The sequence below is a fragment of the Anomaloglossus baeobatrachus genome, chromosome 5, assembly GCF_048569485.1.
Source record: "Anomaloglossus baeobatrachus isolate aAnoBae1 chromosome 5, aAnoBae1.hap1, whole genome shotgun sequence".
NCBI classification, from domain to species: Eukaryota; Metazoa; Chordata; class Amphibia; order Anura; family Aromobatidae; genus Anomaloglossus; species Anomaloglossus baeobatrachus.
The window spans coordinates 334,685,323-334,757,411 of record NC_134357.1 but is presented as its reverse complement, the minus strand read 5'-3'; the positions used below and the strand labels follow the sequence as shown (position 1 = coordinate 334,757,411).

Below are 72,089 nucleotides of genomic sequence, written 5' to 3'. Positions count from 1 at the left end.
GAGGAAAGAAAACGACCAAAGTCCTATTCATTACAACCACATATTTTATTGATAAGAACAGGGAGATAGACACCACAGTGTTCAATTTAAAAACAATAACAAAAGAACTATGGATGACCTTATATATAATTACCATATAAGCAGAAAACCGTATTAAAAAGCAGATGACAACTTTATCCTTAGTTCACACCACAAGGTCTTTGTAAATATACAAACATATATACCATATAATCAATTCATGTACAAACAACATTGTAATGTCATGAAGGAATAATATGCCTGTCACAAACCACCGGGGGGGTCACTCAGAAATCCCCCGCGCTGGCTACCAGTACGTCACAATCGGGGGGTAACAAGTGGGGGTCACCCCTCCTTTATACCTCCCGACCGACAGACAGAGCACGTGACGCGCTCTCTAGCGCCCCTCTTATAGTCAGGCCAATTATGGAATTGCCCGACAATAAGCAAGGAGGCCGCTATACTACTTATGCCGATTATTGAAGGGTCCCCGGTGAGAGTAGAGTATATATTCCCCCGACCTCCGCGGGCGGAATATATAAAATCTCCCCGAATCTCACTGGCCTCCCCACAATAATCCTTGGCACAACTCGCTGCCACCAACCGCTTCACGGTAACTATTAGCCGAACACACAGACGTGGGATTCAAGATCGAGATAACAGAACAGCCCAAGATTAATTATATAATTTAATCAGCCTAAAGCACACTAGAACTACAATATATACAATAGGGAATCTACAGAATATACATATGTCAGAGTACAGTTACAGATAAAGCATGGTTTACAACAGGTATGCAATTCAATCAGTTACCTTGTGCGTCTGGCCACAGGGGGGCGCTGTAGACCAGGTTTCCAGGAACTCCCACAGATGTTTCCTACACGTGCCCCCAGCGAGAAGAACACTGGAAAATGGCCGAAGTAGGGTTATCAACCTGGGCAGATCCAGGTCCCCTCCTACCTTAGTGACCTCACAGGGAAGCACTGCCACTCCCCCTGCATGGATCAGAATTATCCAGCAAAGGGGATATTGGCCATAACTTTGCCTGGGAGCGTCGTAGGCGGACGCCAATGCTCTCATTGTGACAGTTATGAATTTAGCTACAGAACGAGGGGGACTCATGACCTGTCTGCCAGTTCCCCATTGGCTGATATCACGCCTGGGGCATTTCCCAATGTCCTGCTCCCATAAAAAGGGGGTGCCGGCATCGTCCACATGCGGAGACACCATTTTTATGGTTGCCATATTTATCGGAAATATGGCTTGCGAGATATGAACCATTTTTTACTGGAGTCGTTCTGTCTAGCTAGTTCCATAGCCTTGCTAATGAGATACAACTCTTGTTACAGGGTGACGGCAGGGAGTCATCCTGTGTCCATTGTTCCCACACCACCTCATCTCCATATCACAGGAGATGGCCATGGAATTTGTTGCTAAACCAGTTGTGTGAAGGAAAGGGGGGGTGACACCAGGAGAGGGCTTCCTGACATACTTGAATATCATGATTTATCGTCATATCTCCGGATTTACCTCACAATGCCTATTAATGAGGAGGAGGTAGTCAGGCCATATTTAGTGATGGATTAGAGTGTAATATATAATATATAATACAATCCCCTAACAGGATTTATATACTGATACAATGATCATAGACAAACATAGATTAAAGCTTGTATATCTATATAGGGATTGCACATAGTTAACCCAACCACTAGGTGTCAGTAGACGAAGGCGTTGCCGAAACGCGCGTAGGGCGTGATTGGACTTGTTTGACCTTATTTACGTGCAGGTAATTGTACTGTTATTATCTATGAAATCTTATCCTTTTAGGAATTTAAGATGGTTGGCTAATACTACTACGGTTTTCTGCTTATATGGTAATTATATATAAGGTCATCCATAGTTCTTTTGATATTGTTTTTAAATTGAACACTGTGGTGTCTATCTCCCTGTTCTTATCAATAAAATATGTGGTTGTAATGAATAGGACTTTGGTCGTTTTCTTTCCTCTTTTTCTAGAACAATCTGTGCAGCTTCAGGCCTTTATTGATTGCGGTTCTAAACCCCTCACCCATGACAGCACCACGTGAGAGAGGGATCCGCCCAGCGAGGACAAGAAACCATTCTGAATAAAAGAGCGGTACTTCTCCCCTTCGTCAGTTGATTACCGAGGCGCAGGTATCTATTGAACAAATTTGTAGGGCCGCTACCTGGTCCTCACAGTCTACTTTTTTTTCGGCACTATCGGTTGGACCTATCCTCCTCGGCTGCTCTTTCATTTGGTAGACGGGTGCTTGAGGCGGTGGTCCCTCCCTAAATAGGTTTCTCTGGAAATCTCTCACGTGGTGCTGTCATAGGTGAGGGGAAAACACCACGGTTACTTACCGGTAGCCGGTTTTTCCAGAACCCATGACAGCACCCTTATATTCCCTCCCTTTCTCATCCTTGGTGTACACTTTTCGGTGTGTTTGTGTGTGTGTGTTAAGTGGTGATGGAGTAAGTTCTAACGTTTGTTGGAGGTCCTCTCATTCTCGGTAATCAACTGACGAAGGGGAGAAGTACCGCCCTTTTATTCAGAATGGTTTCCTGTCCTCGCTGGGCGGATCCCTCTCTCACGTGGTGCTGTCATTGGTTCTGGAAAAACCAGCTACCGGTAAGTAACCGTGGTGTTTTCCAATCACAATCACGGCTATTGATGATACACGTCTCACCTGGGGTGTAGTGAAGCATGTCACTAAAGAGGTTTCCCTGCTTTTTGGAGCTTAAGGCTATGTGCGCACAGTGCGTTTTTAGCGGCGTTTTTCGGGTGCGTTTTTGCTCAGAAAATTCCATGACTTTGCTTCCCTGCGCACAGCGGTTTTTTTTTAGTTGCGTTTTTGTGGTGCCCACAAAAATGCAGCATGTCAATTATTTTTGCATTTTTCACTGTGTTTTCCACCCATTGCGTTCAATGAGATGTTCAAAAACGCAATGAAAAACGCAAATTGTAAATATAGCTGCGTTTTAGTGTGTTTCTATGACTAAAAACGCAGCTATAAACGCAAGGGGTGGGTAGTAAAGTGACATGTACAGGAAGAGGATTCCTTCTGTTGGTAAACACAGAAGCGTGAATCCTCCCGGTACCTCCACCACTGCTTCCACCTCCCATCCGGCGCCATGTCCGCTCCCGTGCGGCGCCATGTCCGGGCGGGAGGTGGAAGCAGCTGCGAAATCAAAAGTGAACAGTAGAAAAAAAAAGTCATACTCACCTGTATGCAGACTTCCTACATGTCCGCTCCCAGCTCCTCTCCCAGTACCGCCACCCCCGCTCCGGCTGTGTGCAGACTCCCGGGCACATCCAATAGCTGCAGGACTTGGCGGTGATCACCTGATGTGGCACCATTGCCCCAGCCCCCACCCATCAGCCGCCGGCTGCAACAGTCACTGCCCCTGCTCCAGCGGCACTGAACCCATCTGCCACCGCTCTCCCCCATCAGCCGATGCCCCCCTCCCTCATCTGCTGCCCTCTCTCCCACCTCAAACCTTCCTCAATCTGCTGTGATCTGCCCACCTGCTGTGACCCCCCCATCTGCTGTGACACCCCCACACCCCATACCTGCTGTGACACCCCCCCCACCTGCTGTGATCCCCCCCACCATCTATCCGTCCCTCTGTCCATCCGTCTTTCATCTATCTGTAGCACCCATGGGGCAGGGGTTAAATGTTACTCGTCACCGGGCCGGTGATGTCGGGTCAGGGGGATGTCACAGGTGGCCCTGCCCGGCTTCGTGGCCTCGAGGTGTACAATAAAAGGGGATTTGGATGATGGTGGGGGAATGATGAGGATGATAGTCTTGTGACGCCACCTGTGGTACGTGGCCAGGGATTAGCCGTCGCTGCTCTCCGGGGCGGATGGTTCTGCTTCCCACAGGTGGAGCGGGGCCCCGGGGAGGATGATGAGGAGAGTAGTGGCCGTTGGCACCGAAGCGTGGGACGATGGCAAGAAAAAGGCTGAATCAGCTGCTGTGGTTCCAGCCGTGATGGGCCCCAGCTGATCCCAGATCCGGTACGGTGGTCGATGGGCTCTTCCTTCTTGCGCCTTTAAAGATGGGTCCCCGTGGCCTGATGCTGCTTGGGGACCCCGGTTTGTGTAGTGTTAGCTCCTGTCCCGTGTGTAGGTGACACGGGGCCGCTGTGGGGCTTGACTGTAATCACGACTCGGGACCCTATGTGGCACTGTGCTCCGGGATCTCCTGGTGGTCAGAGGGAGATGCAATCCCCCTGTCCTGCAGATTATGGTGATACAACATAAAGTCTGTTCCACCCTAAGGCTCTGTACCCTGAACCGCACCGGTCCCGCTCCTGTTCTCTCCTGCTGGAGAACACCCTAACTGTTGTGCAAGCTGCTCCTCCCCTGGTTCCCTGTCACTAGTGGGTGGATGCCCTCCATGTTTGGTGACTACCTTAAGACCCGACCCTAGCCTGGTCCCCAATGGGAGGGCAACCTGGTTGTGTATATGAGTTTGTGTTGTGGAACTGGTACCGACCTCCTCTGGATCCAGGATGAGTACTGCACCTTAAGTGAGGTGCAGTCCCTGTGGTGACTGAAGCCTCAGGGGAGCCACATATTCATCCATCTATCTAGCCATCTATCTATGATTCTATCTGCTGAAAAAGCCTTAAAGTGAATCTGTCAGCAGGTTTTTGCTCCCCCATCTGAGAGCAGCATAAAGTAGAAACAGATATCCTAATTCCAGCAGTGTCACTTACTGGGCTGTTTGCTTTCATTGTGATAAAATCAATGTTTTCTCTGCTGCAGATCTAGCAATTATACAGAGCTCATGAATATGCTGGACTACCTGCAGCATGAGGAGTAGCCCTGTAATGATAATCTCCTGCTGATTAACCAGTGATGTGATCAAAACTATACTAAGCAGCCCAATAAGGTGGTGGTGTTTTCAGAAATACTACCGGTGCCACGAGCGTCACTAGAAAGACAGCAGGAGCTTAGGGAGATAAATATGTGGCTTAGAAATTGGTGCAGGATGGAAGGGTTCGGGTTCATGGAGAACTGGGCCGACTTCTCAGTCGGCTAGGCTCTACGGTAGGGACGGGCTGCACCTCAATGGGGAAGGTGCAGCTGTGCTGGGGGAGAAAATGGTCAGACGGATGGAGGAGCTTTTAAACTAGGATCGGGGGGGGAGGGAGGGTAGTGGAGCAAATAAGGGGATAGATAGAGCAGATAGAGACAGGGAGACGGTAGGGGTCAATGAAGGATTAGAGGGGGATGGGACATACAAGGAACGTAGGGAGGCTAGGAGTAATAAAGGTGTTAATAGGCATAAATGTCTACTGGCAAATGCAAGAAGTCTTGCAAACAAAATGAATGAATTGGAGACTCTTATGTCAACCATGGATTATGATGTGGTGGGCATTATGGAAACCTGACTGGATGAAAGCCATGACTGGGTGACAAACATACAGGGTTATACTACATTTAAGAAGGACAGGAAAGGCCAAAAAGGTGGTGAGGTGTGTATATTTATTAAATCTAACCTAAAACCTGTGTTGTATGATGACATTGAGGGGAACAGCAACAATGTAGAGTCAGTATGGGTAAATGTACATGGGGAGGGGAATAATGGAAAAATGCTAATTGGAGTTTGCTATAAGCCTCCTAACATACCTGAACAAATAGAGGGTGAAATGTTGGAACAAATTGAAAAGGCAGCTAATAATAATAATCGGGTTCTTATTATGGGGGATTTCAACTATCCAGACATTCAGTGGGACATAGAATCTTCTGGTTCTGCTAAAAGCTGTAAGTTCTTATCTACCATTCAAGACCATTTCCTCTCTCAGATGGTAGGTGAACCGACCAGGGGAGATAATTTGCTAGATCTGGTCCTGTCAAATAGACCGGATACAATTTCAGATCTACAGGTCTGGGAGCACTTGGGCACCAGCGATCATATGGTAAGCTTCAACATAATATTCAATAGAACATTTCAAAGGGGGAATGCTAAAACCTGGAATTTTAGGAAAGCTGATTTCAACAAATTAAGGGAAGAGCTTAAATGTGTAGATTGTGACAAAGTCATGGTAACTGGGGATACCGAACATAAATGGGGTAAGTTTAAGGATATACTACTAGAGTCCTGTAAAAAACGTATACCCTCTGGTAATAAAATGTCCAGGAATAAAAAGAAACCACTATGGATAAATAAGACTGTACAAAGTATAATAAAACAAAAACAAAGGGCATTTAAAATCTTAAAGGCTGAGAATACAGAAATAGCATTGCAGGAGTATAAAGATATCAATAGGAAATGTAAAAAAGAAATCAAACAAGCAAAATTAGCTACTGAAACAAAAATCGCCAATGACATTAAAATAAATCCCAAAATCTTTTATAAATACATTAATGCCAAAAGGAAAACAAAGGATAGTATCGGCCCCTTAAAATATAATAACAAGTTAGTTATAGAGGACAAACAAAAGACTGAGATATTAAATAGGCATTTCTCATCTGTATTCACCAAGGAACTGACTGTACCAGGGATCATTCAACAAGTGAAAAATCAAAGTCCACCACCTGATATAATTAATTTAACACAAGATGAAGTACGCCTACGTCTGAGTAAATTAAACATTGACAAATCCCCAGGGCCAGATGGCATTCATCCACGAATATTGAGGGAATTGAGCTCCGTAAATCGACAGACCGCTGTATCTCATCTTTTTAGACTCACTTGTAACAGGGTTGGTGCCTCAGGATTGGAGGATTGCTGATGTGGTACCGATATTTAAGAAAGGTAAGAGGGTAGATCCAGGCAACTACCGTCCAGTAAGCCTGACATCAGTAGTATGCAAAGTTTTTGAGGGCATTTTAAGGGATGACATGCAAAAATATATTGCAGAAAATAATATGATAACTGACAAACAGCATGGATTCATGAAAGATAAGTCGTGTTTAACCAACCTGTTGGGGTTCTATGAGGGGGTAAGTTCAAACCTGGATATTGGTAATGCAGCTGATGTGATTTATTTGGACTTTGCAAAGGCATTTGATACTGTACCACATAATAGCCTTATACTAAAGCTCCAGAAGCAAGAACTAGGGGACACAATATGCAACTGGGTAAGGAATTGGCTAAAAGATAGGAAACAAAGAGTAGTCATAAATGGTACATTCTCTAAATGGGCTAATGTCAGCAGTGGGGTGCCGCAGGGATCTGTGCTTGGACCGATTCTTTTTACTCTCTTTATTAATGACCTTGTGGATGGGATTGATAGTACAGTGTCAGTCTTTGCCGATGACACCAAACTATGTAGGATATTAAAAACTGACCTGGATAGTACAATATTACAAAAAGATCTGGATAAGATGTCAGAATGGGCAGATACTTGGCAAATGAGATTTAATGTTGATAAATGTAAAGTAATGCACCTAGGACGGAGTAATCCTATAGCTGCGTATACATTAAATGGAAGTAAACTCGGGACTACAGAACAGGAGAAGGACTTGGGTATTCTCATTACAAATAAGCTGAGCAGCAGCACTCAATGTCAAGCAGCAGCTGCAAAAGCAAACAAGATTTTAGGGTGTATAAAAAGAGAGATTAGATCCCGTGATCCCAACGTATTGTTACCCCTCTATAAATCACTTGTAAGGCCACATCTGGAATATGGGATCCAGTTTTGGGCTCCACATTTTAAAAAGAACATTCAGAAGTTAGAGTCAGTTCAAAGGCGGGCAACTAGATTACTACAGGGGATGGAAGGCCTCCACTCCTGATGACAGGTTGAAAAAGTTAGATATGTTTAGCTTAGAAAAAAGACGTCTCAGAGGAGATCTCCTTTATATGTATAAATACATGTGTGGTCAATATAAAGGACTGGCACATGACTTATTTCTTCCAAAGACCGTACTAAGGACCAGGGGGCACTCACTGCGAGTGGAAGAAAAGCGATTCCGACACCTAAATAGGAAAGGGTTCTTTACAGTTAGAGCGGTCAGACTGTGGAATACACTACCACAAGAGGTAGTAATGGCAGATACTATAACAGCTTTTAAAAAAGGGCTGGATGATTTCCTCAGTACACAAAACATTGTTGGTTATAAATGACTTAGTGACTAAATGTAGAACTGGTGGAGGAAGGTTGAACTAGATGGACCTAGGTCTTTTTTCAACCTAAGTAACTATGTAACTATAAGTGACAATTGCTGGAATCAGGATCTCTTCCCCTATGTTATGCTGCGCTCAGATTAGGTGTTAAAAACCTGGTGACAGATTCCCTTTGAAGGGGTTGTCAGGTCTAAATCCACAAGTCAGCATTATCACAATTTGGTTTTAATTACTTTAAAAACTGTATGTGGCACATTCCCTTAAAGAAAAAAAATAATAGATATACCAAAAATAAAACAAAGAAGTTAGATTTAAAAAGAAAAAACAAAGTTAGAGGAAAGTAGGACCCTGCCAAAAGAGTCCACCTTGTTGGGGTGGCAGGCTTAAAAAAAATATTTTGGCCAAAACAAAATCTGATTTCTGTGTGTGTGATGCGGTGAGGTTGTAAAGGGTTAATGTGTGATTGGTGAGGTTGTAGTGCAGAAGTGAAGTTTTCCAAGAGTGGTGGTGGGACTGTGGAAGATTCGCGGAGGCGGAGCTGGGACGGAGGCGGAGCCTCAAGGGGCCCCCGAACTTTTGCCAGTATGGGGCCCTGAAATTCCTAGTGGCCGCCCTGATGCTAGGTACAGGGAAGTATCAAGTGAATGGAAAAAGGGAAGTGAAACCCTGTGTCTAGGGAAGGGGAAGATGGTGACATCTGACCAAGCCTACCACTGGGTCCTGGGTTCCCTCATCGCTTTAGATACCTATGCGCCAAGCCGGATACCTGACCCTAGGCTGACCATGATCTGGGCCCTAGGTAGGGAACTGATGGGATGAGCTCTTCATCAACCCCACTAAGCACTAAAGGACACACAGGGATAATAAATAAGGGAAAACACCAAACAACTTATCTCTAGACGACTCAGTGAGAAGTTCAGTAAAGAGTAGCAATAATCCTACTTATGAGTGCAAGCCACTTGCTTGAACCCAGAGCTTGTAAAGGAACTGAATATCCCCAGCACAAGTCCAGTGAAAGTGAGACTACTTAAACCCAAGGGCAAATACAGATGATTATCAGCTGAAGGGAAGAGGAGCTCCTCTACTGGGTCCTAAAGGGTGAAGGATGAAAATCCAATAGAAGAGATACTTAGTACACTGACAACTGACAGCGGGAATAGTCACTGCATGTGCGTCTCAGAACGCAGCCGAAAAGCTGCGTTCTGAGACACATTCGGCAGAACGCAACGTGCGCACATTCCTGTAGAATTCATGCGTTCTGGATGCTTTCTCTGCCATGGGAAAAGCATCCAGAAAGCACTGACAGTGCGGTCCCACTCTGCTCTGCTGCATCCCCATAGACTTGCAGCAGAGCCGACTGGGACCAGAATGTCAAAAAGAGCACATGGCTGGCTGCGGGAGACAGCCGCGCGATCAGAATGAACTCGGGTGAACTTCACCCGACTTCATTGTGATCGCGCGGCTGTCCATGTGCCGCGGCTTGATTTGCGGTCACAGGTGAAGGACTCCCCTGTGCCCGCAAATCTGAGTGACTGCAGTGAGCCACGCGATCACCGGTGCCGTCACTCAGGTTACCCGTGGCCAGCTCGAGTCCTCCACTCGAGACCTGTGGCCGTGGGTAACCTGAGAGAAGTCCCCGCACACAACCCGACATCCCCGCACACATCCTGACATTACCACCTACATCCCCGCACACATCACGACATTACCGCACACATCCTAACATTACCGCCGACATCCCCGCACACATCCTGACATTACCGCCTACATTCCCGCACACATCCCGACATCCTCGCACACATCCCGACATCCCCTCACACATCCTGACATTACCGCCGACATCCCCACACACATCCCGACATCCCCGCACACATCCCGACACTACAGCCCACATCATCACCGCACACACACCGGCATTACCTCAGTGATGTCCCCGCTGACAGTGCGATTCCCTTCAGTTTCTGCATGGAGCGGACAGGAGCGGCGGTGTTGTACTGCCGCTCCGATCAGCTTCATGTAGCAGAGCTGGATGTGTCGCGGGACCTCGTGGATTACGCCGGACCTGGAGGTGTGTTTGGGGATTTTAATAAAGTGGCGAAAGAGGGTGGTTTTTATCTTTTATTTCAAATAAAGGATTTTTCGGGTGTATGTGTTTATTTACTTTCACCAGGTTAATCATTGGGGGTGTCTCATAGGCGCCTGCAACGATTAACTAGGACTTAGTGGCAGCTATGGGCTGCCATTAACTTCTTATTACCCAGATTTCCACCGCACCAGGGCAGTTCTGGATGAGCCGGGTACAGTCCCGGGACTGTCGCATCTAATCCATGCGGCAATCCCGGGCGGCTGCTGGCTGATATTTTTAGGCTGGGGGGCTCCCCATAACGTGGGGCTCCCCATCCTGAGAATACCAGCCTTCAGCCGTGTGGCTTTACCCTGGCTGGTATCAAAATTGGGGGGGGACCACACGCCGTTTTTTTTAAATTATTTATTTTACTGCACTACATAGACCCGCCCACCAGCGGCTGTGATTGGTTGCAGAGAGACAGCTGTCACTCAGCATGGGGGCGTGTCTGACTGCAACCAATCATAGGCGCCGGTGGGCGGGGAAAGCAGGGAATACAAGATTGAATAATGAGCGGCCGGCATTTTCAAAAGCAGGAGAAGCCGCCGGAGCAGTGTGAACGCCGTGCAGCAGATCGGTGAGTATGAGAGAGGGGGGAGAGGGATAGACCGACAGAGAGAGATAGAGACCGACGACAGGGAGACACAGAGACCGACAGACAGACAGAGAGAGAGACCGACATTACAACCAATATGCACAAAAGAAGTGACATGTCACTTCTTAGAACGCGTGCTTTGGGCAGTAGCCGAAGCGCTGCGCTCTAAAACGCCATGTGCGCATGGCTCCTGCATAATCTTCATAGATTTTGCAGGGGACACAGGACGCATGCAGTTACGCTGCGCTACAAAGCGCAGCGTAACTGCATTTAATTACGCAACGTGCGCACATAGCCTTACTGCATGTAATTGCGCAATGTGCGCACATAGCCTTACGCTGCGTAATAGAACGCAACGTGCGCACATAGCCTAATGTGGCCTTCTATTGCCAAACATCACAGGACTGTCTGTCACCTATGACACACCCGTGACACTGAGAGGCTCTATGAGTATCTTGTGATGCCTTTTGTGCTAAGTAATGCGCCAGCTCTTTTTCAAAATTTTGTTAATGGCATATTCTGAGATATCAGTGGTCAATATGTGCTTGTCTATGTGGATAAAATCTTGATTTATTCACCTGATATTAATTTGTACATTCTACATGTAGGTACTGTACTTCAAGGACTGAGACAATTCCTTATTTGCCAAACTTGAAAAATGTGCTTTTTAAGGTGAAGAATTAAATTTCCTTGAGTACATTTTGTCTGTTCAAGGCTTCTGCATGGATCCCTTTAAGGCTCAACCCATTAAGGAGCGGGCACAACACAAGTCTCTGAAAGCCTTGCAGCGTTTTCTTGGGTTTGCAAATTATTATCGTAGATTTATGAAAATTGTTTCCAAGTGTGCCAAACAACTCACTGACTTGTCTAAAAAAAAGGATAGATGTGGTTAATTGGAAACCTTAGGCAATTCGTGCTTTCGCTAAGCTAAAATAAAGTTTTTTGCCTGACCTGATATTGGTTCAGCCCGATCTTAAGTTTCCTTTTATTGTGGAGATGGATGCCTCTGAGGTTGGAGATGGAGTGGTGCCATCGCAAGGTACCCTGACTCTCATTCAACTTTTAACAAAAAATGTTCATCTGCTGAGAGGAATTACGATATTGTTGTTTGTAAATTGTTTGCTATTAAGTGGGCCTTCAAGGCGCCACTTCTTTGAAGGTACCAAACATAACGTCACTGTTATCATGGGCCACAAAAATATGACTTATTTGGAATCAGCTAAGAGACTAAACAATAGGCAAGCTTGATGGGCTTTGTTCCTTTCTACATTTGATTTTGTGGTAATGTACCAAGATAGTACTAAGAACATAAAGGCTGATGCACTTTCCCAAAGTTTCTCTCATTCTCAGTCTGACAACTGAACCAATTCCTATTTTAGCTGAAGGTATAATTGTGTCATTTGTTTCCTTAGATCTTGTAGAGGAGATCCGTAGATTCAAAGAGCAAGTCCTTGATACTACTCCTACCCAAAAACTATTGCTCCCCAATTTTGCTATGTATTCTTCAGGAGTCTGATGATTCTGTGCTTGCAGGTCACCCTGGTATAAAAATACCACCCGACTAGAAACCAGAAATTTTTGGTGGCCAGTCTTAGTTCAAGACTGTAGGGAATATGTGCTTGCTTGTGAAACTTGTGCCTAGAAGTCGCAAACCCGTCTTGCTGTTTTTTTCAACCCCTACACACCCCCAGGAGTCCTTGGACCCACCTCTCCATGGACTTTATTACTGACCTCCCACCCTCAGAAGGGAAGACCTGTATCTGGATGGTGGTGGAAAGGTTCAGTCAACAGTGTAATTTTGTTCCTCTGTCTCGATTGCCTAACTCTGAAACCCTAGTTAGTTGTTCATTGATCACATTGTGGGCCTACATGTTGTTCTGGAAAATATAGTTTCCGACTGGGGTGCTCAGTTCATTTCAAAATTTTGGAGGGTAGTCTGTAAAAAGATCAATATTGAGTTGTCTTTTTCTTTTGCCTGCCACCCATAGACAAATGGTTAGACAGGTTGTACTAATCAAACACTCGAGCAATATCTTCGGAGTTATGTGTCTGATCATCAGTTTGACTGGGTGGATCATCTGCGGTTAGCTGAATTTGCTATTAAAAATCAATATCAAGAATCCATTAAAACATCTCTTTTTCTGTCATCTTGGATTGCATCCCTGTTTTGGTTCCTTTTCAACCACTGTGATGAATGCTCCAGAGGTTAAAAAAAAATCTGTGGATAAAAAAAAAAAGTTTTCTGGTCTGAAGTCAGAGAGAACTTAAAGAGGGTGCAGGGAGGTCAGACCTCAGCTGCTAAAAAGAGACGTTCTATGGGCCCAAGCTTTGGAGCTAGAGACAAGGTATGGTTGTTCATTAAAAATATCAAGCTTAAAGAGGTGGTCGACTACAAAGTATAGTGGCCACATCGATGTAAAGCTGTGACAGAAGGCTTTTTCTAAATACTTTTCTGTTGTCAATCCTGCCTGTGAGCGATAGCTGTCCACTCATCCATATCACGTGACACAAGCTGCAGTGACCTCTAATGTCTAGTGATGTCACGTCAACTTCCGGAATTGGAAGTTGGCCCGGCATCATCGAGGCAGCACCCAGTCTCCGTGAGTGACTGGGCTGTGGGCATAGTTTCACCGTACATCACAACCCAGCATCGCTCATGCTCGCGGTGCTCTAAGAGAACACGCGATGATGTGCGATAAAATTCAACTCACAGCCTCATGGAGACAGGGTACCACCTCGGTGATGCCTTGTCAACTTTCAATTCCGGAAGCTGACGTGACATCACCAGAAATCAGAGGTACTGCATGTGAAGGGGATGAGCGGACACAGATAGCACCGCTCATAGGCTGAATTAACAACAGAAGGTATTTAGAAAAAGCCTTCAGTCACAGCTTTACATCAATATGGGTCCCAGATTTATTGGTTCTTATGAGGTAATCAAGGTTATTACCTCATATGATATGCTAATGAGTCCAGGGACTAGTCGCAAGGGTGTTACTTCCTGTGCTCATTCCGCCCTTTTAGCATGGTAGCACGCCCACAGGGGCATAGTAACATGCTATTCAATGCAGCATCACCAGCGGTGACATGCTTACCTGTGACCGCTGATCTGAATACCCGGCACTTCCGTTCATGCGCAGTATGAAGCCGGGTGTACGTGTCCCGGCTTCAGAGAGGTCTAGTACACATGACCGGAAGTGGTGGGACTTCTGATCAGCAGTGGACACAGGTACGCGTCATGCACCCCGGCTTCAGAAGAAAGAGGACGAAGGTAGCCGAAAGAGGAGGCACCGACACCGGAGGACGAAGACGCCCATTTGAGCCACATCCACCGCAGCGACCGGTTTAGGTGAGTATTATAAAGTGTTTTTTATGTTCTACACAGCGGTCTGGGCTCTTATATACAGCATGTTAGAATGCTGTATATAAGAGCCCACTGGTGGTGGCCGCAGCTTATAGGACAAAAAACTGGTGACAGGTTCCCTTTAAAGTTAAAGCAGTTGTAACATATTAATGAGCTTGATGGGGTGAGGCTGTGTGTGTGCACAGATTGCATTTTTAAGGCTATGTTCACACAGGGAGTTTTTTTTGCTCAGGTTTTTTATGCAGCAAAACCTCATCTTTTGCCAGGAAATAACCTGCGGTTTCCAGCATGTTTGCACTTCCTCATTGATTTGTATGAGTGAACAACTGTGGCAAAAACTAAATGAATTGACATGCTCATTCTTTCAAAAACGAAGCAAAAACCAAGGTGGCTGACAAAACAGAAAATAAACCAAAACGCAGGTGTGTGTGTTGTGTGTGTGTGTTGTGTGTGTGCGCGCATGAGATTTCAGGAATCTCATTGACTTTGCTGGGACTGTGAAGGCAGAGTTTTATTAGAATGGATTTGCATACAACCAAGGCAGAAACCATGCTAAAAACACGCAGCAAAAATGCCCTGTGTGAACATGGCCTAAAGTACACTGAGTATTTTCCTCTTGTAGATTTGGTGCAGAAATAAATCTGGAGCAGGTCAATTCTTTCAGCGTTTTTGCTGCAGATTTCACCCATTCTAATGAATGGGAAAAATCTGCCACAAAAACATGTCAAAAAGGCACTGTGTTTTTGCAGTGGCATGTCTGCTGCCAAGAGATGCAGAAATGGTGCAGAAATTTCTGCACCAAATCCTAAATGTGTGCACATACCCTTTATTAGCTCTGGTTGCTACATGTAAACATCAAATAGAGCTGAACAGCACATCACTGTTCACTATGTAATAACCTCTACAGGTATTGCAGATCAACTATTATGGTCCAAAAGTTAGTGTCATAGTATATCTACCATTTAGATATAAAGGTACACTGTCAGCACATTCATGTGTGCCGCCCCTGCAGCGGTCGAAACGCTTGGATCCAGGGGGGTCTGCTGCTGACCGTCCTCCAAGACCAGGTCTATTCACCCCGCCTCAATCCCCTGCGACCGGGTCTCCGACTCCTCCGGTCCCAGACCACCGTCTGCGACCCAACCTGTAACTTCCCGGGAGCCACTCACTCCCCTAGCTCCTCACTACTCGAGGGCTACCTCTCTTCTCCTACTTCCTCTCCATTTGCTCCCCTGGGGCTGACTCCTCTCCTCTACTCCCTCCCACTAGTCTGCCTGACCCCTAGGTGGGCAGTCCTATTCCAGCTTGGCAGCCCAATAGTGTGTCTGACAGGGTGTGGTGTGAGGTGTGGTTGGGATTTGGATGCTGATGGAAGCAGCACTATAGGTTGGGAACCCAGAACCATGGGGGTTTGAGTCCTACACTAAGAGATAAAGAGCATGCAGTACCCTGTGATGCCCTGACTAGTCCAGGGGCATCACACATGCGACCCATATCAAAGTCATCAGAGTGTTTCAGAGAAAAAAAAAAAAAAAAGTGGGCACAAGAAGTAGTATCCACTGGGCAACTCCCCACTCGCTATTCCTTACTCAGCTTGATTGACAAGTTACTGTCATGCAAGGTGTGAAGGGACACCCGGCGAGCGGCGCAACACACACAGGAAACCAGGGAAAACGTACAACAGAAGGCCCTGACAAAAGGGAGAGAGAAGTGGGGTTACCTCCTAACCCTCACCTGACTCAGATTCCTGCACTCCCCTAACAGGTCAGGTATAAAGTTGTGATGAAGAGTAAACCAGTGTTAGGTTATAAAAAAAATAGCCCAAACTATAAAGCTCTCACAGAGCACTGTTCAAATCATTATTCAAAAATGGAAGGAGTATGGCACAACTACCAAGACATGGCTGTCCAACTAAACTGACATTTCAAACGAGGAAAGTACTGAGGAGAAGCAGCCCAAGAGGTCCATGGTCTGGACGAGCTGCAGAGTGCAGAGATCCATAGCTCACGTGGTAGAATCTGTACATAGGAAAACTGTTAATGATGAGTGGTTTTTAACAAAAAGCTTATTTTGATTTCCTTGGCTTCTCTTCAAGAGGCATCACCCCATCGTTACCATGCACAAATGTCCTGTTGTAACATCTCATAAATGTTGTTCTTTTGTGTCAGTAATTCATTTGTAAACTTGCCTGACGAAGGGGCCTTTGGGCTTTGAAAGCTTGCAAACATAATTTTTCTGGTTAGCCAATAAATGTATCACTTCTATAATAGATTTGTTATTTTTGTGAATAAAGGTATTTACATCAGTTTTTCTGGCTAACAGGGTAGTAAATATATAATTTTATATTGTGCACCTTTATATGTCACAAATACTTGTTACTTTGTGTTGATATATCACATACATTTCCAATGAAATACATATTCGTTTGTGGGTGTAACATGAAAAAAATGTGGAAAAGTTCACAGGATATGACTATTTATTCCAGGCATATCAGTACCGGTTATGACCACCAGGTGGCAACATGAGCAATTCAAATTTTTAGTTTCCCCGCTATTTAGAAATTATATCTTATTGCTAAGTTACAGAACGATATACATTATGTGCATGCAGATAATGCTAAAAATAAAGGCAGATCCTTCAGATTTACAATAATAGTTAATAGTATGCTATAAACAGCACAGAAAAAGAATAGCGGAATTTGTGCCAGTGACAAATCAATTACATGATGATTTTAGTTAGGGTGTCCTAACTCTTCAGGCCAGTTTCATATGTCCATGAAACACAGCTTATGCTCGGCTTGCGTTAGAGGACCCAAACATGGGGGTCTTCTGACCTGAGATAACTGTCTTATGGGCATACATGGGACAGGGGGCTCAGGATATGATATTCAGTGTTGGGCTCGATCTTACGATCTGAACATGGGAACTATTTTTTTTTGATATGTGAAATCACCCTCAGAACGTAATGAGGGCAGTATGGCTGTGTACAATGAGCTGTTACCACAGTGCATGAAGAGCCCGCTGAGTGCAGTCTGTACATATAGAATCCAGTGAAGCACGCAGTGGCGTAACTAGAGTTTGATGGGCCTCGGTGCAAAGTGCTGACCTGGGCCCCCCCTCCACGTACACCAACACATGGGGTACGGGATAATGACGCATCCAGGTTTCCCATGATCTAAAATCCCTCTATCAGCACCCAGCTTTCCTATGTTCTGATATCCATCTTGTCCTAAGCACCCTGCTTCCCCATGCTCTGCTATACATCATTCCCTTAGCACCCAGCTTTCCCATATCAGAGTATGGGAAAGCTGGGTGCTGAGCGATGTATAGCAGAGCATGGGAAAGAAGGGTGCTGAGGGAAAGAGCCTTTTTCCCTCAGAACAAAACGTTTCCCATCCCAGGCTTGTATCTTTGTCCCCCTTATGTATATAGCTCTACAAATACTGTAATGGCCCCCACATAGCCTCCCATATAGTATAAAGGGTCCCACATAACCCTTCATATATTAGAAATGCACCCCCAAAGTCCTCCATGTATTATAATGCATTTCTCATAGTTCTCCAAGTATTATAATTCTCCCCATAGTACTCCATATATTATACTGCACCACATAGTCCTCAATGTTTTATATTGCACCCCCATAGTCCATGTATAAGGTAGCCTCCATAGTCCTATATGTATTATAATGCAACCCCATACTCCATGTATAATGCACCCCTATAGTCCATGTATAAGGTGTCCTTCATTTTGTATAATGCAGCCCCCACCAGGCTTCCATGTGTGTAATGCAGCCCCCACCAGGCTTCCATGTGTGTAATGCAGCCCCCACCAGGCCTCCCTGTGTGTAATGCAGCCCCCACCAGGCCTCCCTGTGTGTAATGCAGCCCCCACCAGGCCTCCCTGTGTGTAATGCAGCCCCCACCAGGCCTCCCTGTGTGTAATGCAGCCCCCACCAGGCCTCCCTGTGTGTAATGCAGCCCCCACCAGGCCTCTAGCCACCATGTAGTCACTGATTTAAAAATAAAAAGTACTCACCTCTCTCCTCGTTCCCTTGCTGCTCCGGTCAGCATCCTCCCATCCTGCGCTCTGTATACCTCAGCACAGCAGTCGCACAGGAATGACGTCACCGCGCAGGCACAGGGGAGAATGATGAAGCATAGAGTGGCACAGGCTCAAAGCTTTATCATTGGTATGCGCGATGACTGGGTAGGAGGGCCTGGTGCCGCCACTGACACCGGGCAGGAGGTCTGGTGTCAGCGGCGGTGGCGGCACCGGGTCATATAGCGGCCGCATGGTCTGTGACAGATCAGCGCAGGTCCTCTCTCACAGAAAGGAGCTGGCTGCTGATCTGCAGGGCAGCTGCCGGGCCCCTAAGCTGCTGGGCCCGGCGCAATGACGACCTCTGCGACCGCGGTACTTACTGGAAGCGCACCTCCATTTTTCCTGTTGGATTTATATGTAGCACGGGTCAGGCTCCAGTACAATTGAATTCCTATTAAAGGTAATAAGAATAATTAATAATAATTTTATTCATTTATATAGCGCTATTATTTCCACAGCGCTTCACATACATTGGCAACACTGTCCCCATTGGGGCTCACAATCTAGAGTCCCTATTTGTATATCTTTGGAGTGTGGGAGGAAACCGGAGAACCCAGAGGAAACCCACGCAAACACGGGGAGAACATATAAACTCCTTGCAGATAATGTCCTTGGTGGGATTTGAACCCAGGACCCCAGCGCTGCAAGACTGCAGTGCTAACCGTAATCTATCTAAGCTATTAAAATGGGCAGGTTATAGAATGCTGAAAAAAACCATACCTTTATGCCTCATATCAGATGCCTTGTTGTTGAAATATCATCTTTTATCACTTTATGTAAATGAGCTCTTTTTAAAATAATCTCTGGAGGTGGAGTTATCTTTCAGGCAGCATCTGCCCCATAGCCTGGAAAAGCTTACTTATATAAAAGAGGATTTATCCACAAGGCATCTGATATGAGATACAGGTATGACTTTTCTCTGCATTCTATAACCTGTATGCCCATATTAACAGTTTAAAAAGGTCAAAGTGGTAACAGATTCCCTCTAAGACTGAATAAAATGGAGCTGTTATACGAATGTGTGCAGGAGCCTTATGACTGTTCAGTTGTGCATACAGGGTTGCCAACCATTCAGAAATTCCAGGACCAAAAAACTAAAAACAAGGAACTTTTTTGACCTGTTCGTAAAAAAAAGTGAGGTATTTCTGATTTTTTTTTTAAGCTAAAGAAATTTATACAGATTATTATGACTGTAATTATCACCATATCTCAGTTTACAGTGAATGCAGCTTATGAATTTTGGGCGGTAGACATTTATCACTTATCATAATGATTTTATACAGTTTTCATGTCTGTCCATGAAAATAAAAAGTCAAGTTGGCAGCCCTGTGTGTGCATATATGTCATTGTAATTAAACTAATTATATATATATATATATATATATATATATATATATATATATATATATATATATATATATATATATATATATATATATATATATATATATATATATACACACACACATTATATTCTGCAACCTTGTGTCTACATGACCACTTGTATGCTTGTTTGTACACTATGGGGCTATATAGCAACTACGATTACCACACGTCCACTGGGAATATGGAGGGCGCACACCTGTCTATGATATACCGTACCATCATTTATCATGACTGTATCTGAGCACTAGTGATGAGCAAGCATCACCATGCTAGGTACTCATAATGACAAGAGATGAGTGAGCACTACTAAGCTCAGGTACTCGTAACAAGCAGTTGGAAACTGGGATGGGACAATATAGGGAACAGGGTGTACAAAAATCGTTTACACCACCCCTCTCCATAATACATTCTCTACACCGCTCCTCTCCATAATACACCCGCTACACCACCCCGCTCTATAATATATCTCCCACACTCCCCCTATGTATATCCCCCCACACACTGCCGCTCTGTATCTCTCCCACATATACTGCCTCTCTGTATAATATCCCCACACACACTGATCTTCTGTATAATATCCCACACACACTGCCCCTCTTTATAATATCCCTACACACACACACACACACACACACACACACACTACCTCTCTGTAGATTACTCACATACGCTGCCCCTCTGAATACTATCCCACCCATACACACACTGCCCCTCTGTATAATATCCATCCACACACACTGCCACTCTGTATAATATCCCTTCACAAACTGCTCCTCACAACACTTTGTTAAAGAAGTAGTGGGCACCATGTGCAATAAATAAAAATAAGTGGAGGGGTGCTAACAAACAATGCAAAAAAATGAATTGTAACATGAGGAAAAAAATATATAAACATGGCTTTTATTGATGCTCATTACGAGCACCTGAGAATGGTAGTGCTTGCTCATCACTACTTGTTATGAGTACTGAGCACCTGAGTATAGTAGTGCCCACTCATCACTACTATTTACCTGTACCGAGCATGGTAGTGCTCGCTCATCACTACTCGTTACCTGTACCGAGCATGGTCGTGCTCGCTCATCACTACTCGTTACCTGTACCGAGCATGGTCGTGCTCGCTCATCACTACTCGTTACCTGTACCGAGCCCCACAGCATGGTAGTGCTCACTCATCACTACTCGTTAGCTGTACCGAGCATGGTAGTGCTCACTCATCACTACTTGTTGCCTGTACCGAGCATGGTAGTGCTCACTCATCACTACTCGTTATCTGTACCGAGCACCCGAGTATGGTAGTGCTCACTCATCACTACTCGTTAGGCTGCTTTCACACATCCGGTTTTTGCAGTGCGGCTCAATCCGGCTCAAAAACCTATGCAACGGGTGCGGCGGAAAAACCGGATCCGTTGCATAAGTTTTTCCATGTGGCCCGTACGTTTTTTGACGGATGCGGCCTGATACTGAGCATGTGCAGTGCAAAAAAACGCATCCGGCGGCCGGATACGTTTTTTGCCTCAGGACGCAGCATCCAACGTCCATAGACTTGCATTGTAAATCGCGCCACATGCGTTTTTTTCACCGCACAAAAAACCGTGCCAGGCAACGTTCCATCCGGCCCCCGCATGGGCCAAATATGCCGCATCCGGGAAAAACCGGACGCAACGCAAGGCCATGCGGCACAATACGGCGTTAATGCAAGTCTATGCGGGAAAAACGCAACCGGCGGCAAAAAAAACCTGTTGCGTTTTTTCTGCAAAGCGCCGTATTGTGCCGCTCAGCAAAAACCGAATGTGTGAAAGCAGCCTTAGGCTAGGTTCACATTTCCGTTAAAATGTATCAGTCACAATCCGCGGCTATGGTAAACAACGGCATCCGTTTAGCGGATTCCGTTGGGTCCCATAGACTTGTTTTAGTGGCGGATTGCGACTGATGACCTTGCGTTGCATCCGTTGCGCCGCGGTCAGTTGTTTTTTGACTAACCGCCGGGCGGGAGCAACGCAGAATGTAACGTTTTTAAGGCCGTCAAAATTAACGCGCCGCGCAGGAATCCATCACCATCCGTTAAGCTTGTAATGGATGTCTATGGTGCTGGATTCCATCGTAATCCGTCATACAACTGATCACTACTAGTTACCTGTACCGAGCATGGTAGTGCTCACTGATCACTACTCGTTACCTGTACTGAGCATGGTAGTACTCACCCATCACTATTCGATACCTGTACCGAGCATGGTAGTGCTCACTAGTGATGAGCGAGTACGCTTGTCACTACTCGGTACTCGCACGAGTATCACTGTACTCGGGCTACTCGGCGGGTACCGAGTAATTTCGCGATACTCATGCTGTACTCATGGTCTTCATCCCTGCATGTTGGCGCTCTTTTGAGAGCCAGCTCTCATGCAGGGATTGGCTGGCAGACCACTGCAATGCCACAGCCCTGTTAGTTGTGGAATTGTAGTGATTGGCCGGCCCGCACAGCGTGACCGAGCCTTTATACCGGCGGGCGCGCTGTGCTCTGCACACAGCCATCTCATATTTCCTGCTTTCCTAGCCCACAGGCGCCTATGATTGGTTGCAGTGAGACACGCCCCCACGCTGAGTGACAGGTGTCTCACTGCACCCAATCACAGCAGCCGGTGGGCGTGTCTATACTGTGCAGTGAAATAATTAAAAAAAGCCCTCCATGTCCGGCGTAATCCACGGACCTCCAGCGTCGCTTCCACCTCTGCTGCATGCAGCTGACAGGAGCTGCAGAAGACACCGCTGCTCCTGTCAGCTTCACACAGCAACTGAGGTGAGTAGCGCGATCAGCTGCTGTCAGTCAGGTAACTCACGGCCACCGCTGGATCCAGTGGTGGCCGCGGATAAGCTTAGTGACAGCTCAGCTGTTAGGGAGGGACAGACAAGACAGAGAGACCGACACAGAAATAAAGAAAATGACTTTTGTGACATTTTTAGGGTTTCTACATGCTGCCGGGGGGTCATTTCATAAAAATACTCGGGTCTCCCATAGGATAACATTGGGCTCGGGCCGAGTACACGAGTATCTTGGGATGCTTGGCCCGAGCTTCGAGCACCCAAGCTTTTTAGTACTCGCGCATCACTAGTGCTCACTCATCACTACTCGTTACCTGTACCGAGCATGGTAGTGCTCACTCATCACAACTCGTTACCTGTACCGAGCCCCACAGCATGGTAGTGCTCACTCACCACTACTGAGCACAGGAAAGCCACATTTTGAAGTACCTGCAGATTTTCCATCACTTGAGGTTTCATCAGCTACTCCTCATGTTAATAATGAGATTCACCTCAGGAAAAGGAGGGTTGTCTCACCGGTTACAATATTGTTGCTATAGAAAACAGTTGCTTTCATATCATACATGAAGCGCTTACTACCAAGTATACCCAACGTAGATGTGCCCAAATAAAAATGAAGACATCCACTTACAAAGTGCTTTCAAATACATGTCATGTCATACAATAAGAGAAGCACGTGCAGACGTACTGCGCAGGGCACGCTGACTAAAAAGCGCGGGAAACGGTCTGCCTCCTATGGCAGGAACGATTTATGCACGGAACTAATATTCCAGCTCATGCTTTCTGGGGAAGATATTTGTGGTGTGTCGGGAAATTCCGGCTTCATCTTGCAGGTGAGTGGCGTGGAAGTAAAGTTTCCGTACGGATATGTGCAGTGTACGGAGTATGGTGGGCAGCGGGTCCTGTAACCCCTATCATATTAGCTCTGTATTGAGGGGATATAGTGACGTCAGTAGCATCTGACCCCCTCCCGTACCCATACAGGGGTGAAAGTGCTGGGAGAGTGGCTGCACCGCAGCCCCCTAATGTTTTGTGATCAGAACCAAGCTCCTTAGAGGAGATGTAGCCGCAGGTGCTGTGATCCCCGCGTTATAAGGTGCTGCCCTGTAATCTGTGGAGGAGCCTCGCAGTATGGCTGCATTACATTGGCAGTGCTGTGCTCAGTGAAGAGCTGGAGACTAATAGCCGTCTCTTGAGCAGCACACGACTTTTTCATCTTTCACCCCTGGCTCCTGGCTCTTCTCTATTAGAACTATAAAGCCCAGCACAACTTCTGCTCTAACATTCAGCTATTAGTGGTTTGTTGTGGCGTTTACCCTTATCACTGTATAAGAAGACACCATGACATGTGAAGAAACACACCGCTCTCTGGACAGTGAGAGCCGTGATTAGGAGGCCGAGAGCTGCGATGGTGGGAATTAGTGATTGGCAAGATTTAGAACAGCAGTGTGTCATGAACTAGGAGGGGGCAGCTAATTGCCATATTGAAATTAATGGCCTGGAGGGAGGTGACTAGTACCCGTCCCCTGCAATGTAACTACTGCACACTGGCATAACTAGAGGTCCATGGGCCCCCACCATGTTGCCAGATGTATGGATATATTTAGCAATTTAACTCCTGTAAAGAGATACGAGTTGCCATCCCCCCTCCCATCCTGGTCTATTTGTCTCCCTCCTGGCATATATGTCCAGTTCCTGGTATGTATGTCCGCCCCCTGGTATCTACTGTCCCTCTGCTGGTATATATGTCCACATCCTGGTAAATATGTCTTTGTTCTGTCTAATGCAAAAAAAAACAACAAACATTGCACTCCCCGGCTCCCACGTCTCGTGGCGATTTCCTGTGTACCCAACGTGCAGTGGCCGGAAGCTTTCATCGGCATCCGTGCCATGGCAATGCATGACATTATTGTTATGCGCCGCCCTCAGTCACTTGGACTAAATGAAATCTGCCGACTTCTGTTTGGCCGACAGCGTGTATCTCAGGACAGAAACCTGACGGGTCGCTGCGATGCATTTCAGCTGGATGTGTGCTCTTGGATGCATATCCAGCTGAAGCAGGGGCTGAGGTCGGCGGGCCCCCTGCACCCCAGGGCCATTGCCAATCGGGATTTCTGTGACCACGATCATTCCATTCCTGACTGCACATAAGAAGCCAGGGTCTTGGAAGGCATTACTGATCAAACTCCATGGAAACCAGCTGTAAACTATATAAGATAAAGGTTCTTATTGCAGGAGAATAACAGTAGATAGAAAAAGCAAGTCAAACTTTAAAAAAAAAAAATGCAAACATTCCTTTTAAAAGGGTTCTTTCTTTCCCTATGCATTCAACTTGGATGTGGTGTGTGTGTGGTCATAAATCAACTGAGATGAGAAAATAAAATAGTACAGGTATCTGCACATGGTGTCTTTTAGATGCCGGTGTACAAAAACCACTGCAGGAAAACCCCAGAAATGTTTCCCTGCAGCATCTTTTTTTACACCTTTACGCCATATATAACATAGCATCCAAGCATTAGCTGCCAGGAGAATGGATCAGTCACTTCCTTTAGCCACTTTACTGCTTTCTAAGCCTAAGGTCCCCTTTACACGCCTTTTGTTTACGGTATGTGTGTCATCCATACGTGGGACATTTCTTTCACGGATACCACACATACTCATTCGCATGGCCATGTGAACCACATAACATGTCTGTTTTTATCTGGCAGCACGGATAACAAGGGGCCAACACAAGTCAACGGGTATGTGAAAACACAGCTCACGGATGGGGATCACAATAAAAATGGATGGTCAAAACGGACCATGCCACACATACGTGATTATATAAGGACGTGACGGGAGCCTAAAGTTATTCAAAGGAGTTACAAAAGATGGGACATATGTACTGCGAGTGTTTTTGGTAGACATTAAAAAAAATCTGTGCACCTACACTAAGGTTAAAGTGAACCTGACAGCTGATACATAGAGGTGGGGAGAGACCTGTCAGTCCATGGCAGTGGGCAGGGAGAGGCCACCGGGGACCCGCGTGTCCGACTACTCGAGTCCCTGGCTGGCTGTTAAAGCATGGTCATCTATGGAACGTCACATTGTTTCAAAAACTGCAGCATCAAAAATTGAGAAAAATAGTGCAAATAACTTACCTAATGATTGCAGAAATGCCGCAGAGAATCCAAAACTGATCATGTGAACTTGAGTTAGAAATTCTCCCATTGGACCATTAGAATGTGCTCACTGGTAGGTTATCAGTTAACCCATTCTGTAGACACCCATAGACAATGTAAGGGTTCGCTCACACTGGCGTTTTATTGGATAGCACTCATTCCAATTTTATACTATGGGGCAGTGCCAACCAGAGCTTTTTATTTTTCCTCATTCTTCTGATGAGTGAGCATGAGAAAAATATTGCTGTAAGCTGCGACTGGCAGCATATATTAGGTACGCGCAAATCATTGGACTGCACTCTGATGTCATTTGGTGTCTGAGCCCGCATCAAAGGCAGGGACATGACATATGATGTACATGTCATGAGGGGGTTAATAAAACACAATTACAAAAAATATTTTTTTAAGGGCCAAATACATGCTTTTATGTAAGAAAAAAAAAGTCTCCCAGAGGTGGATAACTTCTTTTTATTGACCACCGATTGGCTACATAGTAGCCAATCTGGGGTTGCTTCATAGTCTGATTAGATCGGCTTACTGCCCTTTCATGTGCGCAGAACAGTTGTTCTGTACTCCTAGGCCCTGTGCCCACTGGAGAAAATACCTGCGGAATTTTCTGCAGGTATTTCCACAAGTTCAGCAGCTCCCCCGGAATCCACAGCTATCCATTGTTGCGGATTTCACGCGGAATGGTTGCGGAAAACCTGCAAAATTCGAGCGTTATTCCTGCGGAAGTCCCGGCCTCTATCTCCATAGTAGAAAGGCACCTAGCTAACCTCCTGATAGCAGCGCTCATCATCCCCTACAGTGACATGGGCTGACCTATTAATGTTAGCTCAGGTCACTGCACTGCTTTCCCAGCCAATGGGGACCATACTGTTCTTCATTGACTGGGACAGTGAGTATGGATCGTCGTGGGACCCCCTTATCGGATTACGCCGGACCTGGATTTGTCTTTTCTTTCCAATAAAGTGGTGAAAGAGTGAATGTGTTGGGGAGTGTTTTTTCAAATAAAAATTTTTTGTTGTCTTTTTTTTTTTTATTTTATTATTACTGACTGGGTTAGTGATGTCGGGTATCTGATAGACGCTGTGACATCACACCTTTGAGCTTGATGCCAGGGGACATTACACAGCTGGTATCAGCCCCATATATTACCCCGTGTGCCACCGCACCAGGGCTTTCGAAATGAGCCGGTAAAGTCTCGGGACTGTTGCATCTAATGGATGCAGCAATTCCGGCCAGCTACTGGTTGATATTTGTACGCTGGGGGGCTCCCAATGATGTGGGTCTCCCCAGCCTTAGAATACCAGCCAGCAGCTGTGAGGCTTTATCTTGGCTGGTATCAAAATTGGGGGGACCACACGCTGTTTTTTTTAATTACTTAATTATTTATTGTACTGTACGATATAGACCTGCCCACCGGCGGCTGTGATTGGTTGCAGTCAGACAGCTGTCACTCAGCGTGGGGGCACGTCTGAGTGTAACCAATCACAGACGAGGGGAGGAGTGAATATGTATGAGACTAATGACCGGCCGGCTCAGGGAGAACAAAGAGCTGCTGCGGGAGCAGTGTGACAGCCACATCAGTAATCGGTGGGTATGTAGAGCTTGCTCCTACCCCTTTGCGCCAGATTCTGTTCCCCATACACTTTATATGGGGACCAGCATCTGGCTAGATGCCCAGGACTACATGTAACTCTACTTCATTTTGGGTTTTTTTGTGGTCCGCAAAAATAGATGGAAGTCACACGGATGTCATATGGACCGTATACTGAACGGAACGGTACGAATGCGGTTGTCACACGGATGCTACACAAATGCACCCGTTAAAAACAGGACTGTTCTTTGCGGACTGCAAAAATCGAACAGTCATGTGAATGTAGCATAATAGGAAGCATAGGGAAAAAGCCGCCGGCGCCACAAAAAATGATAGCAAAACCACCTACTGGAGCGGCTGCTGGAAAAATCCCACTAGCTTTTGTTTCTGAAGCGGCTTCGCCATAGAAAACCTCGGTGGCTATGCCATCGGAATTAAAGGCAATCTGTCACCAGGTTTTTAACACCTAATCTGAGAGAAGCATAATGTAGGGGCAGAGATCCTGATTTCCTGATTCTTGTGGTGTGTGACTTACTGGGCTGCTTAGTGTAGTTTTTATAAAACCACTGTTTAATCAGCAGTAGATTAGTGTTACAGGACTACTTGGCGTGCTGCCAGGTAGTCCAGTATATTCATGAGCTCTGTGTAACTGTTAGATCTGCAGGAGAGAAAATATTGATTTGATGAAAATGAGAGCAAACAGCTCAGTAAGTGATACATCACTGGAATCAGGGTCTCTGTCTCTACATTATGCTGCCTTCAGATGAGGTGGAAAAAACCTGCTGACAGATTCCCTTTAAGGTGTCATGTGCACATATCTCCATCATTTGAATGATTTTCAAACACACCTAAATGTCATTTCACCCAATGACCAAGCATTTTACTTTCTTGTCAGGAGATTGGCAGCCTGATTTCAGAGCCTTTCTAGAAGTGTCGATTTTAAATGCATCTTAAGGGGCTGATTCATTAAGACTGGCATAAGACTGAAGGTAGCTGAGTTCCCTGTGTGAATGGAGCAGTGGTGTGGATGTATGCCCACCACTCCATTAACTATATATATGATTGCTGAAGATGTCCTTTGTAAATAAAATGAACTCTGCAGCACTGCCCCAGAACTGAAATCTGTCAGGTAGTCACACTCGGGTCTGCTGTGCTCCAGCACATCATCACTCTGCAGTGAGCAGAGCAGGCTGTTTGTCAATGCTATTGCGGGGGCGTGTTCTTCTTTTTCCATTCTGCGGCTGCCTTCTTAGGCTATGTGCACACACTGCGTTTTTTTGACGCTGCGTTTTTGTGCGTTTTTGGCCGCTAAAAACGCACAAAAACGCACCTGCGTCGAAAAAACGCGGCAAAAAACGCACGCGTTTTGCCGCGATTTGGTGCGTTTTTTTGCTGCGTTTTGCTGCGTTTTTGCTCACTGCGTCCTTATGCGTTTTTTTATCAGTAAACAAAAAAAAAAGGTCTGATGTCATTTCCTTCTTCAATGTGTTCTTCATTCTCCACTAGTGTATGCAGAAGAGCAGACAGCTGCAGAACTACAAGGCTCAGCATACTCCATCCAATAGTGTATGCAGGAGAGCAGACAGCAGCTGTCGAACTACAAGGCTCAGCATCCTCCTTCCAGGACTGTATGCAAGATTTCTTTGCCCCCCCCCCCAAACCAAAAAAATGACGTGGGCTTCGCCATATTTTTGTATGCTAGCCGGGTACAGCAGGCAGGTACGGGCTGCCCCCAACCCCCAGCTGCCTATTTGTACCCGGCTGGGAACCAAAAATATAGGGAAGCCCTTTTTTTTTTAAATTATTTCATGAATTTCATGAAATAATTTAAAAAAAAAATGACGTGAGCTTCGCCCAATTTTTGAGTCCAGCCGGGTACAACTAGGCAGCTGGGGATTGGAATCCACAGTGCAGGGTGCCCATGCTTTCTGGGCACCCCCGCTGTGAATTGCAGTCCCGCAGCCACCCCAGAAAATGGCGCTTTCATAGAAGCGCCATCTTCTGGCGCTGTATCCAACTCTTCCAGCTGCCCTGAAGCCGGGTGGCTAGCTAGGTAATAATGGAGTTAGGGCTAGCTGTATATTATCAGCTGGCCCTAAGCCCGAAATTCATGGTGTCACGCCAATATTAGACATGGCCACCATGAATTTCTAGTAAAGATAAAAATAAACAACACAGAAAAATATTTTTATTAGAAATAAAACACAACACAATTAGTGACTCCATCTTTATTGAAATAAAGAACCCCCCTCCGCAGTAATCCTGGGTCAGGGTCCCGCACCGTCCAATCCGGATCCAATATCATCTGATCGGTTTGCTGGAAGGCAAAGCGATCAGCTGATGTGTCAGGTTCTAGGGGCTGAAGCACATCACACATCAGCTGATTGTATAAAAGCCGATTATACAATCAGCTGATGCATCGGTGCAAAAAAAAAAAAAAAAAATACTCACTTATCTGCTGATTACCGGCAGCTCCTGCAGCGATGGGGCGGGAGTATGATCCCGTCCGATCGCTGCAGCAGCTGCCGGTAATCAGGGATGAAGTCTCCTGACGCATCCGCTGATACCGGCCGGGCGCCCGCGTCACCGCGATACTTACGATCACCTGATGCGTCAGGTGACTGCATCAGGTGATCCATCGCCAGGTCCTGCATCCATCGGAGCTTTCCCGGCCGTCTGCACACAGCCGGAGCCGGAGCGGCGATACCGTGACAGAATCTGGGAGCGGGCATGGCACCGGGAGTCTGCAGACAGGTGAGTATAACTTTTTTTTTTTTTTTTCTACTGTTAACTTTTGTTTTCGCAGCCGCTTCCACCTCCCGTCCAGACATGGCGCCGCACGGCAGCATACATGCACAGGACGGGAGATGGAAGCGACGGTGACGGTACCGGGAGGATTCACGCTTCTGTATATACTGACAGAAGGAATCCTCTTCCTGTACACGTCACTTTACTACCCACCTCCTGCGTTTATAGCTGCGTTTTTGGTCTTAGAAACGCACCAAAACGCAGCTATTTGCGTTTCTCATTGCGTCTTTCAACATCCCATTGAACTCAATGGATGAAAAGCGCAGTGAAAAACGCGGGAATAATTGACATGCTGCGTTTTTGTGGCACCACAAAAACGCAGCTGAAAAAAAACAGATGTGTGGGGACAGCAAAAATTAAAACTCATAGACTTTGCTGGGGAAGCAAAGTCCTGCAGTTTTGAGGCCAAAAACGCACCCGAAAAACGCGCAAAAACGCCGCGAAAAACGCACTGTGTGCACATAGCCTTATGATGGGGCAGTATCATACAGGGGTAAGAAGTACACACCCCTGGTGAAAACTATTTGATAATACCCACTTGGACTTAATGAAAATTGACTCATTAGCTGCCAAGTACATTGACTGCTAATATCTCCTATACGAAGAGTCGAGAGAAAAACGTTTTACTCTGCTCTGCAGCCACTACCTTATTACACTTTGTGTCCATTTCGATATGAACAATGTGGTAAAAGGTCCAATAGGCCCCTGAAAGTGTTCAAATCCTTTCAATCCGTGAGACTTTGATTAAACCTTAATCAATTACGTTTTTTTTTTTTTTTTTTGCGCAGATATGGCAAGCTCATCTATAGAAATGGATCCAGATTTGGCTCGGCAGTTGTTTTTTGAAGGCGCAACAATTGTCATCTTTGGAGTACCTGAGGGGTCAGAGTTTGGCATAGACTCAAATAGTTGGCAAGTTGGTCCTCGCTTCAAAGGTGTTAAGATGGTGCCACCAGGGATTCATTTTATTCACTACAGCGCAAAAAGAATTGGTGGTGCTGCTGACGAAACTGGTCCACGCTCAGGCATTTTTTTCCACTTGGAGCAGAAGGAGATTCGTCTCCTGCAATGGGACTGTATGGAAGAAGAAATGGTTGCTGCTTCCGAGGAAGAAGGTGAAAAATTAAGGGAACAGTTGATGTCATTGGACCCATCTTTGGGGCCCTACCCATATGAAAGTCTCCGCCGCTGGGTGTCACTCACCAACCATATATCTAAAGAAGCCATGTTGAAGCTACAGCCAGCCTGTGGGACCATTTGTTCCTTTCCAGAGGTCTTGCCTATGGAGGAAATGACCCACACAGAAGATCGAGTCAAACATAACTTACCCAGGTAGATATAGAAAAGAATATTGTGTAGAATAATGATTCTTTCTGTGTAAATGATTAAGGGATTCTTTCTTTCACGTTTTCTATTATGCACCACATATGAACACCTGAGAAAAGCTGACCAAATCTACATGTGTAGATGGGGAACTCAAGATCACCAAAATAAAAAGGTGAAAAAACTCCCAGGTAATCAATTAACCTATAAGAGAGTGGAGTCACATAATCACCAAGGTATTACCAAAAAATATGAATCTTTATTAAATATCCAAGTAAAATAAATAACATACACAATTAAAAGAGCCTAGTGCAGGACAAGAGATAAATAAAGTGCCAATGCTGAAACAAAAACGTGCAGGAAGGGTCATAATTGTGCAGGAGGCACCGGTAACCAGATACACAAGTAAAGAGCAGGAAAATACAGCCTGTCAAAGATGAATAACGCAGCATGTACCGATGCCAATTTGACACGCACCCATAGAGTACCCTGTCAGCAATTAGCACCACCGCAACCCCAACGCACGTTTTGCGCCGGACTTGCTCGGAGGGTCACATGTAGCCTTGTCATAGAGAACGTTTTTTATTAGTTCACTTATTCTTTAAATGCATACATTCTGGCCTGGGTAGCATTATTACACCCTTCATGGTGGGACAGGAACATAACATCTACTACCATTTCAAGTTATTAATTTTTTCAAACACGTGATAATTAGGCCTAAGACACATGGCATGAAAATCGGAGCGAGTGGAATGCAATAAAACATCGCATTCCACTCGGACCAATATTAGCCTATGAGTCAACACCCATGAGCAATTATTTTCTCAGCCTTAATCGGACCGAGAAAACAGTCGCAGCATGCTGCGGGTGCAATGCGATCCTGATTTGTCTCGCACCCATTCAAGTCTATGGGGCGAGAGAAAAATCACACTGCACTTGCATTACAACGGTGTACCGCGATTGCAGGGCGAGAATGGCAATAGCTGGCTACGGTGGAGAGAGGGAGATAAATCCCTCCTTCCCCTCCTCAGCGCCGGCCCGCCCCTCCTCAGTCGCAATGACACTCACATGATACTCGGCTCCTGCTGTGCTGCCAGCGTGAGCCGAGTGTCATGCGAGGATCGCAGTAGATCCCCGTGTGGCTCCGGCCTAAAGGTGAGAGAAAATAAAATATATATATTTGATACCTGACACAGCTATATTCTCTACATGTTGAGCCCATGTTGAACTTGTATGTGGTTATATTTTTGCTCCTTTGCGCAGGTATGATACTGTCTGCCAGAATTATAAGGAAGGCTTGTCCAGGCTTCCCCAAATGAAGCAGAAAGAGGGAACAGAGATCAGATTCAGCCAGTTACCGGAGAAAATGTACCCAAAGAATGCCACCCCTTCTGAGATTACACAGCACAGCATGGATTCGTCCTATGCCCTGGGACAAGTCATCAACATCAACTATCCAGGGAATCCACTGGCGATTCTAGGTCAGTGAAAAACAGCTAAGAAATGATGTATTTCACATTTTCTCCATTATAATTGTATTCAATGCCAGCAGACTAGGTATCCTGTGCAGTGCTGACATACTTGCACTGATAATGAGTTGACCTCATTGTAATAATGCTAATTATTATATCCTTGACACTAATGCTTTTGCGGCAATGCCAGTTGTCTTATTAACCCTACGGTTTCTTCCATTCCAGCTGAGCTGCAGTTTTCCTTTGTGTGCTTCCTCCTGGGTAACGTATATGAGGGGTTTGAACAGTGGAAGAAGCTGCTGAATCTGTTGTGCCGTGCAGAGACGTTCTCCGTGCAGCATCCAGATCTGTACAATGAGGTCATCTCTGTCCTGTATCACCAGCTGGCACAGGTTCCTACAGACTTCTTCATAGACATTGTGTCCCAGGACAACTTCCTGACCAGCACTTTGCAGGTAAATTAATCCCGTGAGCCGCGTCCTTTTTCTCTTTGTGTTGTTGGCAATAACGATCCTTGTAAAAATATCATTAGACTGTTTTATTAGTATCCATTTTAAGAAAATTTCCTCAATTTTCTTAGCCCTTAAAGGCATTCTCTCAAAATCAATAATGATTAAAATTATTAAAATTCCTCTCTATACTCAAGAACAGAGAGGATTTTTATTGTTTAATACTTGTGTACGTTACCGGCCTCCACTTCAGTCTAGGAAAATGGTTGAGCATGTGCAGTGCTTCCAGGATTTTTAGAGCCTTGTAAATTTTGATCTTTGGCTAACCTGATTGTTGGAGCACTCCACAATCCTACCACGTCTGGTGTTGTTTAGCTCATTTAATGCATCAGAGAGTGCATTGCTTGTGCAAGCATTGCAGCTATACTGCTGGTCTGAAGTGTCGGTAAACAGGAAGCTAGGAGACCGAGAACAGTGAAGTCCGGAAGATTAAACCTCAGAACCTTTTTAAAGGGGTTGTCCTACAGTTACAGCTTATCTATCCACAGATAAATGTCTGAAATGTGGTATAGTTCTCCTGATACAGTCATGTCTCTTACCTCATGTGCAGGGCATCTGTGGTTACAACCATGAGCAACTAAGTGTCAATATATGAGTAAACATAACCATGGATACCTAAGCTGTAATGTCCTGCACATGAGATAAGGGATATCGCTATATCAGGTAACTATACTATATTTCTAATTGGAAGTATTTGCTAATATTATTACTACACCTTCTACTTATTGGGATAGGATCTTGGAATATCCCTTTTAAACAGGCCAATAATTGTTGAACGAGCATTCATAAGAACACTCATTTCCTATTATCGGCACAAGTAAACATGCTACCATCCTCCCGTCTGGTTGTCAGGTTGTTTATGCTGGCATAAAAATCATTCTTGCTTTTTGAAAGCAAAACAATTATATTGGGGTTATTTGAGCCCATTATATAACTAGGTAGAGAGAATATTCTGCTAAATCTGAACATTGTGTAACATGCTCACTATTCAGATTACTCTGTTTCACATTCCCAGGTCATCATGTGACCACTTACTTGCAGTGTCGTGCCAACTGCTTTCTCTTCCACTTAGTTAAGACCATTGAGAGAAACAAAGGAGAAAGCTGTTGGCTTGCAACTCCAAGTATGCAAGTCACCTATGAGTGGTCATGTGACAACTGCCAGAAGTGGAATCAGAATAGTGAGTTTATTACACACTGTTAGGAGTCAGCATGTTACTTTCTTTACCTAGCTGTATAGTTGGCCTGGGTAACCAACTAACGTTTTTGCGAGCTCGTGTAAATAGGCTACTAATCAGCGCCAATCAGTTCTAGGCAGCAACATGGGTATAGGCCCGATGCAGACCTTTTTTGTTTTGCTCGTACTTGTTAACTCAACAAATAGACCAAATTTCATCAGTGTCAAGTCTCTGTCCAATTTTATTACCATTATGACGTCTGCTTTTTCTCGAAAAAAAATGTCATGCTTTTCTAAGCCATTAAACAGTAAGAAATGGACAGCACTCAGGTGACATCAGCACTCATGGATGACATCAACATATTGTCTGTTTTTTTCTTTTGGTGCTGTTGATTTGAATGGGTGAATTTGATCAGCGAATCGGCGCAAAAACACGTTTCAGTTTTATTTTATTTTTTTTTTCTTACCACTCATCATAAAAAAACACAGACATGAGAATAGCCTGCTAGACTATATAATGGGAACGTGTTCTACCCATTAACAACATGGATGTAATACGCGATATAACAGTATGGGCAGACCCCACTGATTCTAGCTGAAAAGACGCCAACATTTTATAAAGAAGCTCATTGTACAGTCTCTCCTATCTCACTCCACAGGTGCTCTTCTCATTCCTGTGTTCCCCATCCACAAATAAAGACCTGAGGAAGAAAGCTCTCCGCTTCCGTGGCCACCTCACCAAGAGGTTTCAGTGGGACTTTGAAGAGGAACCTCTGGACTATGCTCCATTAGTGGTCCAGCTGCCAGAGGGCTGGGAAAACCCTACTAATACAGCCCAAACTACGCATTCAGAAGCAAATGTGGAAATGACCTCTCCTTCATAGCTGTAATTGGGCCACTGTAGACCTTGTGATTCTTCTGTAGCTCTGGAGCTGAGATCCTTGGCTATGAAACTACCCTAGATTGTACGACAAAAGCACTATATTCTAAATGGAAGTCATGTATGTGATTTGATTGCCACACAAACCTCGGCTCAACAATTTCCTTATTTTGGGGCATTGTGAAGTACTTGCCTACATGTGGCACAGAATGCCAACCAGACCCATGTACTTGGAATTGGATGTTATACTCTACCAAGTGTGTAACTCTTAGCAATGACATGTCGGAGAGCTGCATACTCCCCTGATGATTTACTTAGTACTAACATAAAAATGTGTCACTACAACAAACTGCTCATGTCTTCATGACCATACACTAGAGGGCACTGCGTTACCTAAAAATGTAAAACCTCCAGACATACAGCTATAGTATATACATCTATTCCATCTGTATGAAGAATTCTTGGCCTCAAGGTTGCTTATGTCAGCGAGATAGGCAAACACAAGTTCTGGAGATGGGTCTATCTATATCAATGAATTGTTTAAGGGCACATGGTGAGATTTATATCAGATCTTATGTCCTATATTATATATGTATAGCTAATAAAAAAAAAAAATTATAGCAGTTCCCAAGATTCGCCTTTTCGGAAGAACTTCACACCTGTCACTTGGCAACCATCATGATGCCGAGTTGCACAACACGTTCTTGCAGTGATATTTGTCAAGGGAGATTGAGAAAGTCTCATCTTTACATTTTTATTTAGAATGTCTTATAGGAAAGCTAGGGATGTGTGCCTGTTATTTTCACACAATTAGGAGCCGCATGGTAAAAGAATTAAAAATGCTCCAGTACATTGCCCTATATATCTTCAGCATCCCCATGGAGCTCCCCGCAGTGACTGAGGGAGATGGTAATTGGTCATTGTGTCTGTACATGTAATCTAACAACCACAGGCAGTAGATATCAGTAACATAAGTATATATCGGTAGAAGAAAACATTGGGTAATGACTGGTAAAATACTTTCAGTGTGATATGATCTGTCTGTTTTGTATAGTATTGCATCTAACTGCAATAAAATCTATTTTTATTAAGAACACTGGTTATTTTCTGTAGGAATTGGCCAAAAACAAGCCATCGTTTATGGAAGCCTGTATTCCACATATGTCGCTTTAGGCACAAGACACAATTTAGGACCTTAAAAAAAATGGAACTGCCAATACATTTACATTGATTCATCATCCTTGTAAAAATAGCCATCCGAATTATTCTAAACTATACCGAATTATATAATTATACTATATTTACACCATTCATACAGATGATGATACTCATCCGTATATGACCTTTATACCTATACCAACTAATATTCTCGGCTTTCTCATCTGTTGTAATTAGAAAGAAATAGAAAAAAAACATTCTTTATCATAGAGTTGTATTTCCTATGCTATTTACATACTACAATCGTGTGTTTGGCTGACAAATTGGTAAAGGGAATCGGCACAGGATGAATGTTTGCATCAAATATAGGCACTTGTGCATCATGGTGGGCTAATCGTTTAAATCCACCTTCCCACATGCTGGTTTTCTATCTCCTCCCTTCTCTGGCTCTATGAAGCTGAAGCTGTCAATCACAGAAGAGGGGAGGGAGGTGATTGTTTCAATCAGCTGGGAAGGTGGATTTAAATGATTAGCCCCGTCATGATGCACCGACCGCCTGTACTTGGTGTGAACAGTCATCCTGTGCTGATAGTCCCATTAAGCAGATCAGTTCAATTTTCTGGCACATAAGACAAACTTCAAACAGATCAAGTGGTAATTTACACACTAATTATGATATGATTGAACAGACATTGGTCAAATACTGTACCTGTATATGCTTAGGCAATCCTTAAAGGGACTCTTGTCGGCACAGAATGACTGTTTAAAGCAAGCATAGGTGCTCTGCACATCATCACAGGAACAAATATTGCATCTTCTTATCTGCTTGTTTACAGCTTTGGCTTCATATAGCTAGAGAAAGGCAGCGATATGAGTAAAGGGTGCTTTACACGCTGTGACATCGCTAGCGATAGCACCCGCTCCCGTCGTTCGTGTGACATTTGGTGATCGCTGCCGTAGCGAACACTATCGCTACGGCAGCGTCACACGCACAGACCTATTCAGCAAAGTCGCTGTGACCGCCGAAAAATCCCTCCTTCAAGGGGGAGGTGCGTTCGGCGTCATAGCAACATCACTGCGGCGTCACTAAGCGGCCGGCCAATAGAAGCGGAGGGGCGGAGATGAGTGGGCGGAATATCCCGCCCACTTCCTTCCTTTCTCACTGCCGGTGGACGCAGGTAAGGAGATGGTCGTCGTTCCTGCGGCGTCACTCATAGCAATGTGTGACGCCGCAGGAACGACGAACAACCAGCGGCATGCACCACCAATGATATTTTGAAAAGGTGCGAGGTGTCAACGATTTTTGACGTTTTTGCGATCACTGATCGTCGCTCCTTGGTATCACATGCTGCGATGTCGCTAACGGCGCCGGATGTGCGTCACTAATGACGTGACCCCGACGATATATCGTTAGCGATGTCGTAGCGTGTAGAGCACCCTTAAAACAAGCAGGTGGAAAGCTGCACTTCAATGTTTGGCCACACATTGATTCACTAACAGCCTGTACTTGGTGTGTACAGTGATCTTGTGCTGACAGTTTAAACTCCATAATATACATTCTATGGTAAATACTCTACGTGAACAATAGTACTAGGCCATTATCAAACGGCCATATTTCAGTGAGTGTGCTCATTGGACAGGACACTGATGGTCTGTGCACACTAGCGATTTTTTTTTTTTTTTTTTCCCATGGACCAATGGTTTGTGTGGGAAAAAAACAAACAAAATATGCACATTTCTGATCCTTATTACAGACCCAACTGATGTATAAACACTGGTATATCCACCAATATCCAGCAGCCCTCCACTGCTCACACGGGACCGGTCACATCCACAATTTGCTAATGTTACTGACCCCTTGTTTGTTTTTTAATAGGGCTGTCTGAACCCGGCTTTAGTTAGGATGAACATGGTTTCCCCAATTGAAGGCGTTCTGGGATAGTCTCACAATATAGCCATAATATTGTCTCTGGATTTGAGCCAGTGTAAATGGAACCTATCAGCGGTATTTAAGTTTTGAAACGGCCACCAATCTCTTATCCAGGTGGTGATAGATTTACAATGCATGTTTTTACAGATTTGGCATATTATAAATAAAAATATTTATTTTTTTCCAATTTTTTTCTTTCAAATGGCAGCAAGAAGTCACATGCGATAGCTAGTATTCTGCTGGCTGCACCCACACAAGATCGGATACGTCATCACAACCTCCTTCTGTGGCTTTAAGCACTAGTGCAGATTATGGCGAGGTCAGTACACAGCACTGTGCATGTGACAGATGCTGCTAAAGGTGGCTTGTAATGACGTACCTGGTCCGGAGTGGGACAGCCGCGGCTACATTCCAGTGACTTGCTACACCATTACAATACTACCATTAGAATATAGTGATGAAAGGGGTTTTTTTTCTCTTTATTGTGCAAAATGTGTTAAAAGCTAACTAAAATCTTTGTTATCCTGTCATTGTCCTGGATAACATTGTGGCAGTTTGGAGGCCTAATTCCTGCTGAGAGGTTCCATTTAGGGTACCGTCACACCTTAGCAACGCTCCAGCGATCGCTGGTGTGTCGCTACATGGTCACTGGTGAGCTGTCAATCAGGCAGATCTCACCAGTGACCAGCCACCAGTGACACGTGGAAGCGATGCTGCGCTTGGTAACTAAGGTAAATATCGGCTAACTAAGCGCTTGGTTACCCGATATTTACCTTGGTTACCAGCGCACACCGCTTAGCGCTGGCTCCCTGCACTCCTAGCCAGAGTATACATCGGGTTAATAAGCAAACAGCTTTGCTTATTTACCCGATGTGTACTCCGGCTACGTGTGCAGGGAGCAGGGAGCCGGCATTGGCAGCCTGAGAGCGGCGGACGCTAGTAACCAAGGTAAATATTGGGTAACCAAGCAAAGCACTTCGCTTGCTTACCCGATATTTACCTTGGTTACAGTTTACCGCAGGCTGCCAGATGCCGGCTCCCTGCTCCCTGCACATTCAGATCGTTGCTCTCTCGCTGTCAAACACAGCGATGTGTGCTTCACAGCGGGAGAGCAACGTCAAAAAAATGAACCAGGCCCTTTGTCGTATGGACCGTCTCCTCTGGCCGGCTTCACAGGGGAAGTCATGCCCCCGACGGTATAGGTGTGCCATTAGCTTTTTCTTACTTCTAAGTTTTAGATATGACCCGCATTATCTCTCTTAACGTAAAAGGTCTGAATTCACCCCGTAAGAGGAAATTGCTGCTACAGGAACTGAAAACATCAGGTGCAGACATAGCTTTTATCCAAGAAACACATTTTGTGGAATCAAACACTTTCAAATTTGCGTCCCACCGCTTTCCCATCCATTACTCGGCTTACTCGGGCTCCAAGAGGGGGGGAGTTGCTATTTTAATATCCTCCAGTTGTCCTCTACAAATTATGGGTTCTCACTGCGATCCAGAGGGTAGATATGTGATTCTGGAGGGCCAACTGGGGGGATCCCCGCACATACTGGCCAACATTTATGCACCTAATGAAGGGCAGATACGCTTTCTTAAGAAAATACTCGATCTGATAGGCGGACTGGCACCGGCCTCTACGGTGTTGGGGGGAGACTTTAACATCCCCTTTTCGGAGGTGGCCGACAGACTCTCTGTGGGTGGACACCCTCCATCGGGTGCTTTGAAAAATTTGTCCCGGGACTTTCGTAGGCTCATTAGATCAGGCGCTTTATACGACGCTTGGAGGGTGGACCACCCGGGAGAGAAGGCCTTTTCCTTCTACTCGCATCCGCATCAGACGCACACCAGAATAGACTATTTTTTCATTGACTCACAGCTGCTGGGGCGTCTTGAGCGGGTGGAGATGGGATCCATTACGTGGTCAGACCATTCCCCACTCATAATGGACTTCAAGAAAGATGGTCCTCGACCTAGGCCTCAGCATTGGCGCCTTAATGAATCTCTGATCAAAAATCCCAACACTAGGGCCTTTTTAAATAAGCAACTGGTCGAATTCTTTCAGTTGAACACGGGCACGGTCACGTCGCCGGCAACACTCTGGGAAGCTCACAAGGCAGTGATGAGGGGACTATGCATTAGAGAGGGCGCCAGGGCTAAAAAGAATGCCACAAGTCAGCGGGACTCTATAACGGTCCATCTTAAGCTACAGGAGGGGAGACTGGCGGCTGCCCCATCACTGACTATTCTTAGGAGAGTCATCAGCCTTAGGGAAAAGTTGAGAGACTTGGCAATTGGCAGAGCAGAAAAATTGCTAACCTTTTCCAAACAAAGATACTATGAAAGGAGTAATAAGGCTCATACCTTACTCGCCAGGCAGCTTAAGGAGCGCGCTACATCCTCATGCCCTCAGGCTCTGCGCGACGAAAAGGGCACTATCCACTATCACCCCGCTTCAATAGCTGACATTTTTTTCAATTACTACAACAAGCTTTATAACCTTCCGGTTCCCCCGGGCATGGCTTCGCGCGGGGCTGGGTCACTTGGGGACTATTTTTCGGCCCTTGAGCTCCCTTCACTGCCTTGCGGAGCAGCCACGGCTTTGAATGAAGAGATTACTACAGAGGAACTGGAGCAAGTTCTGGAAGCCCTGCCTGGCGGGAAGTCACCGGGCCCGGACGGCTTTACTTATTTTTATTACAAGGTGTTTGCGGCGGAGCTCCTCCCACACATGGCCGCCTTGTTTAACTCTTTCCTTCAGGGTGACCCTATCCCTCCATCCATGCTACACTCCCATTTAATCCTCCTGCCCAAGCCACCCAGGGACCCATTGGACTGTGCTAATTATAGACCAATAGCCCTTTTGAACTCCGATTTGAAGATGTTCACCAAGCTCTTGGCGGCCAGGCTTAATCGATGGTAGCCCCAACTCGTGTATAAAGACCAGGTGGGTTTTGTCCCTTGCCGTCAGGGGGGTGACAACACCAGGAAGGTCATAGACCTGGTGGATGTGGCAAATCGGACGAAGCAACAGGCGTTAGTGTTGAGTCTAGATGCAGAGAAGGCTTTTGACCGCCTTGCGTGGCCTTTTCTCTTCAAGACACTGGAGGTCTTTGGGATCTCGGGTGGCTTTATGCGGGCCTTGAAGTCCCTGTATAGCGCTCCTACGGCCTCTATCAAACTCCCCCTCCACATCTCTAAGCCTTTTCTCATCTCCAATGGCACCAGGCAGGGGTGCTCCCTGTCCCCCCTCCTTTTTGTGCTATGCATGGAGCCCCTCGCGGCCTCGGTCAGGAGCAACCCAGACATCTCGGGGGTCCTGGTCAGGAATAAACCGTTTAAAATCTCGCTTTTTGCCGACGATGTGCTCATTACACTTACTAACATCCATGTGTCCCTTCCAATTTTAATGTGCACCTTGGGTAGGTACGGGAGCCTTTCGGGGTATAAGATCAACTCTAGCAAAACGGAGGCAATGCCCTTGAATCTCGACCCGGTGGCCCTGGATTACCTGCGTTTGAATTTTAAGTTTCGTTGGAAGACAGATGCGGTCAAGTACCTGGGGGTTAACCTCACATCTACTTATGATTCCCTCTATAACCTTAACTTCCCCCCCCCTTTTCCGAGAGCTGAGAAATCTTTTGAGCAAGTGGTTGCCCCTCCCTCTTTCGTGGATGGGGCGCATTGCGGCGGTTAAAATGAGCTTGCTCCCAAAATTATTATATTTCTTTGAAACCCTCCCAGTTAAGGTACCAATAAAGGAGCTGAAGTCCCTTCAGGCGGCTATCCTTAGATTTATTTGGTGTAACAAACGTCATAGGGTGGCCAGGGAGGTGTTGATGGCTCGGAGAAACAGGGGGGGGCTTTCTGTCCCGGACATCCTAAAATACTATTGGGCGGCCCATCTTAGGAGGATCCCCTGTTGGGTGTCCCTTTGGGCATACAACAGGTGGACTGAGATTGAAAAACTTTGGCTGGCGCCTATACATCCAAACACGCTCCTGTGGCCCCCGGCCCGGTGTGATTCGCCCCCCCCTCTTCTTGGACCGATGCAGTTCACTAGGGACCTCTGGACATTTTGCATTAGAAGATTTCCTTTTGCATCCCCCTGCTCCCCTCTGGTGTCCTTCATATACCAACCCTTGCTCCCAAGCAGTCTGGAGTCGGACATGGTGCACCCCTGGCTCAAGGCAGGTCTATTCAGATTTGCAGACATTATAGATGGAAGTACAATGCAGATCCATTCCTTTGAGTACCTTAGAGATAAATTCTCTCTCTCTAATCAAGAGTTTTTCCAATATCTGTAGATCAGAGACTTGGCTGGCTCCTTGTTTGGCAGGGCAGGGGCCTCGATTCCCACAGATTTTGAGAAAATTTGCAGAAGGGGCACTGATACTAAGGGACTAATTTCGGAAATTTACATTTTGCTTTCTGAGTCACGGGAGGGGCCCGAGGGGTCTTTTCCATACATGCGGAAATGGGAGTCTCTATTGGGAAGGCGGATACTTCCTCAGGAATGGGCAGCAATCTGGGGAAACGCCGCCAAGACGTCAATATGCACACTATATAAGGAAAATATCTATAAAATTTTGCTATTTTGGTACCACACTCCAGATTTCCTTCATGGCATAGACCCCTCCATACCGGCTTGTTGCTGGAGATGCGGGGGAGGCAGGGGCACCATTCTGCACATATTCTGGTCCTGTCCAGGGATAGTCCCCTTCTGGGAGCGGGTTAGAGGGTTGATCCATAAAGTACTATATATAGAGGTTGATCTTGATCCCCTGATCTATGTTCTGGGGATTGGGAAAAACGGCCTCTAAGCTTTTGTCCCACATCCTTACGGCGGCCAGATGCTTAATTGCAAAGAATTGGAGGCAGCCAGGGACACCCTCACTCCAGAGCCTCAAGTATAGATTACTGGACGTTAGACGCATGGAACATCTCACGGCACTATTGCATGACACAGTTGACCGTTTCCAGGCCGTGTTGGCACCATGGGACTACTTTGCGGGACAGGAGGATCTGTGAGACTGAGGCCTATGGGTCCTATGGAAGGAGCATGGACTCTTGAAACCCTTCCCTCTTCCCTCCTATTTCTCCTCTCCCCTCCTAACCCTCCTCACCTGTCCTGTCATTGTTTGTCTAGGTTCGATAAGAATTCTGAATTTTATGTTTTATTTTATGTATGAAAAACGTAAATTGAAAATCTCAATAAAAATTCAAAGTTTAAAAAAAATAAATAAATAAATAAATAAAAAAATGAACCAGTACTGTGTGTAACGAGCAGCGATTTCACAGCAGGGGCCAGATCTCTGCTCCGTGTCACACACAGCGAGATCGCTAATGAAGTCACTGGTGCGTCACAAAAACCGTGAGTCAGCAGCGATCTCGCTAGCGATCTCGCTATGTGAGAAGTACCCCTTAGGGTATGTCCACACGCTGCGTTCTTATTTTGGCAAAAATAAAAATGCACCCTCTGACAGACTTGACAACTGTAAACAGTACATTTAACAAAAAATGCATCCAAAACGCATGCGTTTTGAATGCATTTTGGATGCATTTTTGACAGTGCGGCCCCACGGCGATTCAGCTCTGCTACATCCCTGTCCTATCACAGCGTGTGTCATAGAGCATGACTGGACGCAGACAGAGACAGAGCCGTGCGATGAGAATGAACTCTGGTGAACCTCTGACATAAGTGCTGCGACACAGGCAGAAGTGCGGGGCCCGCAGCTGTGAGGTCAGGGGTTCACCAGAGTTCATTTTCATTGTGTGGCTTTGTCTTTGTGTTGCGGCCTGATTTGCAATCACAGGTGAAGGACTCACCTGTGACCGCAAATCACCTGAATGAGGGCACCGCTGATTGTGCGGCTCACTTCAGTCACTCAGGTGATTTGCTGTCACAGGTGGAGGTCTCCAGCTGTGGCCGTGGATAACTAGAGTGACGTTACTGCTGATGGTGCGACTCACTTCAGGTTGTGCTCTATGGCCGCTCGCTGTCAGTGTCAGATGTACAAGTGCTGGAAGCGTCATGGGACCTCGAGTGGATTACCTGGAGGGTTGTGTTGGGGTTAATACTGTAATATGGTGAAAGAGGGTGTTTTTTGTCTTTTATTTCAAATAAAGGATTTTTCAGTGTGCGTGATTATTTACTTTCATTCACAGTTTGATGATGGGGGATGTCTCATTGACGCCTGCCATCACTAAGCTAGGACTTAGTGGCAGCTATGGGCTTCCATTAACCCCTTATTAGCCCGATTGCAACCGCACCAGGGCATTTGGGAAGAGCCGGGTAAAGTCCCTGGGACTGTTGTATCTCATGGATACAGGAATTCCAGGCGGCTGCTGTCTGATATTTTTAGATTGGGGGGCTCCCAATAACGTGGGTCTCGCCAGTCTGAGAATACAAGCCCTCAGCTGTGTGGCTTTATCTTGGCTGGGTATCAAAATTGGGGAGGGGACTGCACAGTTTTTTGTTTCTATGAATTATTTATTTATTGCACTTTATGATATAGACCCGCCCACTGGCGACTGTTATTGGTTATAGACTGACAGCTGTCAGTCAGTGGGGGCGTGTCTGACTGCAACCGGTGAGCGGGGGAAGCAGTGAATATGAGATGAGCCTAATGAGTGGGTGAAGTGAATATGAGATGAGCTTAATGAGCGAGGGAAGTGAATATGAGATGAGCCTAATGAGTTGCAGACACTTTCAGAAGCAGGAGAGGCTGCGGGAGCAGTGTGACAGCTGAACCCGTGAAAGGTGAGTATGAAGGAAAGAGACAGAGACCGATAGAGATAGACTGAGAGACCTGCATTTTTGTTGATAAGAACGGATCCAAAATGCAACCAAAACGCAGTGCAAGCACACAGCTAAACATTTTGGTTGCGTTTTAACAGACCTCATTGATTTCAATGGGTGAAAAATGCAACCAAAACGCAATGAAGAAGTGACATGCTGCTTTTTTTTTTTACGCAACAATTTCGACAAATGTCAAACAAAATTCTACCTAAAAAAAAAAAAAGCAACATGGGCATGGAAATTTCTGATTTATCATAGATGTTGCTGGGGAAGCACAACGCATGCATTTTGTCAATGACACAGTGCAGTTTAAAACGCAACCAAAACGCAAGAAAAACGCAACATGCGCACATGACCTTAGGCTGCTATAGACCCAGACACAAAATTATGGCTGATAAGTTCCCATTAAACTGAGTCTTCAAATGGCAGTAAGTGTGCTGTTCCTAATTGTTTTAATTAAAACTGTTATTTAATGTTTTTCATGCTTGTTTCTGCTACCATCTACTGGTCAGACCTTTTGGCTCCTCTGTTTCTTTTGTCCAGCCCATGGGAGTGTCTGCCGATCCTCTTACCTCACTTCCTGGCATATTTAGTTCCAGCCATAGTTTTTGTGAGAATCACATCCCTTATTGGAGCTGCTAGAAGCAAAGGCTTCTGACCTTAGTGACTCCAGAAACAAGCATCACAAGAGAACCAGGTACTTGGACCACTGTACTTCATGTCCTTAACCTTTGGAGAAAATAAACCACCATTGTTTCATCTCAGCATGTGCATGTTTAACTTTGGAGCGCTCTGGTCCTGTCTGCCTCACCTATTGGAAAAACGAAGGTAAGATTCTCACAACATCTCACAACTACGCGCCTTTAAGTGGGGACAGAACAGTAAGGATTCACAGATTGTTTCCGTCCTGTCCAAATTCAGTGGTATCTGCATAAAGTGGTGAAAGGAGGTGTACTGGCCTTGTCATATGTGCCAAGTGCTGCTAAAGATGGCTTGTCATGGCGTACCTGACCTGTACATCAGTGAAGTAAGCTTCTGACAAAATAGGTGTGTAAATGCCTTCAGTTGTCAGAAAAATATACCTTATTCTTGAGAATTTTTAATGGAGCTCTTTGCCATGATCACTTCTTGTTTTAGTCAAAAAACAAACACTGCACTCTCTTTTTTGTGTATAGTAAATAAAACATAAGACGGAGTTGAATTTTTCTTTGCAAAAAAATTTGTATGTTTATTAGTAAGGTGAGAGAGAAAACATGGGACGTTTCGTCGTTTTGAAAAGGCCTTTTTCATGCCAAGTCACTCCACAGGAGAATTTTTCAGAAGAGTATTTTCAAATGGAGAGGAAAAAAAGGAGTCGAGGAAGAAATCCACCAAGAGAGTATCTTAGGCCCTGTGCGCATTGGAAAACGGAATTTTCTTAAGAAAGATCTTAAGGTCTGAAAGATTACCGCACCCGCGGTAAAAAAACGCGGCAAACCGCACCCGAAAACTGCATGCGGTTTGCCGCGGTTTTACCGCGGTATTGCTGCGGTTTTGCCACGTGCAGGTTGGTACGTATGCTTTAATGCATTCAATGCAATAAAACACATTGAAGAAAAAAAAAGGGTCATTTCCTTCTGAGATAGATAGTAGATAGATAAATAGACAGAGGAATAGATAGAAGAATAGACAGATAGACAAGAGGGATAGATAGAGTCCCTGTGAGCACACGCTGCATTTCTCCCGAGCGGTAATGTGAGTTCACATTACCGGCCGTGGGAAATGTCCTGTGGTTACCTCTGCAGGCTCGTTGCGAGGCTGCATTCAGCCTGTGTCTGTGTCACTCGCTTCTGGATGCAAGCAGCGCAAGATGTGGATTACGCCGGAGCTGTGTGTTGGAAGGGGTTAATAAAGGGGTTAAAGAGGAGGCTTTTTTGTGCTTTATTTAAAATAAAGGATTTTTCGGTGTGTGTGTTTATTCACTTTACTTACGGGTTGATCATGTCAGCTGTCACATAGACTTTGCCATGATCAAGCCTGGAGTTAATGGCGGCAATGCGCTGCCATTAACTCATTATTACCTGGATAGCCACCGCATCACGGCATCTGGTATAGCTGGGGACACTCCGGGACTGCCGCATAATGCATGCGACAGTCCCGGGGCAGCTGCGGCTGATATTCTCGGCTGCAGGAGGAGGGGGGACATTAACTCTGCCCCCCGTCCTCCCCAGCCTGAGAATACCGGCCCGCCGCTGTGTGCTTACCTAGGCTGGACGGTAAAAATACGGCGGAGCCCACGTGTTTTTTTTTTCTTCTATATTTCCGTTTGATTTGTATGTGTATTCTATATGTCTGTGTGTGAGTGATGTTTGTGTTCTATGTCTGTGTGTGTGATGTGTGTGTGTGTTTGCTCCGCTTCCTCTTCCTGTAATGACATCACTTCCCTGCGGGATTTCACGATTACATTGCAGTCAATGGAGTGAAATCCCGCAGGGACCTGTGGAAAAGAAGTGACATGCAATTGTTTTTGCTGCGGGAATCCCGCAGCAAAACATGTAGCTGTCAAATTCCGCATAGTGCGCACAGCATTTTTTTCCCCCATAGGTTTTGCTGGTGAATCACTGCAGAGATGTTATGAATATTTTCTGCAGCGAAACATGCAGCAAAACCGCAGGAAATCCGCCGCAAAAACCGGTAAGTGCGCACAGGGCCTTGTAGAAAATCACTGGTAGCGAGTTCTGGTTTATATTTTTTTTTTCTTTTCAAAATTTTCTTTTGTACAACCACGTCCTTTGATATGGGGAAAGTAAGTTTTTTTGTTTCTCGTTGTGTTTATGGACTTTCTGTGGTGACCAGTACCTTGTAATTGCTTCAAACTAATACCACCATAAGAGAGTAATGCTTCTATAATATAATGAAGGATGCCTCCATCTGTGTGACATGCATGTGGGATTCGTTTACATTGGTGGAGTGGAAGTTCCTCTGTACGCCGCCTTCCCAGGTTTTGGCTGTATGTCAGACATACATACCTTGTTTTAGACATCCCGCTGTAATATTGTTCCTAAGGAGAAAGCTCTGAATTCTGCTGTATGGAGATGAACTGACTTCACTGCCCTTCTGGTTATCACCTATGCCACCTTCAAGGGCATACCTTCTGTATTAGAAGCAAATCCTCCATGTATTTTGTGGCTTATAGAAGTGCGGTTCCCCTTTTCCTAAGGCCCCTTTCACACGTCAGTGATTCTGGTACGTTTGTGCTTTTTTTTTAAACGTACCAGAATCACTGACATACGCAGACCCATTATAATGAATGGGTCTGCTCACACGTCAGTGATTTTTCACTGCACGTGTCTCCGTGCAGCGTACCTGCGTGTGCGTGATTGCCGCACGGAGACATGTCCATTTTTTTCTGGCATCACTGATGTCCCACGGACCACACAGTGGTGTGGTCCGTGAAACACGTGCCAGAAAAAAACGTGCATTTAAAATAATAAACATTTTTACTCACCCGGCTTCAGCCGCGCTCTCTGCAGCCCGTTCTCCCTGCTGCTTCTAAGCCGGCTGATTACTGTCGCGCATATTAATGATGCACGACACAGCCGACCCGGAAGCAGCTGCTGCAGGGGTCAGCGCCGGGAGGATTCAGCACCATGGAGAGCGGGAGCGGGCACAGGTGAGTTGATTTCTAAGTGCAATCACGGGCCACGGAGAACGGAGCCTGGATTGCACTTAGACAACCCACGTGTGCCGTGATTCACGGCACACGCAGTGACATGTGCGTGTTTTACACGCCAGTGAAAAACGTCTGTGTTTTTCACTGACGTGTGAAACGGGCCTAACTCTAGTGGCTTTGACGTTGAGCAGAGATAAGTAACCTTGATATTAAAATGAATATTTTGAGTCCATTTACAGAATGAGAGCTGATGAATCCATGTGTACTCGGTCTGACTAACAGCTGCAGCTTGTACTGAGCCGTGCGAGGTTTCAGCAGCCGCAGGAGGGGCACTGAGGAGCTGTCAATTAACTGATTATACAGCATTTCTGACATGGATTATCACTAAGTACACCATCCTCATGAGATATAATTTTTATTCGCAGACTATATTATGACATGAAATCTGGTGACAGATCCGCTGATACGGACAAGTTGATAGCACACTGGAAACAAAGGAAAAAACAACCTTAGGCTATGTGCGCACTTACCGGATTTTGCCGCGGATTTTCCGCGGATTTGCTGCATGTTTCGCTGCAGAAAATGTTCATAACATCTCTGCAGTGAATCACCAGCAAATCCTATGGAGAAAAAAAATCCTGTGCGCACTGGGCGGAATTTGACAGCTGCATGTTTTGCTGCGGGAATCCCGCAGCAAAAACAAGTGCATGTCACTTCTTTTCCGCACATCGCTGCGGGATTTCACTCCATTGACTCCAATGTTAATCATGAAATCCCGCAGGGAATAACGCAGGCAGCAAATTCTGTGCGGTTCACTGCGTTTTCCTGCGTTATTCCCTGCGGTATTTCGCGGTTTACCTCCGGTAATGTACATCGCCTGTCTGCGGTTTTGCAGGGAAGTGATGTCATTACAGGAAGAGGAAGCCGTGCAGAGTAAACACACACACACATCACAGACACAGAACACATCACAGACACAGAACACAGACACATAGAACACACATAGAAAGAAAACGGAAATATAGGAAAAAAAGAACGTGGGCTCCGCTGCATATTTACCTTCCAGCCGAGGTAAGCACACAGCGGCGGCCCGGTATTCTCAGGCTGGGGAGGGAGAGGGGCAGGGATAATGTCCCCTGCCTTACTCCCCCTCCGGCAGCCGAGAATATCAGCCGCAGCTGCCCCGGCACTGTCGCATGCATTATGCGGCAATACCGGAGTGTCCTCGGCTCTTCTTGCCACCGTGTAGCAGTGGTGGCAAGGTAATACAAGGGGTTAATGGTGGTGGGGGACCACCGCCATTAACGCCAGGCTTGATCATGGCAGCGTCTATGTGACAGCTGACATGATCAACCCGTAAGCAAAAGTGAAAAAAACACAGACACCGAAAAATTCTTTATTTTAAATAAAACAAACAAGCCTCGTTCACCATTTTATTAACCCCCCCCCCCCGAAACAAAGCTCCGGCGTAATCCACAGGTCCGACGTCCTGCGCTGCTTCCATCCATCCGCGACTGTCACAGACACAGCGCTGAATGAAAGCAGCAGACAGCAGAGGTAATTACCGGTCATTTCCCACGGCCGGTAATGTGAACTCACTGCCGACCGTGGGAAATGCAGCGATCTGTCATCTATCTATCCTTCTATCTATCCCTCTATCTGTCTGTCTATCTATCCCTCTATCTATTCTTCTGTCTATCTACTATCTCAGGATTAAATGACTTTTTTTTTTCCTTTTCAATGTGCTTTATTGCATTGAATGCAATAAAGCACATCCCAACCCGCACGCGGCAAAACCGCGAATAATACCGCGGTAAAACCGCAGCAAACCGCGGCAAACCGCATGCGGTTTTCGGGTGCGGTTTCCCGCGGTTTTTTACCGCGGGTGCGGTAATCTTTGAAGGCATGCGGAATTTTCTCAAGAAAATTCCACTTCCCAGTGCGCACATAGCCTTAGACATTGGAGGATGTTTGTGTTAATTTTGAATGCAGCTCATTTTATGAATCATCCGTACTCCATGAATAACATACCAATTCTACACACAAATCTCACAATTACACACCAAGTCTAACAGTAAAAAGTAAGCTAATTTTAGGGATGGCAGGAAGAGGCAAATACTATTTCGAGACATTGTCTTATAAATAGTCTGCTTGTATTGTTCATAGGCCAAGCAGACTCATATACTCAATGTTCTGAGACATTCTTGTAGACCTGCACATTCACTTCCCTCCTCCCCCGGTTGTCCAGCTGAGAGCTGCTTTGAGATGATTAATGTCCTGGTCACCTCCCACTCCGCCTTCAGTCTTGCTATAGCATTCTAGCCTGGCACAAAGCGAGTCTGTTCTGTGACATCACGGTGTGACATCACACAGAGCCTAGGCTTTTGTACACTTTTCCGTGTTTTGTTATATATATTAGTATGCCACTATATTCATAGCTGCTAAAATAATATCCGGTTACAAATTGCTGCTGCACAGCCACATTCTTATGGATGCCCTACTTCTTAGTACATTGTTAATGTATAATATTATAGATACACTAATTTGATACTGTTAACATTTTTGGTTCAGCTTTTTTTGTATATATTGCTTTCCATGAACAAAACATAAATATACATTTTTCATTTGCACTTCTAGGATTTAGTCTTGCATGCTTATGCCTGAGACAAATGCAGGCAAATAACTGTACCAAAATGCAAAATTGGAACATTTGCTTAAAGCGAATCTGTCAGCAGATTTTTGCTACGTAACCTGAAGAAGCTGATACACAGAGTTCGCCGATGTCATTTATTACGCTGCTGTTTTGTTTTAGCTTACAGTGAAGGTTTTATCACCTGGGATTATTCTTTCAAAATAGTGCTAAACATCAATATAGAAGCAACTCAATGCTGAAAGTTACTGCTGAGGCTGTTATTCATTTTTGTACTGTAACACATTGATACTTTAGGGTGCACTATCACTTTAAGGCTGGTTTCAGACGTCCGTGTTTTAGGTACGTGTGACATCCATTTTTAACACGGATGTCACACATACCCATGTTACCGTATTGTGTACTCACACAGCCGTGTTTTCACACGAACCGTGTGGCCCCGCTATTTCCCACAGAGACGTGTCCGTTTTTTCTCCGTCACACGGACCGCACACTGATATTATCCGTGTGACATCAGTGTGATATGTACCAGAGAAAACACAGGTTTTTAAATAAAAAGATTTTCTATATTTACCTGTATCCAGCGATTCTGTCTCCTGCTCCTGACCCCCGCTCATTATTTTCATTGATTATTCACTGCAGTGAGCAGCCGGGACCAGGGGCATTGCAGTGACAGCGCTGGAGACAACACCGCCGAGGACAGCATCACTGGGGATATCGCTAGTGACAGGTGAGTATCCTGCCAGCAGTGTATGTGCAGGGATGTCCAGGAGGTCATCGGATTTCCCAATGAGCTCTGATGACCTCCTGATGACACCCCTGCGACAACTGTGTTACAGCGAGTGTCACGATGGTGACTTCCAGGGGTTCATGAGAGTTCATTGGGAACTCCGATGACCCCCTGGATGTCACTACACAAACTGCTGTATACTCACCTGTCACCAGCTATGTTCCCGACGATGCTGTCCTCGGCTGTGCTGTACCCAGCCTGTCCCCGCGATGCTCCGGCTTCCAAATCCTTGGGCAGTGAATAATCAATGAAAATAATGAGCGGGGGTCAGAAGTGGGAGGCAGCAGAGCAGAAGACAGCATCACTGGATACAGGTACATATCGAACATCTTTTCATTGCAGAGACACGTGTTTTACCCAGTACGTAGCACACATATGCAAACACGGATATCACACGTGTGACACACATGTAACGTATGACACACGTATGACACACGTGTGACCATAACTATGCGTGTGACTGGTACCTGATTAAACACGGAGGTCTGAAACCAGCCTAACCGAGACTGGGGGCTTCATATATATGCCCATATTGGTATAGATATCGGATAAACAATTTAATAATTATATGTATATTTTGACCACTTCCTTTGAATTTTCCTGTAATGACCACACTGCACCAGTTTTTTCTTAGTGTGTTTTTAGGGGTTGTTTTTATATTGTGTGCCCTGGCATTAATAAAATTATGTAATTTTTTGGATAATCATGTGAATAAACTATTGATGATTTACCATATTTGTGGTTTTTGATAATTTGTATTATTGACATTTATGCAAAACTTAATATAGGATAATGATTTGTTTTTGGTGAGCTTTGCAATACTTATGGCAATCAAATATTGGATCTTTATTTCCTGTTCTGGTTTAAATCAGATGCAGGTAGTATTCATCCGGACTCCATAGCAGGTGCACGAATACATGTGGTTGGCTTCCTCTGGTTACAGGAACGAAAAAGGTGAGTATCCAGCACCAATATGAATAAACCTCCAAAGTTTATTTCATCATTAAAATTATAATAAAACACAGAACACTTGACATGTTTCGAACGTCAGTCCTTAGTCGTAGGATATGTGGATACTCACCTTTTTCGTCAATGTTCAACAATGTCCACCTTGGAGGGGAAACGTCCCAGAATCAGTTTGTTTAAGCTCATAACCTCTAAAGCGGAGGGGGGGTATTAATCTTTGTAGTGTTAGGAACTATAATCTGGCATGTGTCACTCGCTATATCATGGATTGGATGCACAATAGACATACATACTCCGACTCTACTCTCGAATCAGACTATGGTCACCCTCTTAATTTGACAGCAATTTTACACTTTTATGTTACCTCTCTACCTCCTGCAATTAAGCACTCAGTAGTTTTCAGGGATGCAATATCTACCTGGAAGTCGGTCCAGAAAAAATATAGCCTTTCCTTTAGAATATCAAAGCATCTTCCTTTGTGGTGTATTCCAGAGTTTCCCCAGGGTATGGAGAATAAACTGTATTCTGTGTGGCGTAGAGCTGGTATATTGAAGGTTTCTCATTTTCTACATTCAACAGAAGCGAGGTGGTTAACAAACAGGGAGTGCATTGATAAATACCATCTACACCCTTCCCACTATTTCCAATTTGAAAAAATAAAACTCTCTATTATGTCCAATTTAAGGGATGTTGCGTTTGAATCTGAACGGAATGAATTTGATACCATTCTTCTCCACCCAATGGGAACTCCTTCAATATCGGAGTTATACTTCATGATGAAGCCTAGATTATCGGGCGTACATCCCAAAACATTCTTCAAATACTGGAGATTGCTAATGAATGATATCGATGTTCCTTCTAAGATAAGAGCGTATTGGTCTGCCTTCCGGAAAAATATTAACAAATCCTGGAGAAATGCACGCAGCTATCTATGCTTTTAATATTCCTAAAGTGGATCCCAGTTGAGACAGGTTAATTGCATGCCCTAAATACCAACTGCAAATTTCGGACCTTTATTATGGTATTTGTCTGTGCCCCAGCACTGCTTCTTTCTGGGGGTCAGTCTCGGATCTGTCAAAAACGCTTTGGAGCTCTATGCGCCCCCTATCTCCTCAAGCAGCACTTCTGCATTACTGGGAAAACTCTGATATAGATAGTAATAGAAGTAGAGGTATTCCAAGAACTTTTGCACACTATTTTATTGCTGTCCAAAAAGTTGATCCTTAAATATTGGATAACATCCTCCACCCCTTCTATCTCAGAACTTATAACTCAACTTAAGCATTATATGGAGATTGAGCAGGGAGATGCACTCACAAATAAGGAAGCGCAGGCGGGTAGATTTCTACTAAAATGGAAACCGTTTGTGGTGAAATAATGCAATAAGGAGGAAAAAGAAAAAGTGGTGCAACCTTCTACCTCAACTGCATGGTACATTATGGAAGACCTAAAGAATAACCTAGGCCACCTACGAATATTTAGCTAAACTGTAAACGTGACTAAGTGACAAAATGGAAACTCCAATCTCTCCCCCCCTTTTTTTTTTTTTTTTTTTTTTTAACTTCTTTCTCTTTTAAATGAGATGGCTGTTAAGTTTGTTTGGCTTTTTTTTTATGTACTTAATCTTACTGCACTTTTCATCATCCCAATGGTTGTAGATCTATTGTGTCTACAGGCTATGTTTTCCAGTCTGCATACTGGATGAAAGATTATTACTATATTTTTTGATGGGACTGCTAATCATGTTATTTACTGTTTAATGGTTAAAATTTTCAATAAAAAAAAATATATACAGTGCCTACAAGTAGTATTCAACCCCCTGCAGATTTAGCAGGTTTGATAAGATGCAAATAAGTTAGAGCCTGCAAACTTCAAACAAGAGCAGGATTTATTAACAGATGCATAAATCTTACAAACCAACAAGTTATGTTGCTCAGTTAAATTTTAATAAATTTTCAGCATAAAAGTGTGGGTCAATTATTATTCAACCCCTAGGTTTAATATTTTGTGGAATAACCCTTGTTTGCAATTACAGCTAATAATCGTCTTTTATAAGACCTGATCAGGCCGGCACAGGTCTCTGGAGTTATCTTGGCCCACTCCTCCATGCAGATCTTCTCCAAGTTATCTAGGTTCTTTGGGTGTCTCATGTGGACTTTAATCTTGAGCTCCTTCCACAAGTTTTCAATTGGATTAAGGTCAGGAGACTGACTAGGCCTCTGCAACACCTTGATTTTTTCCCTCTTGAACCAGACCTTGGTTTTCTTGGCTGTGTGCTTTGGGTCGTTGTCTTGTTGGAAGATGAAATGACGACCCATCTTAAGATCCTTGATGGAGGAGCGGAGGTTCTTGGCCAAAATCTCCAGGTAGGCCGTGCTATCCATCTTCCCATGGATGCGGACCAGATGGCCAGGCCCCTTGGCTGAGAAACAGCCCCACAGCATGATGCTGCCACCACCATGCTTGACTGTAGGGATGGTATTCTTGGGGTCGTATGCAGTGCCATCCAGTCTCCAAACATCACGTGTGTGGTTGGCACCAAAGATCTCGATCTTGGTCTCATCAGACCGGAGAACCTTGAACCAGTCTGTCTCAGAGTCCTCCAAGTGATCATGAGCAAACTGTAGATGAGCCTTGACATGACGCTTTGAAAGTAAAGGTACCTTACGGGCTCGTCTGGAACGGAGACCATTGCGGTGGAGTACGTTACTTATGGTATTAACTGAAACCAATGTCCCCACTGCCATGAGATCTTCCCGGAGCTCCTTCCTTGTTGTCCTTGGGTTAGCCTTGACTCTTCGGACAAGCCTGGCCTTGGCACGGGTGGAAACTTTCAAAGGCTGTCCAGGCCGTGGAAGGCTAACAGTAGTTCCATAAGCCTTCCACTTCCGGATGATGCTCCCAACAGTGGAGACAGGTAGGCCCAACTACTTGGAAAGGGTTTTGTACCCCTTGCCAGCCTTGTGACCCTCCACGATCTTGTCTCTGATGGCCTTGGAATGCTCCTTTGTCTTTCCCATGTTGACCAAGTATGAGTGCTGTTCACAAGTTTGGGGAGGGTCTTAATTAGTCAGAAAAGGCTGGAAAAAGAGATAATTAATCCAAACATGTGAAGCTCATTGTTCTTTGTGCCTGAAATACTTCTTAATGCTTTAGGGGAACCAAACAGAATTCTGGTGGTTTGAGGGGTTGAATAATAAATGACCCTCTGAATAAACTTTTCACAATTTAAAAAAAAAATAAAAAAAGAAATAACATTCTTTTTTGCTGCAGTGCATTTCACACTTCCAGGCTGATCTACAGTCCAAATGTCACAATGCCAAGTTAATTCCGAATGTGTAAACCTGCTAAATCTGCAGGGGGTTGAATACTACTTGTAGGCACTGTATAACCATAACAATAAAACAATGTCCACCTTGTTTCATCCATATCAGCTCTGTAAGTGCCAGGAGATTTGACTAGAGAGTCTTCCCCCAATATATTCTCTTCCATGACCAATTTGAGGGAAGTAGCAGAATGTGCTTTACACTGGTCAAACCAATATCAAAAACACTGAGCAATGCTTCTGGCTCGGCTATGCAATGTTCTTCTTAAATATTTCATTTGTGTTTCTTGACCAAAGTAGTTCAGTTCTCAAGGTGAATAGCTCAAGCATTCCCCGAATCTATTCCAGGGCCTGGGCATTTGCTGCTCTTTGACCTTCCGACTGCGGTTGAATAGATTTGCAAAAATGTAGTCTTCTATGCATGTATTGGTCTCCATAGCTCAGTTATTGGCCAACTGTCCTCTATGTCTGCCTGTATCAAAAATGCATCGGTCAGGGCTCCAAGTAGGCAAGGAGTGTGAAAAACTCATAAATTAACTCTGCCAACAAAAGAAAGACATGGCATTTACAGTTTAGCTCCCGGGAATTTTTTTAATGACATAGTAATGAAATGGGGGGGAGTTCACGCCAATATGACTCACTCTTTCCAGTACAAACTGTTCTAGTCTGGATTACCAAAATTACTATCCTGAAGAAGCCAGGTCTAATGCATTTGATTTTTTTTTTATTATAATGAATAAATACTACCTACGATGCTGCAGTAGTAAAGTTCCTTGAGCATATTGCTAACGTAGATAGACGGTCACAGGAGAGTTGGGCGCTGAAGCTTTTAAGAAATTTTTTTATTATGAACTTCAATAAAATCCCACAGTCCCTAAATAACCCATCTTGGGTTTTCCTTTCACAGGGTATTGACTGTTTTGATCATTTTGCCTTTGTAGTCCATCTATAAGTTTTCTGTTATGTGTTTTAGATCTTCTACTATTATAACACTTTCATACAGTCATGGCCGAAAATGTTGGTACCATTGAAATAGTTCGAGAAATCGAAGTATTTCTCCCAGAAATACTGTTGTGTTATGCCCATGTTTATTCCCTTTTTGTGTATTGGAATAATATTATAAAAAAGAGGGAAAAAAAACGTAAATTGGATATAATTTCATCCAAAACCCTTAAAGGACCTGGACAATATTGTTGGCACCCTCAACTTAATATTTGTTTGCACATCCTTGACAATAAATACAGTGCCTTGCGAAAGTATTCGGCCCCCTTGTATTTTTCACCCTTTTTCCATATTTCAGGCTTCAAATATAAAGATAAAAAAAAATAATTTTATGGTGAAGAATCAACAACAAGTGGGACACAATTGTGAAGTTGAACAAAATTTATTGCTTATTTTAAATTTTTGTAAAAAATTTAAAAAACCTGAAAATTGGGGCGTGCAATATTATTCGTCCCCTTTACTTTCAGTGCAGCGAACTCACTCCAGAAGTTCATTGAGGATTTCTGAATGATCCAATATTGTCCTAAATGACTGATAATAATATATATAAGCCGCCTGTGTGCAATCAAGTCTCCGTATAAATGCACCTGCTCTGTGATAGTCTCAGTGTTCTGTTTAAAGCGCAGGGAGCATCATGAAGACCAAGGAACAAAACAGGCAGGTCCATGATACTGTTCTGGAGACGTTTAAAGCCGGATTTTGTTGCAAAAAGATTTCCAAAACTTTAAACATCCAAAGAAGCACTGTGCAAGTGATCATTTTGAAATGGAAGGAGTATCATACCACTGCAAATCTACCAAGACCTGGCCGTCCATCCAAACTTTCATCTCAGACAAGGAGAAGACTGATCAGAGATGCAGCCAAGAGGCCCTTGATCACTCTGGATGAACTGCAGAGATCTACAGCTGAGGTGGGAGAGTCTGTCCATAGGACAACAATCAGTCATACATTGTACAAATCTGGCCTTTATGGAAGAATAGCAAGGAGAAAGCCATTTCTCAAAGATATCCATAAAAAGTGTTGTTTAAAGTTTGCCACAAGCCACCTGGGAGACACACCAAACATGTGAAAGAAGGTGCTCTGGTCAGATGAAACCAAAATCGAATTATTTGGGCACAATGCCAAACAATATGTTTGGAGTAAAAGCAACACAGCCCATCATCCTGAACACACCATCCCCATTGTCAAACATGGTGGTGGCAGGATCATGGTTTGGGTCTGCTTTGCTTCAACAGGGACAGGGAAGATGGTTAAAATTGATGGGAAGATGGATGGAGCCAAATACAGGACCATTCTTGAAGAAAACCTGCTGGAGTCTACAAAAGACCTGAGACTGGGACGGAGATTTGTCTTCCAACAAGACAATGATCCCAAACATAAAGCAAAATCTACAATGGAATGGTTCACAAATAAACGTATCCAGGTGTTAGAATGGCCAAGTCAAAGTCCAGACCTGAATCCAATCGAGAATCTGTGGAAAGAGCTGAAAACTGCTGATCACAAACGCTCTCCATCCAACCTCACTGAGCTCCAGCTGTTTGCAAATGAAGAATGGGCAAGAATATCAGTCTCTCGATGTGCAAAACTGATAGACACATACCCCAAGCGACTTGCAGCTGTAATCGCAGCAAAAGGTGGTGCTACAAAGTATTAACTCAAATAATATTGCACGCCCCAATTTTCAGTTTTTTATTTTTTACAAAAATTTAAAATAAGCAATAAATATCGTTCACAGTTGTGTCCCACTTATTGTTGATTCTTCACCGTAAAATGTAAAATTTTTATCTTTATGTTTGAAGCCTGAAATGTGGGTACTTTCGCAAGATACTGTAACTGCAATCAATCACTTCCTTTGACCATCAACAAGTTTTTTACACCATTCAACTAGAATTTCGGGTCACTCTTCTTTTGCAAACTGCTCTAGGTCTTTCATATTTGAAGGGCGCCTTCAACCAACAGCAATTTTACGATCTCTCCCCAGGTGTTCAATGGGATTTAGATCTAGACTTCTTGTTGGCCACTTCAAAATTTTCCAGCACTTTGTTTCCATCCATTTCTGTATACTTCTTGAAGTTTGTTTGGGGCCATTGTCCTGCTGGAAGACCCATAACCTAATACACAAACCCAACATTCTGACACTGGGCACTGCATTGCGACCCAAAATCCTTTGGTAATTTTCAGATTTCATGATGTCTTGCACACAGTCAAGGCACCCAGTGCAGTAGAACAATTCCAAAACATTTTTAAACCTCCACTATATTTGCTATATTTGACTGTAGGTACTGTGTTATTTTTTTGTAGGCCTCATTCCATTTTTGGTAAACAGTAGAATGATGTTTTGTATCAAAAAAAACTATTTTGGTCTCATCTGTGCAAAAGACAGTTTCCCAGAAGCACTTTGGCTTTTGTACATTTTGGCAAACTGCAGTGTAGCTTTTTTATGTCTCTGTGTCAGCAGTGGGGTCCTCCTGGGTCTCCTGCCATAGTGTTTTCATTTCATTTAAATGTTGACAGATAGTTTGCACTGATGTACCCTGAGCCTGCAGGACAGCTTGAATTTCTTTGGAATTTGGTTTGGGTTGCTTATCCATCCTCCAGGCTATCCTTTGTTGCAACTTTTTTTCAATTTTTCACTGCCATTCACGTCGAAGGAGATTAGCTACAGTGCCATGGGTTGTAAGCTTCTTGATTATGTTGTACACCGTGGACAAAGGAACATTAAGATCTCTGGAGATTGTTGATATTTTTCAATAGCTTTGCTTCTCAAGTCCTCAGACAGTTCTCTTCTCTTTCTTTTCTCCATGCTTAGTGTGGCACACAGTCAATTTTTCTCCTTTTTTATATGGTTTCATATTGCCCATACAGTGGAACCTCGCTTAACGAGTAACCCACTTAACGAGAATTTCGCTTAACAAGCAAAGCTTTCTGTAAATTTGTAACCCGCTTTAGGAGAAAGCTTTGCTGTGTGAGCAAAATCCTCACCTCACACACTTCCGGTTCCGTCCATCCACCGCGCTCTGACCCGCACTTGCAGTCCACACAAACACACACATGTACGCACAAACACACACAAACACACACAAACACACACGCACGCACACACATACAGTATTATGCTCACCTTACCTTCGTTCCACCGCCGGTCTCATGGTTCTTGTAGTTCCCGAGTACATTGCGACGTGCTCGCGGCGAACTACAAGTACCATGAGGCCGGCGGTGGAACAGAAGGTAAGGTGAGCATATAATATGTGTACCTTCCGTTTCATCGCCGGTCTCCTGGGTCCTGTAGTGCGCCGCTCCGCTCCACTCCAGGCATCTGCATCCATAGCGACGAAGCAGGAACTTCCTGGTTCCTGTCACCTCTACTCAATGGCAGCGCGCTGGCCAATCAGAGGCAAGTGGCTCTGCCATTGACATCAGCGCTCTGGCAGGAAGTTCCTCCCTCGTCGTTATGGTAACCCGATACACGGCCCGCACCGGAGAACAGCAAGTCCCAGGAGACCGGCGATGAAACGGATGGTAAGGTGAGCATATAATATGTGCGTGTGCGTGCGTGCTTGTGTGTTTGTGGGAGTTTGTGTGTGTTTGTACGTGTGTGGAATGACAGAATAGGGGACCAGGATGGGACATTTAATTAGTTGTGGAACGAATTGTCAGCATTGCAATGATTTCCTATGGGAAATCTTGCTCTGCTGAATGAGTAACTTGGTTAACAAGCACAGTCCCAGAACGGATTGTTCTCGTTAAGCAAGGTTCCACTGTACCTGTTACTTGCCACAGATGAGTTTGAATAAACATCACATACTTGAAACAAATTTAATTTACCCACAGTTATGGAAAGGTGCCAATACTTTTGGAAGGCCCATTTTGGGGCTTTTGTGTGAAATTATGTCCAATATGTCTTTTTTTTTCCTCTATTTTTTTTGTGTTGTTCCAATACACACAAAGGAAATAAACATGTGTATAACAAAACGAGTAAACATTTTCAGGGAGAAATACTTCATTTTGTGGATTTCAATTTCAAGGGTGCCCACACTTTCGGCTTTGACTGTATGTCCAGTACCATGTGAAGTACTGTAAAAACTAGTGTAACATTTGCCTTTTTATATTTATGATATGGGATCTCAAGGACTTTAGTATTATATGGATTGGAGCATTAGGTATAGGGGGTACAGAAATTCCACTCATGCTTTTGTTCTAAGGGGCCCAATGGTCAAATAAAGGTTTGCGCTTCAGAGATATTCTCTTTCACTGTGACATCAGTATTATCCGATGTTCGGTTTTTGGCAGAACGCTAACTTTTTAAAACAAAACAACAGAGTTCGGGCACTTTGTGTGTGAACTTCACTCACGCGAACATCGCTGTGCTCGTGTATGCTCGGTCCTCAGCCCAGTGTGAGCTGCTTGCAATGTTTAAATGGCTCGCACTGGGTATAACAGCATGATCGGATGTAGTGTGCACCCCCCAAAAAAATGGAAAATCCTGTCCACCTGCCCCTGGAAGTGATTTGTTTATGGCTTGCTGTATGTGTATGGAGACCAGCACTGTCCAATCAGTGACTTCCATTGTGGTTCAAGCCAATTCCAAACCCATGGAGGTATGGTTCAGCTGCACGTGCCGAACTGAACTTCAACTGGCTGACTTATCTCTAATCAGTGTCTCTGTGCTGTGATAGCACTTTGCTTCCTAGCATTAAGGGTTTTCTCATAATCATAAATGGGTAAAATTGGAAAGTGCTTGTAAAAACGAGCAGTTTTACCTCTTATTAAAAGTTTTTAAAAAGTTGGTACTGTTCTCAAGAATATAGGAATCCAGCTAGCTTTAGTGCCCCTGTACTTCAATGCTGCAGACGCAAAGCTGCCTTTGCTAGCAGCATAGGAGAGCGTAAAGTTTGTGCCTGTGGCTCATCTATGTTGCTGGCCCAATTTGTCAATTTTTAAGAGTCCATCGCATCCAGTCAGGTGAGAGGTGTGCTCCTAAAAATTGAAGATGATGATAACCCTTTAAGCTGTGTGTTCATTTATATATATTATCCCAGTTCTCTGACATCACTGGACTAATTACGCTTTGCTTAGTTACCTGATATTTACCCTGGTTACCAGCGTACGCTGCTTACAAAGAGTCGGTGCTCGTTGGTCTCTCGCCATCAAACACGTCGATGTATGCTGCACAGCGGGGGACCAACAAGCATAAAATGAGCCAGAACAGTGTGTAACGATCAGCGATGTTACAGCAGAGGCCAGATCGCTGCTTAGTGTCACACACAGCGAGATCGCTGATGAGGTCACTGGTACATCACAAAACCTGTGACTCAGCAGCAATCTCGCTAGCAATCTCGCTATGTGAGAAGTACCCCTTAGGCTATGTGCCCATTGGACAACGTACCTGCCAATTTTGCCGCGGAAAACCTGCGGATTTATCTGAATTTTCCAGATAAATCTGCAGGTTCTAGAAAGTACAGACATTCCCCATGTTACCCTATGGGATTTGCGGAGTGCTGTATCAATGGTGTGGTATGTGCGGCTGCGGAAAATGCTGCAGATTTCTTGCAGCCGCACGTAACTGCATGTCAATTATTCATGCAGAAATATCTGCAGAATTCCCGTTCCTCCACTATGGAGATACAGGGCGGGAATTCCACAGGAATTCTGCATGAAATCAGCACTGTTTACGCAGGTTTACTGCAACAATTCTGCAGAAATAGCGTAGCAATGGATAGTTGCGGATTTTGGGGAGCAGCTACTGTAAACCCGCGGACAGACCTGTGGCAAAGTCCGTGGGTACATTGTACCGTGGGCACATAACCTTACTGAAAATCACTATACAAAGATTAGCACCGAAATTGTTGCCATATGGTGACCTATAGTGGTAGATACCAGTCCTGCAGAACATATGCATTACAGTAGATATAGATGGTGACTTACAGCTGGTTATAGCTGACGTTCTTTCTCATGGAGTTGTTCACTTTTCCCATCTTTTCCATCTGGCCCAAAGCGACATAATGTTAGGGCCAGGTGGACGGGCAGACCCAGGAGGTGGATCCACTGGCCCGAACTCCTTGATGATGGTAAGGGGTCCGGTAGCTGGAGCACTACAGGTAGCAGGACAGTCCGTGCACAAGAGTATAACGGAAAAGTCCCTGGGACCACGGAGTCACTGATGGTAGTCCGGGTGACGGAGCTCAGGTTCGGAAGCCGAGATGATGTCAGGCGGAGTGCGGAACCGTTGGAGCGAGATGACGGGTCACCGCAGGGATCAGAGGTGGTACGGACTGTCAGGATGGCGGATAGACAGCGTTCGGGGTTCGGGATTTCGGCAGAACCGGATGGCAAGGCAGGATCGGCTCTAGAAGAAAGAGAGGTGAGTATCTCCCAGGAACACAAGGAGACCTGACTCCTAGCTTGGGAAACACGAAGAACAGGCCCCGCCCACTTGGACACTAAACCCCTTTATACCCTGTACCTGTGTGCTTCATTTCCTGTCAGTGGGCGCTGGCCCTTTAAGAAAGGGTCAATGACCGCGCGCCCTAATGCGCATGCGCGCGGCCAGGGTGCCAGAAGCCAGAGCAGGAAGCGTTGTGGAGGAAGCAGCAGAGCCAGGCTGGGGCTGAGAAGCCGACGGGCGCCGGGAGCTGGGACCAGGACGCCCGGGAAGCGCAGGCAATGGAGGCTGCAGAGCGGGGATCGGCGGGGACCGGACCGAAGAACCGGGGAACCAGGCAGGGGAGCCGGGGAGCGTGGCAGGTGAGCCGGGGAGCAGAGCAGGGGACCCGGGGAGCGTGACAGTACCCCCCCCCCCACGCCCCCCTCCCCGCAACCGGGACAGAAAGGCACGGATCAGAGGAGTACCCACATTCTCCCGGGGCTCCCAGGACCTATCTTCAGGACCATACCCTGCCCAGTCTACCAGGAAGAACTGTCGGCCCCGTACGGTCTTCATGGCCACGATATCCCTTACCGCATAGATGTCGTCATCGGCAATAGGAGGAGGAGCCGAACTGGCAGCAGCGGAGAAGGGACCAAGGACAACCGGCTTGAGCAGGGAGACGTGGAAGGAGTTGGGGATTCTCATCGTGGCTGGGAGCTGCAGCTTGTAGGAAACCTCATTGATCTTGCTGAGGACTTTAAACGGCCCGATGTAGCGAGGACCCAGCTTGTAGGATGGTAGCTTCAATCGGACGTACTTGGAAGCAAGCCAGACGAGATCTCCAGGAGAGAAACACGGAGGGTCCAGACGTCTCTTGTCTGCGTGTCTCTTCATCCGCAGGGAGGCACGTGCAAGGGACGCCTTAACAGAGTCCCAAATGGTTGTAAAGTCACGGGCTACAGCATCAGCAGCAGGGACATCCGAGGAAGAGGATACAGGCAATGGGACGGAAGGCTGAAGTCCGTAAACGACATGGAAGGGAGAGCTGGAGGAGGACTCACTGACGTGGTGGTTATGGGAGAATTCAGCCCAAGGAAGAAGCGTGGACCAGTCGTCATGATGGGCGTTGACGTAGTGACGTAAGAAGGAGGTCAAGATCTGATTGACCCGTTCCACTTGGCCGTTCGACTGAGGATGGTAGGCTGAAGAAAAGTCCAGAGTCACTCCCAGATGTTTGCAGAGAGCCCTCCAGAAGCGGGAGGTGAACTGAGTTCCTCTGTCGGACACAATGTGTGATTGAAAGCCATGCAAGCGGAAGATGTGATGTATATAGGCATCCGCGAGTTCCTGGGCAGAGGGCAGTCCTGCCATAGGGACGAAATGAGCCATTTTAGAGGATCGATCCACCACGACCCATATGACTGTGTGTCCGGAGGACAATGGCAAGTCTGTAATAAAGTCCATCGCAATGTGTTGCCACGGAACTGAGGGTATAGGCAGAGGCAGAAGACGGCCATATGGCAGGTGTTTGGGCGTCTTGTTCCTGGCACAAGAGGAGCAGGCAGAGACAAAAGAAGCGACGTCCGTGCGAAGGGATGGCCACCAGTAATGACGTACAATCGCACTCCATGTTCTCTTCTGACCAGCATGACTGGCTGTTTTCGAGGCATGGCCCCAGTGTAACACTTTTTGCCTGTCAGTCTCAGAGACATAGGTCTTCCCGGGCGGTATCTGGGCCAAGGTGACAGGAGCCACCGGAATGATTTTACTAGGACAGATGATGGGTTGGGATGTCTCCTCTTCCTGCTCCATGGGCATGAAAGACCTGGACAAGGCATCAGCGCGTACATTCTTGTCCGCGGGTCGGAAATGGAGCTGGAAATCGAATCTGGCAAAGAACAAGGACCACCTGGCTTGCCGTGGGTTCAGTCGCTGAGCAGACCGCAGGTATTCCAGGTTCTTGTGGTCCGTGTAAATAATAACGGGATACACTACTCCTTCCAGAAGGTAGCGCCATTCCTCCAGAGCCAGTTTGACTGCCAATAGCTCTCGGTCACCGATGGTGTAGTTGCGTTCAGGCGCTGAGAAGCTCTTGGAGAAAAAAACGCAAGTCACCATCTTCCCGGAGGAGGACTTCTGCATGAGCACTGCTCCGGCTCCCGAGGAGGAGGCATCCACCTCCAAGGTGAACTGGCGGTTTAACTCCGGATGGTGGAGTACAGGAGAGGAGGCAAATGCCCGCTTCAGAGAGCCAAACGCGGCGTCGGCCGCAGGTGACCAGTCCTTTGGATTAGGCCCCTTCTTGGTCAAGGCGGAGAGAGGAGCAGTCAGAGCAGAGAAGTGAGGGATGAACTGGCGGTAGTAGTTGGCGAATCCCAGAAAGCGTTGGATTGCCTTCAGTCCAGAAGGAGGAGGCCAGTTGAGAATGGAGGAGACCTTCTTTGGATCCATCTGCAGTCCGGTATCGGAGATGATGTAACCCAGGAAGGGGAGAGAAGACTGCTCAAAGACACACTTCTCGTACTTGGCGTACAGACGATTCTCTCTCAGTCTTTGTAGAACCAGCTGCACGTTCTCTCTGTGGATCTGGAGGTCCGGAGAGAAGACAAGGATATCATCCAGATACACCACCACACAGACGTAGAGAAGGTCCCGGAAAACGTCATTCACCAATTCTTGAAAGACTGCTGGTGCGTTACACAGGCCGAAGGGCATCACGCAGTATTCATAGTGCCCATCGCGAGTATTAAACGCGGTCTTCCATTCGTCCCCAGAGCGGATGCGGACCAGGTTGTAGGCACCCCGAAGATCCAACTTGGTGAACACACGAGCTCCTCTAAGCCGATCAAACAATTCGGGGATGAGCGGCAGGGGGTATTTATTTTTCACGGTGATTTGGTTCAATCCCCGGTAGTCTATACATGGGCGTAAGTCGCCTTCTTTCTTCTTAACAAAGAAGAAGCCTGCTCCAGCAGGAGAGGAGGATCTCCGAATGAATCCCCTTGCCAGGCTCTCTGTGATGTAAGTAGACATGGCCCTTGTTTCGGCTGGAGACAATGGATATATCCGTCCTCGCGGTGGTGTGGTTCCCGGGAGCAGGTCGATGGCACAATCGTAAGGACGATGTGGCGGAAGTACCTCTGACTCCTTTTTATCAAAGACGTCCGCGAAGGACCAATAGGCCGAGGGCAGTCCCGGTAGGGACTCTGGAACCGGAGGTCGTCGGATGGGTTGTATGGTCTTCAGACAGTTCTCATGGCAAGAAGAGCCCCATCGGGTTATTTCACCAGTGCCCCAGCTGACTGATGGTTCGTGTGTCCGTAACCAGGGAAGTCCCAGCAGGATTTGATGGCACATGTGTGGGAGGACGTAGAGAGCGATGTTCTCAGTGTGCAAGGCACCGATACGCAGTTCGACCGGCCTGGTGATCCAGGAGATGGTGTCAGAGAGGGGTCTCCCATCCACGGAGGCAATCACGAGGGGTTTGTCGAGTGGAGTAACAGGCACCTGGTACTTGTCCACCGTGGCCTGCTGGATGAAATTGCCTGCTGCCCCAGAATCGAGGTACGCCTCAGCCGTGAACCGCGTCTCTCCCGTTGTCACTTGCACAGTCCACGTAACTGGGTCTGAGAGAGTCCCAGCACCTAGGGTGGCCTCTCCTACCAACCCTAGGCTTTGGAGTTTCCCGGCCTCTCTGGACAGGATCGTAGCAGGTGTGTGCCCTCTCCGCAGTAGAAGCAGAGGCCCTTGGCGAGCCGCTCTGCTCGGCGTTGTTCAGACTGCCGCACATGGTCGATCTGCATGGGCTAGTGGACGGAGACACCAGATGCCGTTGACTGAAGAACGGCGGGCTTCTGCGGAGGAGAGGAATGCCGTACCGGATGTCTCTCACGGGACACTTCTTTGGATCGCTCCTGAAAGCGAATGTCCACTCGAGTCGCTAGGGTAATCAGGGCATCCAGGGTGGACGGTACGTCACGACCAGCCAGCTCATCTTTAATTCGACCCGAGAGTCCTTCCCAGAAGGCGGCGGTTAGGGCCTCGTTGTTCCACCCGAGTTCCGAAGCCAAGGTGCGAAAACGGATGGCGTATTGAGCCACCGTCAGAGTCCCCTGACGTAACCGGAGAAGAGATGAAGCAGACGCGGAGGCGCGTCCGGGCTCGTCAAAGGTGCCACGAAATGCCTGCAGGAACTCCTGGATGTTCGTGGTCACAGGATCCTCCCTTTCCCACAAGGGGTTCATCCACGCCAGTGCCTCACCCTCTAGATGGGACATGATGAAGGCGACCTTGGCTTGGTCGGAGGCAAACAAATGCGGCAGCTGCGTGAAATGGAGGGAGCATTGGTTTATGAATCCCCTGCAGGTCTTGGGATCTCCGGCGTACCGGGGTGGTGAGGCCAAACGAAGTCTGGAAGCATCCGAAGAGGCTGCCACGGGAGCTGGAGCCGTGGATTGTCTAGTGGAAGCCCGAGATGCTGAAGATGTAACTGACGCTTGCAGCGTGTTCAGGCGGGCGTCTACAGAAGACATGAATTGCAGCATGCGGGTCTGAGTCTCACGCTGGCGTGTGAGTTCCTCCTGTAAGGCTGCTAGTGCTTCAGCGGGATCCATGGCCTGTTCTTACTGTTAGGGCCAGGTGGACGGGCAGACCCAGGAGGTGGATCCACTGGGCCGAACTCCTTGATGATGGTAAGGGGTCCGGTAGCTGGAGCACTACAGGTAGCAGGACAGTCCGTGCACAAGAGTATAACGGAGAAGTCCCTGGGACCACGGAGTCACTGATGGTAGTCCGGGTGACGGAGCTCAGGTTCGGAAGCCGAGATGATGTCAGGCGGAGTCCGGAACCGTTGGAGCGAGATGACGGGTCACCGCAGGGATCAGAGATGGTACGGACTGTCAGGATGGCGGATAGACAGCGTTCGGGGTTCGGGATTTCGGCAGAACCGGATGGCAAGGCAGGATCGGCTCTAGAAGAAAGAGAGGTGAGTATCTCACAGGAACACAAGGAGACCTGACTCCTAGCTTGGGAAACACGAAGAACAGGCCCCGCCCACTTGGACACTAAACCCCTTTATACCCTGTACCTGTGTTCTTCATTTCCTGTCAGTGGGCGCTGGCCCTTTAAGAAAGGGTCAATGACCGCGCGCGCGCCCTAATGCGCATGCGCGCGGCCAGGGTGCCAGAAGCCAGAGCAGGAAGCGTTGTGGAGGAAGCAGCAGAGCCAGGCTGGGGCTGAGAAGCCGACGGGCGCCGGGAGCGGGGACCAGGACGCCCGGGAAGCGCAGGCAATGGAGGCTGGAGAGCGGGGATCGGCGGGGACCGGACCGAAGAACAGGGGAACGAGGCAGGGGAGCCGGGGAGCGTGGCAAGTGAGCCGGGGAGCAAAGCAGGGGACCCGGGGAGCGTGACACATAATAACTTCTTTATCTGCAGAGATTACAGCATGTGACAACACATTTGACTTCTCACATTTCCAACCAACACAAACTTCTCATCCTGCTGATACCCCAATGATGAGCCACTGCTGTTGTATGTTCCCTATTACTTACAATGTTTCTTAAGTCAGCACTTAACATGTAATAATGTCCCCTGAGTCACACCATATATAGTTCATCCCTACACAATATTATGGATACACAGCCCCCTATACAGAGCATGATGGACCCCACAGTAGCACCCACTCACTATATAACGGCCCTCAGTAGCCCTACTCACACTCTGATGACTCCAAGTATTTCCCCCACACTGTATGGATGGCCCCAAGTATTTTACTGTATTATGACCTCCCAGTAGTTCCACCACACTGTATGGATGGCCCCAAGTATTTCCCCCATACTGTAATATGGTCCCCCAGTATTTCCCTCACACTGCAATAAGGCTCCCAGTATTTCCCTCACACTGTAAATGACCCCCAGTATTTCCCCCCACGAGCAAAAAAAACGAAATCATTTTACACTCATCTACCCATGAATCCTTAAGAGTCTGCTGGCAGACAGGACCATGCCACTCCACGTCCTTGCCTTATCTGTAAGTCTCCCTGCTGTTCTGTAGACCACAGGTCTTAATTGACCTGTGGTCTATAGCATGTCTCCCTGCTCTACCGCAGAGTTTAACTCTATCAATGTGCTGCACATAGCGATACAGTTTACGGTGGCTGTACCTCCGGTTGGGCCCCTGAGATTGTGGAGCCCGGAGCGACCACCCCTTCTCCCCCCCGAAGCTATGCTATTGCTTTACAGTGTCACTTGAATATGGTCCCTATGTACATCACGTCTGTAGTATAAAATCACTGTGGCTATTATCTCTCTGCTTTGACTATCATTTGTGTATTGTCGTTATCTCACATTTGAAAATATGTGCTCTGAGAAGAGTAGCTTTATTGCGTCTGGGGAGCAGGCATGGACTGGCCCACAGGGGAACAGGTAAATTCCCCGGTGGGCCCTGCAACTCATATTTATGGACAGTGATTGGCACAATACACATGATTTACTATGTATAGTCAAAAGCAGCATCTCATAATTCATTTAACAACATACCCAGTTTATTATTATATAGAAGTATAGCTAAATGTGTGAATGAGGGTGATTTACTATTTGCATGTAACTGAATAGTGCCCCCCCCAGAGTCAATGTTACTGGTGGGCCCTTGACAGCCCAGTTTAACGCTGCTGGGTAGATATATCAATGTTTAATATTCCTCTACCACCATATCACTTTATTAATTGTCACTGTGACTTCATTGCATTTTTAAACAGCCTTACTTTAGAACAACCAGTCCTGATTACCTCATGGCCTTCACAAAATGCATAAAGTTAAAAGGATACTCAATTATCAGACATTCTCACTTTAGTTTCAGGATCAGTAGCTACCTCTCGTACTGGAGCATAAATGCAGGCAGTAGGTAAAAGTTCATGCTGACAATAAAGTCAGATAAATGTAGGTGAAACATCTAGGTCCAGATCTTAATGTGTCACCCGTGCTCTATGACCTGTGTTGCTAAGCAATGGATCAAACTTGTTCGGGCCAGTGGTTAGCAAACAGCAGAGCCATTTCATTATAGAACTAAGTATGACGTTTCTCTTAGAGCGTGACTATATTGCCAGTGTAGTAAATTTAAAAAATTTCATGAACATCCTCAAAAAATGAATTTTCATTAAAAAAACAAAAAACACTTTAGATCTGATTAGTCATGATGGCACAAGTAGAACGATAAGAGAAGCATGTGAAGGGTGTCATAGGGCAGTAGTCATGGGCAAGGGATTGACCACGGACACCCCGGCATGCTACATGAAATGACTGGTTCTGGCTGGGTGTGATCTTGTGCCATGTGGGCTGTGAAGCCATGTTGGCCGCATATTGGATGTCCAGGACTGGATGATGACTCATTTTCACAAGGAGACCAACAGTTCTTTACAAACAACACTTTACTGAATGAATGATTGATTGTTTGCCGAAACTTCACACTTCAGATAGCGGGGAAATGTCTTCCAGCACATTACAGTTTTGCAAGGCAGGTTCTGACACAGTCTAAGTTCTCTCTGGGTGCTCCAGATCTTACTGGTCTCGTGAGTCCCACCAGCATAACTCAACCCAGAGTTACAATACTGTTTTTGACAGTCATCTTCCCTTCCCACAGTCCCACGTCCAGTCTCCTTAAAGATTCTATCACGACTGGAGTCAAGCTTTGCACTCCCGGACGTCTTAAAGAAACCTCTCGGGTTGTCAACTACTTTCACGTGCCAGTGAACTTTAACTCGGTACCTTAATGGTTAAGGGGCTTGGCCAGTGTCACTTGAATCTTGTTTTCCGGCTACTTTGGGTCTGGGCCCACTCCAATTGAAGATCGGCCTCTCGTTTCAACACTGTTCACACTTCTTGTCTATGTCAACACTCGAGGTCCATGGTAGCTCACCTTCTGTCTCCTCCCCTTCTGCTTTGTTGCCACAGACCACCCATTATATGCGACCTTCATGACCAACTGAATATACAGTACAGACCAAAAGT

At 45.8% G+C, this 72,089-nt stretch overlaps 1 protein-coding gene across 1 annotated transcript; it reads left to right on the top strand.

The window, feature by feature from the left end:
- Nucleotides 1–23,306: 23,306 nt before the first annotated feature.
- Nucleotides 23,307–36,536, top strand: AAR2 (AAR2 splicing factor). The gene is made up of 5 exons (XM_075347549.1): nucleotides 23,307–23,346; nucleotides 30,871–31,414; nucleotides 32,669–32,886; nucleotides 33,103–33,332; nucleotides 35,222–36,536. Exons 2-5 carry the CDS (start codon nucleotides 30,873–30,875, stop codon nucleotides 35,444–35,446), a joined length of 1,215 nt encoding a protein of 404 aa, XP_075203664.1. The 5' UTR covers nucleotides 23,307–23,346; nucleotides 30,871–30,872; the 3' UTR covers nucleotides 35,447–36,536.
- The last annotated feature ends 35,553 nt before the right edge of the window (nucleotides 36,537–72,089 follow it).

What these genes read in the sequence shown, in the direction of transcription:
- AAR2 (XM_075347549.1), top strand. Translation starts at nt 30,873, where the DNA reads ATGGCAAGCTCATCTATAGAAATGGATCCAGATTTGGCTCGGCAGTTG. An exon ending in GTCAAACATAACTTACCCAG is followed by an intron (nt 31,415 to 32,668) that starts GTAGATATAGAA and finishes TCCTTTGCGCAG; the next exon opens with GTATGATACTGTCTGCCAGA. An exon ending in GAATCCACTGGCGATTCTAG is followed by an intron (nt 32,887 to 33,102) that starts GTCAGTGAAAAA and finishes CTTCCATTCCAG; the next exon opens with CTGAGCTGCAGTTTTCCTTT.